The sequence below is a fragment of the Cornus florida genome, unplaced genomic scaffold (assembly GCF_030987335.1).
Source record: "Cornus florida cultivar Cherokee Brave unplaced genomic scaffold, ASM3098733v1 CherokeeBrave_3.0.0_Hap2_Chr02, whole genome shotgun sequence".
NCBI lineage: Eukaryota > Viridiplantae > Streptophyta > Magnoliopsida > Cornales > Cornaceae > Cornus > Cornus florida.
Genome location: NW_026775572.1, coordinates 63,220,434 through 63,292,522, shown reverse-complemented (window position 1 = coordinate 63,292,522; position 72,089 = coordinate 63,220,434). Strand labels below are relative to the sequence as shown.

At 35.1% G+C, this 72,089-nt stretch overlaps 2 protein-coding genes and 1 pseudogene across 4 annotated transcripts; 2 read left to right on the top strand and 1 right to left on the bottom strand.

Moving 5' to 3' along the window:
- Positions 1-469: 469 nt before the first annotated feature.
- On the top strand, positions 470-568 carry LOC132297925 (small nucleolar RNA R71; annotated as a pseudogene).
- A 17,824-nt stretch (positions 569-18,392) lies between these two features.
- On the top strand, positions 18,393-44,591 carry LOC132295144 (uncharacterized). 3 transcript variants are annotated; one of them, XM_059793274.1, is made up of 6 exons: positions 18,393-18,793; positions 19,281-19,343; positions 21,969-22,131; positions 22,224-22,293; positions 23,521-23,611; positions 44,312-44,591. In XM_059793274.1, exons 1-5 carry the CDS (start codon positions 18,538-18,540, stop codon positions 23,608-23,610), a joined length of 642 nt encoding a protein of 213 aa, XP_059649257.1. In that variant the 5' UTR covers positions 18,393-18,537; the 3' UTR covers position 23,611; positions 44,312-44,591. The 3 variants fall into 3 exon arrangements, with proteins under 3 accessions (XP_059649257.1, XP_059649256.1, XP_059649255.1); XM_059793273.1 differs by lacking the exon at positions 44,312-44,591 and adding an exon at positions 30,117-30,650; XM_059793272.1 differs by lacking the exon at positions 44,312-44,591 and adding an exon at positions 31,365-31,550 and having other exon boundaries at positions 18,395-18,793.
- Positions 24,273-25,975, bottom strand: LOC132296329 (uncharacterized). The gene is made up of 2 exons (XM_059794539.1): positions 24,862-25,975; positions 24,273-24,679 (listed from the first exon to the last, which is right to left on the bottom strand). The coding sequence occupies exons 1-2, from the start codon at positions 25,973-25,975 to the stop codon at positions 24,273-24,275; spliced, it is 1,521 nt and encodes a 506-aa protein (XP_059650522.1).
- Positions 44,592-72,089: the final 27,498 nt, after the last annotated feature.

The following is a 72,089-nucleotide window of genomic DNA, read 5'->3' as shown; positions in this document are numbered from 1 at the left end:
ACCATAAGGATTGTTCACTTGGTTTACAAAAGCCGCATTGACTTGTTCATTAGGTTCACTTTGCACTTGTCCGTGAGGACAATGATAAGTAGAATGAAGAACACTAGAACAAGTCATACATGTTTCATTTGATGCACGATGAGAATGGTTAGGGAAGGAAGATACTTGGTTCGCCGAGTTTTGGTTAATCAAAAATTGATCAAACCTTTGAGATAAAGACTTCATTTCGGCAGCTATTTCATTTGAATGGTCAATTTGATGTAAGCCAACACTCTTCCTACCTTGTGGATTTCTACTATTCTTGGATGATAGTGTTCTATGCAAAGAATTTTCACTCATGCTCTCATAGAGACACCACACGTCATCCTCATGCCTATCAATGTATGAGCCACCTATGGAAGCATCAACCATACCCTTATAGTTGTCTGATAAGCTCTCAAAGAAGTATTGAAATAATTATCATTTGGGCATATCATGATGTGGACACTTCCTAAGCAATTCATTGAAGCGTTCCCATGCTTCATGAAACGTTTCTCCATCCCCATGTGAAAATTCTCGAATTGAGGTCCTCATGGCATTGGTCTTAGAAACCGGATAGTACTTCTTCAAGAACTTTTGTTGCATTTTTGCCCAAGAAGTGATTGAAAAAGGCCTAAGATTGTTAAACCAATACTTTGCCTTGTCTTTTAAGGTGAATGAAAAAAGTTTAAGTCTTAAAACATCTTCCGGCATGTCCGTATATTTTACGGTGGAACATACTTCAAGAAACTCATCCAAATGCTTGTAAGGTTCTTCACTTAGAAGTCCATGATAGTTAGGAAGCATTTGAATGGTTTGTGGCTTAATTTCATAATGATGTGCTCTAAATGGAGGCAATTGGATGCATGTAGGTGCATTATACTCATTAGGCACATAATGGTCTCTTAAAGCAAGAGGTGGATTAGCTACTTGAGGTGTAACATGAACACCTTGGTTTTAAATTCCTTGATTGTTGATGGGAGGTTGTAGAGCATACATTGGCCTTGGCATTCCATATGGAACTTGGCCTTGTTGTTGTGGTGGTTGGTGAATGAATGGCCTAGGCATGCCTAACGGTACTTATATGTTCTCATTGTGCACATTGGGATGAAGGATACCTTGTTCGTCTATATGACCAAGGTCCTCAACATGATTGTCATTATGGTCATCCATTGATAGATTGGCTCTATTTGAACTTCCTCTTCCCCTAGGATTTCTAACAATAGATTCAAGATGCAAATCAAGAGGGACAAGAGTTGGTCTCAATGAACGACGTCCATGCATGCACAATGCAAAACACAAAGAATGACAAACACTATGCCTTCACAACAATGCAATTAGACTTCTTCCACAAACATTTATTTCATACTCCCATACTTTAACAACAATGATGCAAGACAACTAAAAATAAGCCTCCACGCGGGTCGATGATTTAACTAAGGGATTGAGTAAAGAAAATCTCACAAAGGTCCTTTAGCACTTCAACTCCAAATTTTAAAGCTTAGCTTAGCAAATTTAGAATTTTTTAGCTTTTTGCTTTCTTTGCTTGCTTGAATTGAATGCTCAACGGCTCCTTTGCTTGCTTCATCTCCAACAATGCACCTAGTTAAGTAAGAACAACACAATAAGTAACCAAAAAGAAAAATAAAAAAAAAGTAAAGACACGATCAAAAGAGTACTAATCCTAATCAATTCCACAAATCCGACGTTGCCTAATCTAATCAATCAATCCCCGCCAATGGCGCCAAAAACTAATGATACTCATCCCGAACGTGTGCATAAAATAATGAACAACACTTTGAGTTGGGAAATTAGTGTCAAGTGGGCATCATATTTAAATTTATAAACCACTTAACACCTATACTATCTAGCATGAGTGAGAAGGGGTTGTCCCAAGGGATTATGAGGATCGAGCAATGTCGTGGAATCACAATTAGAGCTATTAGGTCGAGTGATCAAACAATTGGTTGGTTGGTTGATTAAAGAGCAACTAAATTAAACTAAGTGATAGCAAAAGAATGCAATTAAGAGTAAGTAAGAGAAAGAGAGATCTTGAGGTTTAGAGATCACCACCAAGCAATGCATTTCTATATCATTGACAAGTGATTAATGAGGGCAAATGGTGTGTTGCAATATTGGTGTGTGTGTTTTTGGTTTATTCAACAAGCAAGGATGACTAGTTAAGCATGTATTGTCTAAACATCATGTGAAAGGCACAATATATCTAAGCAATGAAGCATATATTATCTAAACAACATATGAAAGGCACAATAAATCAAAACAAGTCATTAATCCTTTCATTAAGCTCACAATCCAAATACAACACAAGGATAGAGACATATGCTACTTGCATTCAAAAGCTTGGATCATCAAACAACAAGCATAGATTGTCCTCCCATTTAACACTACATTACAACTACACTACATCTACACTACTAGCATGAAAATAAACTAGGAGAGAGACACAATCCATTAAGGTATAAGAATGAACCATCAAGAGAACCACAAGAGCATTCCTTTAAGTACTATGTTTTGACAATCTCCAAATCTATATCATCAATACACATAGACATGCATCAATAACACAAAATCTAGAGACAAGCACATGAACATCTATTCTAGCATACATAGACATATGGATAGAATGAAATGATCAATTGGAAGCATTAAACCACATAAATCATTGAATAAACAAGATCTATATATATCAAATTGTCAAAACATCAATTACAACACTAATCTCTCAATAATACACAAGATTAAGATATAAAAAGTATGTTTGGGGCTAACTCTAGCCCTAAGAGGATGTCTAGCCACTCATGGTGATGTTGCTCCAACCCTCAAGGGCTAACTCCATGGTTGAAATCTGCTCCTTGTTAATGAAGAACTCCTATGGTGTCTCTAGCTTCCTCCTCCTCTAAGCTTGCTCTTTAAGAGATGATATGAAAATAATGTTGGCTTCCTTTGTAAAAAGCAATCCTTATCCTTATATAGGTAGGTCAAAATGACACCCAAAATGAGCTGGGGTCGTGCATACAATATTCCCTAATGATTGGATAAAGGACAACTTTCAATGAGATGGAATTTTAACTTTTTCGCACTGGAGGAAGTTCGATCGATCGAACCTTGGTCTTGGATCAATCGAACTTAGGCTAGATCGATCCAACTGGCTGATCTTTTTGGAAAAAGACAAATTCGAGATATTTATGGGAGATATTTATGGGAAAAGGACAAAAGTGGTTAGTGGGTGGTACAACTGTGGATAGGATCAATCATTTGAATAAGGACAAAAATGTTCGATCGATCGAAGGGTGGCGTTGGATCGATCGAACTTTTGGACTTTATGCTTTTGGGTCTAAGCTTGGATCTATCTTGAAGTGCTGAGATCGATCATTGTTCGATCGATCGAACCTTGAACTTGGATCGATCGAACTTTGCTGCTTGTCACCTTTGGCTTCATTTGCTTCCTTCTTTATCCATTTTGCTCCTTTCTTTGTTTAATCCCAGAATTGCTTCAATTAAGCTCTTATTTGGCTGAGTTAGCTTATTTTTGGGATAAGTGCCTGAAAATGGAAATAATACGAAATCAATCTAAAACGGTAAAGTAAGATAGATAAAGGTACTAGAATGCCTAAGCTTAAGGGGTTTAAGTACCCACTTTTCAGTGCTCATCAATCTGCCACCACATTCATTTTCCCTGGATGGTACTGGATAAAGAAATGATAATCTTTCACGAACTCTAACCATCTACTCTGTCTCATATTCAGCTCCCGTTGAGTGAACAAATACTGTAGACTCTTGTGATTACTGAATAATCTGAAAGGCTCTCGCAACAGATAATGCCTCCAAATGCGTAAGGCAAAGACCACAACTGCCAACTCCAAATCGTGCGTTGGATAATCAAGCTCATGAGTCTTAAGCTTACGAGATTCATACGAAATTAGTCATTCCTCCTACATCAAAACACACCCAAGACCTTGCAAAGAAGCATCTGTGTAGACAAGATACTCTATCCCGCTTTATGAAGTAGATAAAACAGGTGCAGAAATCAACTTGTCCTTTAACTCATCAAAAACTTTCTGACAGTGTTCATCCCATACGAACCGTACACCCTTCTTAGTCAAATGAGTGAGTGGTCCCGCTAATGAACCTACGATAGTATCCTACCAATCCGAGGAAACTCCGAATCTCAGTAGGTGAAGTAAGCTATCCCCACTCTACCACTGCAGAAACCTTGGCTAAATCCACCACTATCCCCTTCTCTAATACTACGTAACCCAGAAACTTCACTTTTTGCTGCTAAAATTCACACTTCTCGAACTTGGCATACAACTGGTATTCACGAAGCGTCTGCAACACCATTTGAAGATGTCTAGTATGATCATCCTCTAACTTAGAGTAAATTAAAATATCATTAATAAATACGATAACAAACTGATCTAAGTAAGCCTTGAAGACTCTGTTCATTAAATCCATGAAAACTGTTGGTGCGTTAATTAATCAGAAAGACATGACACGAAACTCATAAAAACCATATCTAATGAGAAACGCTGTCCTAGAAACATCTTGCTCCCTAACCCGAAGTTGATGATATACAGAACGTAAATCAATCTTAGAGAAATAAGCAACTCCCTTCAATTGATTGAAAAGATCATCAATCCTCGGTAAATGATACTTGTTCCAAATAGTAACCTTATTAAACTCCCTATAATCTATACATAGGCAAAATGATCCATCCTTCTTCTTCACAAACAAAACTGGCGTTCCCCATGTTGAAGTACTCCTACGAATAAAACCCTAACTGAGTAATTGTTGAATCTGATACCTTAGTTCACTCATCTTCCACTGGTGCCATCACGTATGGTGCCCTAGCAATAGGCGTAATGCCTGGAGCTAAGTCAATAACAAAGTCTATCTCTCAACTAGGTGGTAACCCTGAAATTTTTTGAAAAACATTCAGAAATTCATATACAATTGGTATATTATCCAATTATACAGTAACCGCATCCTCAGTCTCCTCCTTAATGGAAAATAAATAAGTGCTAGAAATCCCGTTAAAACGTGGCATTGCGACGACGTACATATCCTGACAAGGTATAGCGAAAATAATAGACCTATCATAACAATTAACTTGGGTATAGTAGTGAGATAACCAATCAATCCCGAGTATCACATCATAAGTGTGCATGTCCAGGACCAATAGATTGGCTAAAAACCTAAGTCTACCAATATCTAGTGTCACAGCCCATCACTCTCATGTAAAATAGCAGTATCACCTATAGGTGTAGTAATACTATATGGTCAATCACATAATTATGTTACCAGTTAAACTATAAACAATATTTCTGAATACTCCGTAGAGCAAAACACATATAGCATATAATGCACTATAAATCTATTCATGTTTAGGAAATCGCTCTTTCTTAGGAACCCTTCCTTTGAAATCAAACTTACAGAATTGATTCCCATAAGTTCCTTTTATAAACTCATCAGTAATCGTCGTGTCTCAACACAACGTAGTTATAAGCAAAAATTTTGTTTGCCTACCCAAATACAATCACTCCATTTGATACTCCTTTATTATCGCAACATGCACTTTCCACTATGATTTAATAAAACCATTTATGCAAATATCACCAAAAAAAAAAAAAAATGCCATCATGAAACAAAACAGAGATACAAAAACCACCAGTTCACTTTATTATGAACTTCTTTAAACCATAAACTTCCAAAAGAATAATCATCATATATTCTTTAAAGATAATCAAATACTAGTGTACGTAATTTAAAAAGTACTATTCTACTAATAATACTTTCGCTGCTATAAGGAATAAGTATCACTCTTAAAAGAGCATTCATCCTTGAGCTCCGGTACCCTCCTTCTTGGATGCTCCGGCGTCTTCTCGTTTTGGACACTGCCTGAAAGTGTGTCCCAGCTCTCTACAAGTATAGCAACTACCCCTGAAAGTACCAAACTGTCTTCTCTGTTGGTTAGCCTATGGCTGACTGTCTTGCCTGTGGTCCCCTATTCTACTATCTCTGAGCTAATTCAGGACAGTAGTTGGCTAAATGCCTAAAATCACCACACTTATAACAATGACCGTTAAACATAATTTGAACCACTGGTGTTGCTACTAGTGTCTATTGAACGTGCGGCTGATTCTGAAGTGCAGTTGTTACGCCTGCTGCTACAGCTTGAACAATGATGTAAACTAACTGAGGAGAATACTCTAGATCCCTGCATTGAGTGTGGTCCCGATCCTGAGACTTTTGAGTCTGCTGTACTTCTTCCTGCTCGATGTGCAACTAATCACCCTCCTCCTAAAACCTCGGCAGTGGTTACTCTTTTGTAACTTGCTGACGTCGTAGGAGATTCTGCTGCCTACGTGCCGCTCCCTTTCACTGCCTGTTTCTTTGATTGTCCCGTCTTATTCTAGTGTTAACCATTCTGTTAACATAAAAAGATAGACGTCAAAATGATTTAGGCGGACTGTAAAGGAATACAATGAATCCTAAACTTAGATTCTACATAAAAGAATACGCTACGTGAAAGTCAAATAACGATAGATCCCTATAGACACTTGAACCTGGAATGCTCTGATACCAACTGTGATAACCCTCGACTCCGAGACATGGGTTGATCAGGCCCAAGCCCAAACCCGAGGGAATATCAAACAATTAAAGTATTTAAATGAACACAAAATGCAAAATGAAATAAGAATAAATAATAAAGCTGAAAGAATACCAATTAATAAATCCTCATTAACTAATCCAATACTAAATCTCTAATAACAAAATCCTCTGATACCAGTAATTAATTAAAATTACAAATTGGAAATCCATCATGTGGACCCCTAATCCAAAATCCAACTGAAATAAAATAATATCTGACTAAAACAATAATAAGAAAATCCTACGTTTAGACGGAGGAGTAAATAAATCATCTCTATTCAGCACGAACAATCCCTAAGCCTGGAATTAACGAGCACCTGAAAAATAATGTTGGGTCAGGCCCACAAATAAGTTCTAATATACTACATTCCAAATAGAGACTTAGAACTCATATACATCCTAATTAATTAAAAATAGTCCCTATATATATATATATACATACTAAATGAACCTCACTAGACTATAAGGTTGTCTCAACCTGAATAGTAGGCAACATGCAAAATGGACATATAGTGGGCATGAGTACCTAGACCTACCAGGTCACACATATATATATACATACTAAATGAACCTCACTAGACTATAAGGTTGTCTCAACCTGAATAGTAGGCAACATGCAAAATGCACATATAGTGGGCATGAGTACCTAGACCTACCAGGTCACACAACTACACTATATCTAGCTACACATCCCTGGCAATATATGCACCCTAACCATTATCCCGAGACTCGAGCTTATATCATGGCATATAACTATATATATATACATATATATATATATATGTATATATATATAATATGTCCTATCCAAACATAAAATAAATATCATGTATGTCATTCAACTGATTCAGTTGACCTGACATGAAAATATATAGGATTTAACATTTTAGTTAATTCATTTCGTTATACATGAATAGGTAGGACTTCACGTTTTTAGTTATTCTATCCCTAATATGCCATCATCCCATATTGGTGCATATAATGCATACAATTAATAAATAATGTTACAGTTATGATATCACATCAAATAAATTTATACATAGCATGATATAAATTATACAGATATTCCTTTGCATTTAATTGAACAAAATATAACAATTTTAAGTAGCACATATTGAATTTATCTCATAAAAATTAACATGCATCTCAAATAATTGTACTACTCCATAATCTGATCAAATTTATTTAAAACCAAATAATTGATTAAAATAATTTAATCCAATCATATTTAATTAATTTAACATTTTAAATCAATTAAATTTCATACTCAACATGTGTACTTAAATCATGTTTTTTAAATCCTCCATAAATCTAATTTAACAATTTAAAATCATTAAAACAGATTTAATAACATATTATGAACAGTAAGCAAAACCTCAAACAAAACCTAAACTCTAGTACTGAATCGATAGATTGAAATCCAATTTCGGTTTGCTGATACAGCTCTATCAGTCGGCCGATGACCTATATCAGTCAGCCAATGACCAATATCGGTCGACCGATAGCCCTCCTTCAGTCGACCAAAGCCCTGAATCAGTCGGCCAAACCCTGCGCTGTTATTTTCCTTCTTCAGCAAACTTCCTCCTACGAACCTACATTGTTGGAGCTTCAAATCTCCAATTCAACCTCCCAGAATGTCCCAATAACTCCAATACAGTTCATAAACATTATTTAAACATTGTACAACATACATCATGCATTAATTTGTCCAAACTACTAAGCATATACACAAACCCATTACATATATACATACACTATAATTTCAATTTTAATCATGCAATTAAGTTCAATTAATTTAATTACATAATCCTGGAACTAATCTAACATGTATATAATCTAAATCAAAAAAGAAGAGAAGAAAAGAGCTTGCCTTAAGGATTTTGATAAAAACTCTAACTTCCTTCTTCCTCTCTTCCTTCTTTTTCTTCCTCCTTTCTCTCTCTAAACTCTCTACCTTTTTCCTCCAAAATATACTGCATGATTTAATTTCTAACCCCCTTTTACTAACCTATATTTATATATTTATAGGCTAAATAAAATAACTTAATCATTTTCCCAATCCAAATCAACTTAATAAAAGAAAATAATAAAATTAAAATATTAAAAAAGTAGCTAAAAATATATTAAGTACATAATCTATTTATATCCTTATTACACAAATATATAAAATATATACATCAGTTTATTAATACTAAGTTACAATAATATTAATTAATTAATTACATTCTTTATATGTATATATATATATATAAAACTATACATGGGTGATTAAAAATATGTTACGTATATAATCTATATATATCCTTATTATACAAATATAAAAAATATATATACATCATATTGTTAATACTAAGTTACAATAATATTAATTAATTAATTAATTTCCTTATATATATATATAACTATCGATGAGTAACTAAAAATATGTTATGTATATAATCTATGTATATCCTTATTATACAAATATAAAAATATATACATCAGATTATTAATACTAAGTTACAATAATATTAATTAATAAATTACTTTCCTTTTATATATATATATATATCTATATTTATAAAATTATCCATGGATAATTATCCTTATCCATTAAACCTCATATTCAAGTAGTCCATGTAACCCAATTGATTGGTCCAGTACTACTAATCATATCTATAAAATAAAATAAACATTTAATTATTTAATCTACAATTAATTACAAATAAACAACATACATCAATTAAATCAACTAATTCAAATAACATTTAAGCACAAACTTTCAATTAATTAGTTAAGTCAAATAAAACATTTAATTAACCAATTCAATTAAACACGTAATCAAATAGCCAAATAATCAAGTAAATAAATAAAAATCTAATTAAAATATTTAAAATAATACTGAGACTATCATTTTAAAATTAGGGGTATTACAGAAAATGATTCCATAGCAATCTCATTTATAAGTATAAAACTAAATTGTTACTCAACAACTTGTGAGGTGGACCTTACAAACTACTCGTACCACTAATTCCATAGTTTTACTTTTCATGGAAAAAAAAAAAAGATTCAAGAAAAAAACTTGAAAAAGAATAAATGAGCACTCAAAACTGTAAACACCCTAAGGCATATGGCTTCCAAGTAAAATACATGAATATAAACTGTTTAGTCAATGGAATTTATTTTGGTTAATTTCAGTATAAAAGCTCGAGTCAGTAATTTTATTTAACTTTTAGCTAAAAATTTAAAAGTTATTCAGAATTGGTTACATCTGAATTTATTTATTTTTCCTAAATGAAGAAAACAAATTATAAATGAAACAGTATAGTACAAGGCAAAAATGAGGGCATAACCTCACAGCAGACATAAGAACCCTAACATCAACAATGACCTAGTTAGATAAAAAAAAAACTTTGGTTCAACCCAAACATATATTTACCTTCTTTGAAAATTAATTTCAAATATCAACTATTTGCATCTATATAATGTCACAGACCTAGAATACAAGTTGTGAATTGAAAACTATTTACGTAAATACGCTCATAAATTGGATTGAATATGCAATCTTGGATTGAATGTGCAAAATAGATGAAAAACCCAAAAGGAAACATATAAACCCATATCAAAATCACATATTATGTACATAAATTAGATGGAAAATTACCTCAAACCCCTAGATTCATTCATAAGAGAGAGACAAACCTTAGGTTTGGCTTGATTCAAAACTAAATAGATTCGGTCATCGAGAAACGAAGTGGAGAAGATAGAGGAATGGGGATGCTGCTTCACTAGTTAGAGAGACCAAGAGCGGGCTGTGCTTCACTGTTATAGAGAGGGAGAGAGAGAGAGAGAGAGGGTGCATGAATGAGGGTTTATTGGCTATATAATGCTTAAATTGGATGAGTAAATAAAAAGGGCAATAAGGTAAATGTGTTAGAATAGGGAGAAGGGTATTTTATTCAACACAATATTTTAAACAGTAAAAGTTCATGTGCCATGTCATCTTTTTAGTCAATCAAATTTTCTTGAAATTATGGGACTTTGACTCAACCACTTAGTATATATGGAGCCCTAACCCTATATAAAAATCTCAAATATATATGCCTAATTGATATAAATAAATATCCTTTAATTGTGTGCGTGTATAATATATTTGCAGTGTGTGCATGTGTGTATATATATGGAGACTATGTCGATCGCAGTTAAGGGCTCGTAAACGAGTTTATCGAGTGGAGCTCGAACTTGGCTAAATACAGTCGAGTTGAGCTTGATCATGGCTTAGTTGGGCTAGATCGAGCTTGAATAATTACAAAAAGGGTTAAAATTACAAAACCTCTTGTACTTTCAAAATTGACATAAAATCTCCCCCCATGAATTAAAAAAAGTTATCAAGTTGCCATATGTTAGACCCGTTAACTTGGTTTTGACTCACTTCTAGTAGCTCTGGCGAGGTAGAAGTCAGTAGTGTTGGCCTAAGAATTTTATCTAAAGGTCAATCTTATGTTTTGATGATTACAAACCATTAATGATGTTTGTGTACTAATGTTTTCATTGAGTGATATATAGTTGATCAACATTCAATCCTCAATGATGAGCTAGAAGATCCATTCCAAGCATTCCAAACATTCAAGCAATGGATTCAAGGAAGCATCAAAGTTGTAAGAAATCAAAGAAAAACTCGGACTTCAAAGATCACACAAAGCATTTCAAAGAAAGAAAGCAAGTCTTCATCAAGCCTAAACGATCATAGTCAAAGAATGAAGAAAAGGGTAGATAGGATGGTGAGAGCTTAAGATTCAATGTCAAAGTATATTTGAATATTTTTTGAAGCTCAAAATTATAGGACCATGCATATCATATATCATTCATATGCTCCTATGACCATTAACAATAGACTAGGAACTTCATTTATATATATTGTCATATGAAATCTTTGCTAAGAAAGAGTTAACTCAAGCTTGATAAGCTTTGAAAGAACTCATTTTTTAAGCTATAAATTCTAGGACTATGCACATTAATCATTATATTTATTTTTGTCTCTAAAAAGAAAAGGAAAAGACATTGAATTAATTTTTCATCTTTAAAGCCTTTGTTGCCAAAATTTGGTAAATGACTCTAGGACACAATGCACTTAAAATTTATCATCTTCATATGTCCCTAGACTCTTAGAAACAGGCCTTGAACTTAATTGAATCATTCATCAAAGTCCTAGGTACTAGAAAGATGGATATCTCAAAAGAAGCTATTTTCAGCCTAGAAAATTTCAGACCAGCTTGCACTAAAACTGCTATAACTATTTGTGTAGTTGGAATTTTTACACAAGGCCAGTGTCATTGGAAAGCTGACTTCGAGCCCTTGAGTTTAGACTCAAATTTCACCTAAATTGGATTAAAAATGACTGAGATATGAGCTTCACAAAATACATGATTCTGCTCTGCGAAAATTCTGACCAGGTTGCACATAAATAGCCATAACTTCTTCTGTGTTTGGAATTTTTGAGTAAGGCCAGTTGGATTAGAAAGCTGACTTCAAGGCAATAAATTTAGACTTAAATTTCACCTCATTTGGAGTTTCATGGACTAAGTTATGTCCATTTGAATTCATACACTCTTTTCTGTCCAATCCTAAAGCAACCTTCATGTAAATAGAGCCAGCTCTCTCAAGGAAAATGGAGCCGCCTCCATTCAAAAAAAAGGAGCCTGCTCCATTCTTTTAATTGAGCCACCTCCATTCAGAAATGAGCCTGCTCCATTTTTTTAGAGCCGCCTCCATTTGAAAAAGAGCTGCCTCCACTCAAAAATAACAAGCCTGCTCCTTTCACTCCAGTAGCATTTCTTGGCTCGTAAAACAATCCTTCAGAAAAGAGCCTGCTCCACTTTTTTAATGGAGCCGCCTCCATTTGAAATTTAGCCGCCTCCACTTTTGCAAAGAGCTGGCTCCTTCGAGGGTTTTGAATTACAACGGCAATTTTTTTCTGCATTTAATTCCTCCAACCACTTCTAACAGTTATATTGAGCTGCGATTTTATATATATACAGAGGGGTTGTCTGCTAACAAATTGACACCATTTAAGAGACATTATATTACATTGCAAAGAGAGCATTTGTTCTCAATCTTCTCTTCATCTCTCTCATTCACTCTTATTCCATCTTGAGAGATTCCAGTAAAGATTAAAAGGGCTTTTGCTCTTGTTTTAATCTTCATAGAGTTTTTGCTCTGTTATACTACTTGAGAGAGCATTCAAGAACATTCATTCAAGTGCATCAAAGAGAGCTTTTGGCTCTTCCATTATACAGAGCTTTTGTTCTGGTTTTACTCACTCATAGAGCCTCTGTTTAGACATCGATCTTCATCTCATATACAAGCTTCCATAGCTGAATCAGAGTGAACTTCAGAGAGCATTTCGTGAGCTTTTGCTGAACTTTTATTCTAGTATTTCATCAGAGCTTTTGTTCTGCATTTTCCTCATCATCTCTTATACATTTCATACTTAGAGTTTGAGCTTCACTTAATTTCATATATACTCTATTGTGAGGTTTGATTTGTATTAGTTCTTGAGAGGATTTCTTGTACTACAAATTCTATTTACAAATCTGCTGTAAGCCTAAGAGGAAGAGTTTCTTTTAGCAAAGAAATTGTAAGGGCTGGTGTGGCCTATGTAAAACTAAGAGGGTGGTCTCTTAGTAAGGATATTGTAAGGGTTGGTGTGACCCAAAGGAAGACTAAGAGAGGTTTTCTCTTAGCAAGAAGTTACTTCTAATCAAGGTTTGCTCTCCACCCATAAGGAGAAGCTCTATTGGATTGGGAAGTCTCAAGAGGGATCTTGAACCGAGGAGTAGGAGTTTCCGAACCTCGCAAAAATTGTCATGTTATAGTTTGCAATTTCTCTTCCCTTATCTCTTTTACAATTGTGCTATAAATTGTTTACTTTCATATCTTGATTTCATATGTTGATTATTGCACAATAGGTTATATTATTGATTAGAAATTGTATATCTATAATTTACAAAAATTGGCCATTGACTCTATTCACCCCCCCTCTAGAGTCAATTCTTGGGCAACAAGTAGCTCTAGCGAGGTAGCTAGGCGAATGCTTAGTAATACAAATCAAATCGGACCCAAAAAGCGCGGAGGAAGAGTGAGTGACCATTTGATTTGTTGAATTGAATAAAAGGCCTAAAGTAAAGGTACAAATTGAGTGAGAAAAAGGGATTATTGAAAGGACATCGTCTTTGTGCAGGAAGCTAGCAACGGGGAAATGATAAAATTGATCTTGTTATTTAATGTTAAATTAAAATATTAAAAAATTATTATTTTAAATTATAAAAATAATAAAGGCCCATTAAATAAAATAAAATTACAAAATTGACCTTGCTATTTTTAAATTACAAAAATAATTTAAAAAATTATTATTAGTATTTTAATTTAACATTAAATATTAAGGTCAATTTTATCATTTCATAACTAAGTTAACAGGTTAATCACTGATATGGGGACAACTTGTTAGTTCATGATTTTTATTTATTTTTAATTCTACTCGGATTTTTATGCACAATTTTGAAAGTACGTGGGGATTTTGTGATTTTAATCCTTACAACAATAAATCGAGCCGAGCTTGAGCACATCCAAGCTCTGCTTGCCTCAGCTTGGCATATTTGTTGTCCTAGAAATGCGTAAACGATTTGGGTCTTTTGTAAACGGGTCGTGTCTTTATAAACGGGGCAATCCAACTTGATCCTTTACCCCGAAATTTTAAAAAATTGATTTCCAAAAATGTTGGCCAAAAGAATAGATTTTACAATTTTTTATATAAAAAAAATTTTCAATTGGGTCATGATTGGTTGGACCCAACTTGTTCTAGCCCGACCCACAAAATTTTTATATGATTTGAGTAACTAAAAATATGTTACATATATAATCTATGTATATCCTTATTATACAAATATAAAAATATATACATTAGATTATTAATACTAAGTTACAATAATATTAATTAATAAACTATTTTCCTTATATATATATATATATATATTTATTTATTTATATAAAACTATCCATGGGTAATTATCCGTACCTATTAAACCTCCTATTCAAGTAGTCCATATGACCCAATTGATTGGTCCATTACTCCTAATCATATCTATAAAATAAAATAAAACAAAATAAATATTTAATTATTTAATCTGTAATTAATTACAAATAAACAAAATACATCAATTAAATCAACTAATTCAAATAATATTCATGCACATACTTTCAATTAATCAGTTAAGTCAAATAAAACATTTAAGCAAATAAAATATTTAATTAACCAATTCATTTAAACACGTAATCAAATAGCAAAATAATCAAGTGAATAAATAAAAATGCAATTAAAATATTTAAAATAATACCGAGACTATCATTTTAAAATTAGGGGTATTACAGAAAATGATTCCATAGCGATCTCATTTATAAGTATAAAACTAAACTGTTACTCAACAACTTGTGAGGTAGACCTTACACACTGCTCATACCACTAATTCCATAGTATTACTTTTCATGGAAAAAAAAAAAAAAAGATTCAAGAAAAAAACTTGAAAGAGAATAAATGAGCACTCAAAACTATAAACACCTTAGGGCATATAGCTTCCAAGTAAAATACATGAATATAAACTGTTTAGTCAATGGAATTTATTTTGGTTAATTTCAGTATAAAAACTCGAGTCTGTAATTTTATTTAACCTTTAGCTAAAAATTTAAAAGTTATTTAGAATTGGTTACATCTAAATTTTTTTTTCCTAAATGAAGAAAATAAATTATAAATGAGACAATATAGTACAAGGCAAAAAATGAGGGCATAACCTCGTAGCAGACATAAGAACCCTAACAACAGCAATGACCTAGTCAGAAAAAAAATTTGGTTCAACCCAAACATATATTTACCTTCTTTGAAAATTAATTTCAAATATCAACTATTTGCATCTATATAATGTCACAGAACTAGAATACAAGTTGTGAATTGAAAATTATATATGTAAATACACTCATGAATTGGATTGAATATGCAATCTTGGATTGAATGTGCAAAATAGATGAAAAACCCAAAAGGAAACATATAAACCCATATCAAAATCACATATTATGCATATAAATTAGATGGAAAATTACCTCAAACCCTAGATTCATTCTTGAGAGAGAGATAAACCCTAGGTTTGGCTTGATTCAAAACTGAATAGATTCGGTCATCGAAAAACGAGGGTTGTTTCACTGGTTAGAGAGATAGAAAACGGGTTGCGCTTCGCTGTTATATAGAGATAGAGAGAGAGAGGGCACACGAATGAGGGTTTATTAGCCATATAATGCTTAAATTGGATGAGTAAATAAAAAGGGCAATAAGGTAAATGTGTTAGAATAGGGAGAAGGGTATTTTAGGCAACACAATATTTTAAACAGTAAAAGTTTATGTGCCATGTCATCTTTTTAGTCAATCTCATTTTCTTGAAAGTATAGGACTTTGACTCAACCACTTAGTATATATGGAGCCCTAACCTCATTTATATGTGAAAATCTTAAATATATATGCCTAATTGATATAAATAGATATGCCTTAATTGTGTGCGTGTGTATATATATATATATATGGAGACTATGTCGATCGCAGTTGATGGCTCGTAAACAAGTTTATTGAGTCGAGCTCAAACTTGGCTAAATACAGTCGAGTTGAGCTCGATCATGGTTTAGTTGGGCTAGATCGAGCTTGAATGATTACAAAAAAGGGTTAAAATTACAAAACCTCTTGTACTTTCAAAATGGACATAAAATCTTCCCCCATGAATTAAAAAAAGTTATCAAGTTGCCACATGTCAAACCCATTAACTTGGTATTGACTGACTTCTAGTAGCTCTAGCGAAGTAGCTAGGCAAAGGCCTAATAATACGAATAAAACTGGACCCAAAAAGCACGAAGGAAGAGTGAGTGACCATTTGATTTGTTGAATTGAATAAAATGCCTAAAATAAAGGTACAGATTGAGTGAGAGAAGAGGATTATTGAAAGGACGTCGCCTTTGTGCGGGAAGCTAGCAACGGGGAAATGATAAAATTGATCTTGTTATTTAATGCTAAATTAAAATATTGAAAAATAATTATTTTAAATTATAAAAATAATAAAGGCCCATTAAATAAAATGAATTACAAAATTGACCTTGCTATTTTTAAATTACAAAAATAATTTAAAAAATTATTATTAGTATTTTAATTTAACATTAAATAGTAAGGTCAATTTTATCATTTCATAACTAAGTTATAAGGTCAATCACTAATATGGGGACAACTTGTTAGTTCATGATTTTATTTATTTTTAATTTTACTCGGATTTTTATGCACAATTTTTAAAGTACATGGGAATTTTGTGATTTTAACCCTTACAACAATAAGTCGAGCCGAGCCTGAGCACATCTAAGCTCTGCTTGCCTCAACTCGGCTCATTTGTAGTCCTAGAGATGCGTAAACGATTTGGGTCTTTTGTAAACGGGTCGTGTCTTTATAAACGGGGCAATCCGACTTGATCCTTTACCCTGAAATTTTAAAAAATTGATTTCCAAAAATGTTTGCCAAAAGAATGGATTTTACAATTTTTTATATAAAAAAAAGTTCAATTAGGTCATAATTGGTTGGACCCAACTTGTTCTAGCCCGACCCACAAAATTTTTATGTGACTTGAAGGTTGAAATTTCATAAATATATAAAAGAATTTTTAAAAAACTATAGAAGAATATCAATTAAAATGATGTCTCAGAGCATCTCCAACCCACTTGTCATATGGGCTGCCAATTCAAAATATAGCAGATGGGTTAAAATTGGGACAGCGGCTGAAGCTTACGAACTGCGAACCCGAATTGGAACAACGGGCGATGGAAACTGAAAGATATGGGTTTCGATTTTTTGAACAATCTGAAATGATACGCCGATATGGGTTTTTATATAGGTAATAGGTTTTGAACTTTGGATTCTTGCAGACAGATAGATAAACTGAAATATATAGGTTTTGAACTTCTGATTCTTGTAGATTTTGTAGTTTGCAGTTGCAAAGAGGGAGAGAGAGAGGGCAAGTTCTGAGAGTTGAGAGCGAGATGGAGGCGATTGGGGAGGCTAAAATGATTTGCCCTAAAAATATATAATAATTATATAATCAAATATATATAATATACATATATATATATATATATATATAATATAAATTTCTGAAAAAGAAAAAAAATTATATAAAAAAATTAATTCACAAATAGTGGTAAAAAAATTATAAAAAATTTGTTTTTTTTTTTGGTCCTTTTTTACTAGATATTTTAGATTTTCGCTTCTTTTTAATTAGGTTTAATTTTAGTTTTCTTCTAATATTTTCAACTTAATTTGGAATGTGCCTAATACTACGATGCAAATATGAATGGTGGAAATGATAGTGAAAAAGAATGGTGGTTATTTTTTGCATGAAATGCATTATTAGAATAAAATTATTAAAATGTAATATTTTAACACTGTAACACTTGCCAAAATATAAATTTAACATCCAAATTTAACTCTCAGTATTAGAGACGCTCTCAAGCGGTTTTTGTCAATCTACTTACACTTTCGTCCTACATGAATAACCAATTAAAAAAAATGGTATTAGTATTTCTATTGCCAAGCCATTAAAACTGGTATATAGTTGTTTATAAAAGTGCTCGTTTTGGCAGCACTAACTCCTGCTCTGGCAATAGCTACATTCACCCCCAATTTCCCATAAAACCCTAAAACCACACTACTTCTATACCTTTCTCATTCCCGCTTTTTTCTGTCAGGAGATTCTCAATCCTACTACTCTTAGGGTTTTCTCTCTCCTCTCTGTAACGATGATGTACGGTGATCAACATCATCACCATCTTCAGCAGCAGCAACCACACCCGCAACATCCACCGCCACCGCCACCGCCGCCGCCGCAGCAGCAGCGTCAGCCAATGATGGGCGAGTATCTGAGGGGGCCACAACTGCCACCGCCACCGCCACCGCCACCGCCACCGCCGATGATGCGACAGCCCTCTGCTTCTTCTACCACTCTCAACGCACCAGAGTATCACCACCAGCCGCCTGCTCAACACTCTTACGATGGTAATCTCTCTCCTCCTCCGTATTGTATTAGTCACAATTTCACAATTTTGTTTGCTTTTCCTACATTCTAACGGCATGGTTATTTTTGGGGCAAATTCTAATGGGAATACATTTGTCGTGTTAATTGTGAATGTACATTTACAAATTTATTAAAATTGGTTCTTGGCTTGAACGCATTAACTTATAGAACCTCTATGTGTATGTGATTTGAATACTTTAGAAGACAATGTAAATAGTTTATGTGATAAGCTGGGACTGAACAAACTTTAAACTTCATGCTGAATCTTATTGTTGAAACCAGTTTTCAACAAAATCTGCTCCGTGGATCAAAATTTCCCACAAAACAGGTAGATAGTGAACGAGGGAAACTATAGGAAATTTTTGTTAAAGGAGCATGAAATTATTCATCTTACACATTAGCGGTGATTTTCATGGCATGTTTTTAACACTTGGAAATTTTCCCTTGTTGTGATGATTTCTTGTGCAGAGGTGGTTGTTAGATTCGGTAGATTCTTCCTACTGGGACATTGCCTCATCCGCCATTTTGCAGGTACCCAAAGAGTCAAATGGGGAATTTGGAGTTGTTGAATTGGTTATTTGGAGACAGTCTTGTTACATTAGAAATTCAATTATTGATGGATGTATTTTCAAACTACTAAAATAATATCAAAATCAAGACTATTTTGTATTACAATTTACTATTATTTTATTTATTTATATATTATTTATAAAATTAGAAAAGATGTGGAGACTAAATAGACTAAATTTTTTTTTTTGATAAGTAAAATGTATTAGAAGGTGTTCAAATGGGGAACGCGTCCCAAGCTATACAAAAAAACTGAACCTATGATCTCAAGGAACCCAAAAAGTCCACGATATCCTCAATCGAAGAAAAATCTCTCCCCTAACCCCAACAAAAAAGAGTACAAATAATAGAAAATTTCAACACCCCAATGGAGGACTCCTTCCCATCAAAGGATCTTTTATTCCGCTCTTTTCAAATGCTCCACGGGGTTACCCTCCAGAAGACTCTCGCCTGAGCCCCTACCCATTGGCCCCTCCAAATATCCAACAATTCCCGAGATGTCCGAGGCATGACCCAATGAATACCAAACAAATCAAAAATGAGACTCCAACAATCATGAGCCACAGGACAATGCAGCAGCAGGTGATCCACTGACTCCCCATTCAACTTACAAAGACAAAACCGATTAACAATAATATGTAATCGCTTCCTTAAGTTATCCAAAGTCAAAATCTTACTCCAAGCTGCAGTCCACACAAAAAAGGCCACCCTAAGAGGCGCCTTGGACAACCACACCGTCTTCCATAGGAAGGAGACGCCATGAAAACCAGAGAGGCACACAAAAAGACCGGACCTGGAACATCCCCCGAGAAGAGGGCACCCAAATCAGGGAGTCAACACCAGTGCCCGCCACCTTTTGTCTGTACAGGAGAGCCAACAAGCCAGTGACATCATCCAACTCCCAATCCTAAAAAGATCGCCGGAATCGCACATCCCAAGATAACCTCCCGCTATCAAGGTGATAGCAGTTAGCAACCAAAGCATGTTTGTCAACAGCAATCCTGAACAGCCTTGGAAACAAAAAAGCCAAAGGCCTATCCGCGCACCAGGGATCCTCCCAAAACCGGACAAACCTTCCAGCCCGAACTTTGAATCTAACGTGTTTGGAGAACTCGTCCCATCCTTTTCCAATGGCCCTCCACACCCCTACTCCACTAGCAGACCTGACTGGCCTAGCTGACCACCCCCCTCTCTCCTCCCTAAAGCGACAAGAAATAACCCTTCTCCATAATCTATGCCTTTCACTGCCGAATCTCCAAAGTCACTTACCAAGGAGAGCATTGTTAAAGGGGGGCCAATCTCCTAATCCCAAGCCCGCCCAACTGAAAAGGCCTGCAAACCTGCTCCCATCTGACAAGATAATACTTAAACTCCTCTCCACGACCCCCCCAAAGGAAGTTACGTTGTAACATCTCAAGACGTCCAGCAACCGAGGCTGGAACCTGAAAGAGTGAAAGAAAATACGTTGGGAGGCTTGACAAGATGCTTTTCACTAACGTAACTTTACCACCCTTGGAAAGATATTGCTTTTTCCAACCAGCTAATCTTCTCTCGACCCTCTAAATTATTTATATTTTTTTATATATTTCCTTGTCTAATTAGAAATACTAAATTATTTATTTTCTTTATATATTTCCTTAACTAATTAGATTTAATTTTATTAAAAAAACTCCTAATAAATTAGGTAATTTGAGTTTTATAAATAGACTAAATTATTTATATATTTTTATATATTTCTTTGTCTAATTAGAAAGACTAAATTATTTATTTTCTTTATATATTTCCTTATCTACTTAGATTTCCTTTTATTAAAAAAACTCATAAAAAATAGGTAATATGAGTTTTATTGAAAATCTTCTAAACACCTTATATTAATTTTAAAATAAAAATGGATATTTATTTATTTATATATTTGAAAATTATTTATAAAATTAGAAAAGATTTGGAGACTAAATAGAGTAAATTATTTATATTTTTTAATATATTTCCTTGTCTAATTAGAAAGACTAAATTATTTATTTTCTTTATATATTTCCTTAACTAATTAGATTTACTCTTATTAAAAAAACTCATAATAAATAGATAATTTAAGTTTTATAAATAGACTAAATTATATATATTTATATATATATATCTATATATATATGTATATTTCCTTGTATAATTAGAAAGACTAAATTATTTATTTTTTATATATATTTCCTTATCTAATTAGATTTCCTTTTATTAAAAAAAATTCATAAGAAATTGGTGATTTGAGTTGTATAGAAAACTCATCTTCTAAACACCTTATATTAATTTTAAAATAAAAACGGATACTAGAGAGGTAATTTGTGTTACTCTAGACGGAAACATATATACATGCAGAAGATATAAATTTATTATTAAAAAATAATTGGTGGTTTTTCTGCCAGTATAGTCAGTGTAGTATTAGTGGGAATAGGAAAAACAATAAAATATAACAGTAATGGTCTAGACGTAAAGGACGATGCAGTTATTGCTTTTGCTTTGGCAATCTTTAGTGCAAGATGTAATGATGTATTGAACGATTCCAAATGAAAAACCTTTCGTGGGTCACCCCAATGGCAGACAAAAATAGAAAATTTGAGATTCGGTGCAAGGAGCACAAAGCTGAATTGAAGATCCTCTCGACCCCAGAAGGAGTTCGCACTGACAAGTTTAGAGGTTCTGAAACAACTGTATTTGAGTGCCCATATTGCCCGAGGAAGGGCGTAGAGGAATTGGAGTCGAGGTACCTTCTGATTATTGTTTATACAATCTTATGCACATTACAATTTTGTTGGATCTCTGATTTTATTTTGTTTTCATTTTATATTACCTCAGACCTGTCTTGGATAGTGATTGTAAGATGATTGCTCTAGATGTTGATCTAGAATATCTTTTAATGGAGAAGGTATGTCATTCTCTCAATATAAACTCAAATATTTGCGATTTACTTGATTCAAGGAAAGTACTGCAGTACGTGAAATTTTGTGCATCTTTGGTAATTATTTTCATACCCATTTAAACTAATATATTCATATAATCTGTCAAAAACAATATCTATACTTAATTACCAAAAAACATCATATGCCTCTTGGTGCATCTTTTTTTTTTTTTTTTTTTTTTTTTGATAAGTACCTCTTGGTGGGGCTGAGACCAACCCAGCAGCGGGTCCCACTTTCTATTGGGTTGATCTCAACCCTCTCCCGTGCGCTATGGCACGTCACGGGAGAGGATTTTGACTCTATGTAGACTAGCATACATTGGGTAGATGCACAATACCTACCACAATAATGAAAAAATGTCAATGGATGATCCAATAACAATTTTGATATAAAACCAGCAAAAGTCGAGTACCATTTGCCTCTAGGGATCATTGTGAGCTTATAGGAGCCTTATTGAACAAAAAATGTCTAAAGAATTGAATGTAAGGACGGGCATAACCAAATGGAAATTCAGGAATTCTACAATGTTCTAACTTCACCTAGTAAAGTATTTATTAACTCCATACCACTATGGGGTTTGAACTGATTACTAGAAAAGCTTGACAGCTATTCATATATGTGAAATGTTGGTTTCCACAGTTTAATATCTTAATGTAGCTTTTGGAGACCCTTATTCTTTATGCTATGTTTGGTTGGAGGGAAGGATTGAGGATGGATGGATGACCCTTTTCGTGTTTGGTTGGAGGGAAGGGAAGAGAGTGAGAAAGCAAGGAGAGATGAAGCATCCCTCCTTTCTTTATGTTTTTCTATCCGCCCAATTTTGGGGGAAGAGAGGAGAGAGAAAATGGATACGACCTTTTATAATTTTATATACTGGGGGTATATTGGTAATTTTTTTTTTATAAAAACTCTCTTTCCCATCCTCCAACCAAACAAGAAAAGAGAGTATCACCCCATCCATCCTTTCTACTATCCATTCCATTCAACCAAACAAAAAATGGGGGAGACACCTTCCCTTCCCTAGGGATGCCTCATCCATCCCTCCCCCTCTCTCTTTCATCCATTTTTCCATCCCTCCAACCAAACGAAGCATTATACACCTTGTCTTTTTGGCTAGTCAGTATAGTTTATTGTTTTCTGGTTTATTTTTAACCTGGAATAGTCTTTAATCACGTTCTTTATACTCCCTGCAGGACGCTGTTGGGAAACGAGACCATACATTACATGATTTTGATCCGAACGAATATTTTGCTAATTGTGCTCGGACAAATTTCACGACATGAGGTATGTGTAACTATCACTCTTACTCAGCATCTGCTTCTTTCACTTTGCTTTTTATAATCTTCTCATTTTGGGGACTTGTGTGATTGTTTGAATCGCCATTTTGGGATAGATGGAACAACAAAATTTAAGGGGGCAACATGCATGTAAAAATTACTGGCTTTTACAACATGAGATGATGATGCAGGCAAAATTTCAAATTCCTGCAAGTGGAATATGTGTTTTTCAAAAAGTTTCCATGTTTTGAAAGATTCCTTATTTTGAGTAGTTTTCTGATTTTTAGTAGCTTTCCTTTTTAAGCAGTTTTCTGATTTTCAGCAGTTTCCTATTTTGATTTTATTTTATATTTGGTAATTAGCTAGTCTTAGGTTTATTATATAAAGCCTTGTAATTGCTAGGGTTTACGGATTAGTGAATAGATTATTATTTTTCCAGTACACTGCAATCTGCAATTCCTTAGCACATTGTATCAACAATCAACCAGATCAGAAAACTCTTCCTCATTAAAAAATGGGAAAGAAGTCTTCTAATCTGAGTTTGAGATGTGACAAAACCTCCCATATGATCGACTGAGCAGCCTGAGTAGCTTGGGTTTGAACTCCATTATGCAAAGCCTCATTTCTAATAACCCAAATTTTCCAAATAGCAGTTGAAAAAATTGAGCTCAACACTTTTGATTTGGTAGAAATTTAGAATCAGTAGTGGTCTGCTGTCCAAACCATTCCACCATTTGCATCAGAGAAATGCAATGTGGATTATCAATGTGAAGAAGGGAAAAAATCTCATGCCAAACCTGTTGAGCATAGTTGCAAGTACAGAAAAGATGATCATTGGAGTCCACATTCCTCGTACAGTTGTGACATATAGCAGTAATAGTGATGTCTCGTTTTTGCAAATTAATCAAGGATAAATTCTTGTTGTGTAAAATAATGCCCACCACCACTGCTATTCGAGGCCTACAGTGCTTCCAACAGAGATCACACCAATTCAAAGTTGGGTTTATGAATCTACATGAATTCCAAGCTGCCTTCAGAGAGAAACTACCAGTTTTCCAGCCTATAATATCTGAACCTGCAACAATCTTTAACCTTTGAATAACACTAAACACTGTTTCAGGTATAAACTCAGGTCTATTGCATCTTCCATTGACAATAAGGTCTGCTAAAAAAGTCTTTCTATCCACTTGTCTAAACAATGTAGCCCCAAACCTCTGGATTAATGATTGGTTTTCACACCAAGGATCTGTAAGCTACCTGAACTGTAGCCCATCTCCAATTCTGAACTTAAGTTTTGTAAAATCAATTGTCTAACCCCTAGAATTTGTTTCCAAATAGGGGAATCAGTAAGTTTTGGAACAACATTCCAAAAAGACACTCTTTGAAGATACCTTGCATGCAACCACTGAATCCACGTCTTATTCTTTTTCTGAACAAAATCCCAGCATAAAGTCATTTTGGCAGCCACATCTATGTCTTGAATTTTTCTAAGATCAAAGCCTCCCTCTGAAATTGGCAAGGTCACCTGACTCCATTTCAACTGAGAAATCTTTTTAACATCTGATTTTCCACTCCACAAGAAACATTTGAATCTCCTTTCTAAATCAACTTTGACCTCCCAAGGAATTTTAAATCCAAAAACCCAGTGATACAGATAAGAATAAAGAACTGACCTCAACAATTCAATCCTTCCTGCGATAGATAGATTGATGGTATTCCAATGAGTTAACCTCCCATTAATTTTATCCACAAGCATTCTGAAATCACCAGTTCTTAAATTGTTGTTAGACAAAGGTAAGCCAAGGTATTTGAAAGGAAAGTTTTCAGTTTGAAATCGTAGGATGTTGGAGATCCTTCTTCTACCTCTGACAGATTTAGAGAAAATAACAGAATTTTTCTCTTTATTTACCTGAAGTCCGGTGGCTTCTTTAAACTGTTGGAGAAGCTCATCAATAGCTTTGACAGTAGGAATGTCTGCTTTGACCACCATTAAGTCATCTGCATAAAAAGTATGAGAGATCTTCATATTTTTCTGTGACACAGCCTTTGACACTTTGATCTTACCCTCAACAATAGCAGTCTCCATCAAATTACTGAAGTATTCTGTGACAAATGCAAATAACAAAGGAGAGAGAGGGCAGCCTTGTCTTATACCTCTGGAAGCAGAAAAGGAACCAGCTGGAACACCATTACACAGAACTGAGAATTTTGGAGAATTAATACAAACATTAGTCCATTTGATCCATTTGTCACTAAACCCATGTCCTTGTAACACTTTCTGAATAAAATCCCAATCAACAGAATCATATGCTTTCTTCAAATCAAGCTTCAAAGTAATAGTTGGATCGCCATGTTTTTTTCCCAAATCCATTAATTAGATAAGATACTAACAGAGTATTGTCATGAAGCCTTCTATCTTTAATAAACGCAACTTGCTCAGGACCAATGATGTTGGGAAGAACTTTAATCAGTCTATTTGCCAAAATTTTGGATATAATTTTGTAAGCCAAATTACACAAGGCAATGGGCCTGTAATTAGCAATTTTGTCACCATGATTTGCCTTGGGAATGAGGGTCAAAAATGTGGAATTGATACCTTGTGGAAGGGTACTTTCAGTGAAAAAGTAACTAACAGCATTGATCACATCTTATCCAATACACCTCCAATAATGTTGATAAAATCTGGACCTGGTGCCTTACCAGGATGAAATTGCATAACACCACCTTTAATTTCCTCTGCTGATATACCACAGTCTAAACTCTGAGCATCTTCATCACTTAGAACCTTTCTTGGGGTCTTCAGCGCAGCCACAATGTCTCCTTGTTTCTTGTACAATTCATCATAGAATGTAACCAACCAGTCTTTGATAGTATTAGGATTAGCCGACACCTCACCATTGGAATTTTGCAGTTGAGTAATAGAATTTGAGTATCTTCTTGTCTAACCACATTATGGAAAAAAGCAGTACACTTATCCCCTTCTTGCAGCCATTTAATCCTAGACTTTTGAGCCCAATAAATTTCTTCAAGTTCCAAAGCTTGTTGCAATTTACCTGTCAGATCTCTCTCTCTGTCTGTGCAATCTTGATCAACTTGCTGATGTAACAATTTCATTTGAGCTAGATGTAAATCATCTCTAGCTACTTGGATTTGTTCAGAAACAGAACCCTTAAGACTTGTTCCATTCTTTAACATCTGCCTTCACAGCTCTTAATTTTTTCTGCAGAATATGTAAAGGATTCCCTGTAACATCCTTCTCCCATGCCTTACAAACAACTGATTCAACTTCATCATGTAGACACCAAATTTTGAGGAATTTAAAAGGTTTTGGACCATGAGAGCAATCAAAATACCATTGAACTGCCATACCATAATGATCAGACAAAGAGGCAGGTGTGAGAGAAACCTTTGAATCAGTGAATTGCTGCAGCCATTGAGAATTCACAAGAACTCTATCTAACTGCATTAATCCTTGATTGTAAGTTCTGTTTGTTACTCCAAGACCATTCTCCGTTATTTATGGGAAGGTCTTCCATACTTATGTCCTGAATCAAGCTGTTGAATTCATCCAATCTACATTGAGGAACTCGCAGACCACCTTTCTTCTCATGACTAGATCTAATAATATTCCAATCTCCCACAGCAATCCAAGGGCCTGAAATTTTTTCAGCTTGAGCCCTAAGAGATTTCCACAGATCTCTTCTTTCTTTAACTCTATTTGCAGCATAAACTCCAGTAATAAAAATTATCTACCAGACACAATATGTTTCACTTGAACTAGCATTGCTTGAGCATCTTCTTGTATCAATTCCACATCAAATAAAGCTCTATTCCAACCAATCCAAAATTTTCCCAAATAGCTAGACTTATATTTAGCCAACCAACTCCATTGAGGACAAAGTTTTCTCTGAATTTTGGATGCCTTACCTTCCTTCACTCTAGTTTCCACAAGCACAGCAAAAGCAAATTTGTTTTCTAGAATCCACTGCTTTGCTTCCTTTTGCATGGGAGGTCTATTAAGACCTCTCACATTCCAAGCCCCTAACATTATTGAGACAATGGCAGTGAACCACTGCCTGCTTGCATTCCTCTCGTTATTCTGTCTGAGGGAGGCACATAGGGTTTCTTTCTCTGCCTAGAAGATTTGTGCTACTTGTAAATTACCTTCTTGCTCCACAGCCCCAGATATATTCTTGAATTTCTCAACTGAGTCCACAGTCTTAATACCTTGTGAAACTGGGGTACATAAATCTGTCACAACCTGACAAGCTTCCTTTGAAGTGTTTGCCATTGTCACAGCCAATTCTGCAATATTAACAACCTCATCACCTATATCTTCAATTATAGGAACATTTCTGGTCTCTCCCAAATCTTTTTCAATGTAAACCTCCTGAGATGAGCTTTCTGCCTCAGTAAATTCCAATAAACCTGTAGCCTTTGCAACATTAATTTCTGATGATATGACAATACTATCATTAGTAGTATCTTTCAGAGCAACAACTTCCTCCTCAACTGTGTTCTTCTCATTAGTAGTATCTTGCAAAGCAACAACTTCCTCCTCCACTGTGTTCTCCTCATTTGTACCATCATTAGACCCTAACAACTCAAAGGCATTAGAAGTAGAAACTCCAGAAACAGCTTGTGGATTTCTCTGTGGCATATCAACAAACACCTTCTTAGTGTCAGCAATTTCAACCAATTTTCCTTTCTGTTTGACCACCCATCGATCCATGGTTTTCTTAGGTTTGGTAGAAGTCTGAAGAATTTTTTGTGGACATCTCTTTTCAAGATGGTCAGTTCTTTTGCATAGCTTACACACTGTCGGCTTCCATTCATACTCCAATTCAATGTGACAATCAATACCGTGAATATCAACAATCATAGAGTCTCGTAAAACCTCCTGTACATCTACTTCCACCATAACTCTTACGAAATGTCCCTTATCCCTATGGGTCTTTGGGTCATCCATATAGATTGGCTTTGCAAAAGATGAACAGACTTTGGATATTGATGCCTCATTCCGGCAATGCATCGGCAAGTCATGAATACGCAACCACACAGGAACGGTTTCAAGAATTTCTTTCTGTAAACTAACATTCTTATTCCATTTCTTCAAAATAATTGGTCTTCCCTCAAAAGTGTGGATTCTAGACAATACATTCTGAACATCTTCTTCAATCTTAAACAGCACCATGAATAACCCATCCTTAAGGTAAAACCAATGTAAAGTCTTTAGCCCAATATTTAGCTACAAAGGCTTTGAAGTAAGGGTAGTAGGGCTTCTTGCCCATCACGTAGCCAACAACAGATGACTTCCAATACGCAACTTCCTCAATAACATCCTCATCTAAAATTTAAACTTTCACTCCTCTGCACTCTTGATGATACTGCAGATTTTTGAAAGTTGATTTTGTTTCATCAAAGAAACTATTATACTTGGGGCGAATAGGGGGAGAATTCCGGCATATAGACCTTGCTGGCGATGTGGGGGAGGAGGTCTGGCCCTCCTCCATGGTGGAGCCGAGACCCCTAGTACTGGAAAACCTACCATTGATCACCCGACAAGCGGACTGACTGCCGTTGGCTGGCAAATTTCAAATTCGAAATTTATGAGGAGGACAATCTTAAAGAAGATTTTGTCGATCCTTTTTGCAATAGAGCAACATCCAGACCAACACTTGTTCCACTTGATGAAAGGCGTTGAGTTGGTGGCTTTAGGGTGGAAATTCCATAATTTGAAGGATATCTTAGTGGAGAAGAAGAACAACCACAAGAAGAAGAGGAAGTTACTATAGAATCATTCGTTAACCGGAGTAAGCCTCCAGTTTTTTATGAAGAACCGCACATTGAATCATATGAGTGAAGAATATCTATGGATTGCGATGAATTAGTGTTCTTTGATAAGGAAGTTACAAAAGAAGAATATCAAATTAAAGGATACGTGGTTGATGATGAAGCTTTTGGATCCATGGGGATGAAAAATAATGAATTTCACTTTTATGGCATGATTTGGGATGAATTTTTGGAGCGTACTACAACTGCTAGGCGATTGTTGGAAGAAAGATTAAAGTTGATTACACTTGTACTTCAAGATACATGTTACACCGCAATCCATGTTTACTATGCGAGTGTATTCTTTGCTAGTATAAGAAGATTAATGTTTTTGGTTCGAGTGCGGAGAAGAAGAAAGAAGGGATGGAAAGCCATGCTCGGATTTTTGATTGATTGTGGAAAATTGCTTCAAACTCGAGGGCGAGTTCTTTCAATCCCAAGGAGACTGATGAAGGCAAAATTTCAAATTCCTGCAAATATTTGTTTTTCAAAAAGTTTCCATGTTTTGAAAGATACCTAATTTTTAGTAGCTTTCCTTTTTGAGTAGTTTTCTAATTTTCAACAGTTTTCCTATTTTGATTTTATTTTATATTTGGTAATTAGCTAGTCTTAAGTTTATTATATAAAGCCTTGTAATTGCCAGGGTTTACGGATTAGTGAATAGATTATTATTTTTACAGTTAATTGGTGGGTGATTCAGAGCAACTGGATGAAGACTATTTTCAAATGGTTGAACACCCTAAGAAGACACGACCGAGTTTCCATAAATAGACTGAGTTTCCATAAATAGGCCAACTGATGATGAGTCTGATTATGTGATTGTTTTTAGTCTTGAGTCATTTATGAGTCTTTAATCTGTTTTATTTCATGCTTAGGATATTATAGTCATTTGATTTTATTTTATAAGTCATGTGCCTTTTAAGTGAGTCATGTGACTGTTTAACGTCTGTTTTGTAATTTTTATCTCTTTCTTCTGCTGGAGAGAATACTAGCCTTTAGATTACATTTATTTGAAGGGCTAGGATTATATCTTTGCTAGGGCATCCCTTGTGGCTTATAAAAGGGTTGTTCCAAGTTGTAATGAGCAGTTTTTTTCACGTGTTATCAATAATGCTTCTTTACTTATCAAAAAAATATCAGATTGCTACAGAAGCTTTTTATCTCTCCCTTTCTTTGGGATTGAGTTGTGGGTGTTTAAGCTACTTGTTAGCTTAATCTTGCTCTCTGTTTTCCCTTCTTAATTAGTGATTTATCTCTCTTTCATAAGCTGATTGCATTAGTAGTGGAGAGGTTGCAATTAAACCAAAATCTGTCTGAGTGGAAACCATGTGTCAGTTTCCTAAGCCTCTTAGGATACATGTTTCTTACCTGCACCTTGTATCCTCTGACTCATCCCCAGCTATACACCTGTTGCTGCCTTTTCATCTGCTACATGAACGCTTAAACCAAAAGAAAGGGAAGAAAACACTAGGGAGGGAGCATGAGAGTTCCAGCAGTGAGGTTTTAGTGTGAGATAGAGAGAAGAAGAAGGGAAAGGAAGAAGAGGAAAGGAGTTGGGTTGTAGAATATATCATCACCTCATCCCCCGTCTTCATTTTTGTCATCTTTGGGTAGGGTTCTCTATACCTTGAGTTGCTTGGAGTGGTTTTACTTCCTAAATTCCTTTGATTTGGCCATGAAATTCTCTGTTTTAATTGCTGCATGTGTTTCACTCAAGTTGATACTCAAAGCCTGATGTTGTTCATCTTTTCCCGAGTTCCTTGTTCCATTCTTGCTCAGAAACAACTATGTTCAGTGTGTGTATGTTTTAGTTATACAAATGATTATATATATTCTGTGAAACTTACTTCCATGTGCTTCTAAACCTTTTTGAAGCTCCTATTATGGTTTTTCCAACAGGGCTGTTAACTCACCCTATCATTTTCCAGGTACCCAAAGATCAATTGGAGAATTCGGGAGTTGTTGGTTTGCTCTATATAGAGACAGCTCTATTTTTTTTTTTGTAGTTTAGGTGTTGCTGAAATGCTTGTATAGAGGTGACTTGATGATTTTGATTTACATGAAGCTAGATTATACTATGTATAAGATGGAATGTTTTCTAAGTGATTGAATTATATTTTGCTGCGGGTTGTACGTTGAAAGGATGTGATGGAAAACAGGCTGGTTTGTGTTCAAACCTTAATTTTGGATTGTGACAATATTATATGTGTATATGGTGTAGTATGTACTAGAAATATCCTGTTATTGAAAATAGAAAGTTTTCTCATACAACACTCATGCCTTTTCTTCTCCCCTTTTCCCTATTTATATCTTACCCTAAATTCCTTTTGCTTGGAACACAAGTTGGGATCATTTGGGTTGGGCCTCCTTTTCCTCCTTGTTTTACTTTTGGGCCTCTTCTGCTAAGCGATTGGTCCGTTTGGCTTTCTTTAGACCCACGTGTCCCACCTTTGGTTTTCAGCAATTCTGGCCATGTGTGGTGATGGTTGACATTCCTGACACATGGCGCGTTAAAATAGGTGGCGCCCTTTGCTTGGATGCCGAACTCCTATTGGTGGAGATTTCGACCTGTCACACCTTGCTCCCAATTATTCTTCACATTAATGAAGGGGAAATTAAATTTTCTGAGGATACGGAACGATTTTCCTTCTCCACTTGAGCCTTTCAGAGCATTCTCAGCGCATGGCCTATTTGTATAATATCCGAGTCTGTGGCGAACCAATGCTTCTGTTGTGCGCATTCTACACTTGTGGTCCCCAGCACACATTTTACACTTGTTACTCCAAATGTGTAGAACCGAGTAACGTGTGACAGATGCAAAAAGGTGGGTACACTTGCTACTCCAAATGTGTAGAACCGAGTAGCGTGACAGATGCAAAAAGGTGGGTATTGTGTATGTAAAATGGAAAAGTGATAGTGTGGTAGTGTAATTGTGTATATAAAATAGTAAAAGTGATTGTATTTAATAAAGTGTAGAATGCAAACAATGGTGCATACCAGCTCCTTAAACAAGTGTGACAATATTATGTGTATATGGTGTAGTATGTACTAGAAATATCCTGTTATTGAAAATAGAAAGTTTTCTCATACAACACTAATGCATTTTCTTCTCCCCTTTTCCCTATTTATTTCTTACCCTAAATTCCTTTTGCTTGGAACACAAGCTGGGATCATTTGGGTTGGCCTCCTTTTCCTCCTTGTTTTACTTTTGGGCCTCTTCTACGATGCGATTGGTCCGTTTGGCTTTCTTTAGACCCATGTGTCCCAACTTTGGTTTTCAGCAATTCTGGCCATGTGTGGTGATGGTTGACATTCCTGACACATGGCGCGTTAAAATAGGTGGAGCCCTTTGCTTGGATGCCGAACTCCTATTGGTGGAGATTTCGACCTGTCACACCTTGCTCCCAATTATTCTTCACATTAATGAAGGGGAAATTAAATTTTCTGAGGATACGGAACGATTTTCCTTCTCCACTCGAGCCTTTCAGAGCATTCCCAGCGCATGGCCTATTTGGATAATATCCGAGTCTGTGGCGAACCAATGCTTTTGTTGTGCACATTCTACACTTGTGGTCCCCAGCACACATTCTACACTTGCTACTCCAAATGTGTAGAACCGAGTAGCATGTAACAGATGCAAAAAGGTGGGTATTGTGTATGTAAAATGAAAAAGTGATAATTTGTAAAATGGAAAAGTGATAGTGTGTGGTGGTGTAATTGTGTATATAAAATAGTAAAAGTGATTGTATTTAATAAAGTGTAGAATGCAAACAATGGTGCATAACAGCTCCTTAAACAAGTGTAGAGCCACGTCAGCACAATTGCTGACGTGGCATTACACTTTATGCAAAGTGTAGAATGAAGTGTAACGCTCGCCCTGGGGATGCTCTCATAATCATTACTCTTGGTTGACACATGACCTCGATTGTTACGCTAGTCTTCTCTGTATCTTCTCATTACGTTAGACGTCACTTCTCTAATCTTTCACTTTCACTTGTCTACCACTTGTACTTCAAGCTACTATTTTTCAGATCTGATAAGAACTTTGAGTACGCGGTATCGATGGTGATGCACCAGATATTATTATTCAATTTGTCAGTCTTCCATTGCATTGATGAGGTTATGGAGTTCATATTCATCTAATGGAGGTGAGCTAACTGGACTTTGAGCATAATACTCATGCCAATCAACAAAATGATCCTTGAGGTCAACAAAATGGTGGTTCAGCGCCAGAAGGCTGATTATAAGTGCAGGAGTTGTCTCATGCTTTGGAGGAGGAGAAGGCAGCTGCGGGGAAGAAGGTGGAGGAGTTGTCCAGCTCCCACGCTTACATGTTGGATCTGATTGGCAAGACTAGGAGTGGGATTGATACTCTATACAGTTGCTTTACTCGTTTGGCAGCTCTCAGGTATGCGTATGGCTATCGAGACGGCTATGGTGACTTTTCCCTATCGACAGCTGAATGTTCTTACTCCGATCTAGATGTCTGCGATACTGAACTTCAGATTGATCCTCCTGGCAACTATGAAAATCGTCTAGAAGATCCAATCGAGGAATCTTTTAAGGAATGCAAGGGCGGATTCAGGAATTGTCAATGGGGTGGGCTAATATTTCTTTGGGTGGACTAATCTAGATTTTTTTTTTTTTTTTATATCTAGATTATTTATTTTTTTGGGGTGGGCTCAAGCCCACCAGAGCCCACCCCTAAATCCGCCCTTGAAAGAATGTCTTGATGTGCTTGTATCTGCTGGTGTCATCCCTACTCCTTCTTCTGGGCCACTTATCCAACCATCTAACCCTCCAGCTCTTGCCAACGATCTTCCAGAATCAACCAGTGGACTCGCTATGTCAACCTTTGATCCTACTGCTGAACCAACTATGGAGAACCCTGTGTATGTTGAATCCTCTCCTTCTCAGTAGGATGATGCTTAGTTTTTACTTTTTATTTTGGAAGAATATAACTGTGAATTTTAAGTTTTAATATTAATTTCCCCCAATGAGGGGTAATTTTTGGTTAATGAATTTTTTCTTGAGGTTTCCCTTGCTTATTTTCAACTTATGCATTCTCATTCCTTTTGTTAACTCTCAGGCCATACTCACTAATGTGCATGCATACATCATTTTTGGACTTGGCCTTTAATATGCTTTTGAGCCTTAGTATTTTGATCTCTGTGCGATCGGCTTTCATGTTGTTGGTTTGATCCCTGATCTTTTGGCAATCGGCTTTCATGCTGTTACCACTCGTTCGATATTTTTTTATCTTTTGGCGACCGGCTTTCATGTTGCCACTTGGTTTGATCTTTCTGACTGCCTTTATACCATTGCCACTCGTTTGATATATATATATTTTTTTATCTCTTTGCGATCGGCTTTCATGTCGTTGCCCTTTGTTTGATCACTTGGCGATCGGCTTTTAAACCTTTGCCACTCGTTTGATCTTTTATGATCTCTTGGCGATCGGTTTTCATGCCGTTGCCACTTGTTTGATCTTTTTGATCTTTTGGCAATCAACTTTCATGCCATTATTGCTACTCATTTGATCTTTATCATCTCTTTGCGGTCGGCTTTCATAGTTCATACCATTGCCACTTTTATGTATACAACGTGGTTTGATATCCATCCCTTTTGTTTTATTTTTCCAAAAAGACAGTGGCACTGCCTAGCATGACCCCTTAGGCCATGCAGGCAGTGCCACCATTGTTGGGTGTTTGTCTCTTGGCTATAGATTAAATTTTCATTCTTAGTTTCCTTATGTGGGACAACGGCTTATAATACTTTAGCATTCAAAGAAAATTTCTTTGATACTTGATACCTTACTTGGGTCCTTAGCCCTTTTATCCTTTCACAAATATGTTGGAAGATATATATTTTTCCCCTTTGATTTTCTACAAAAGTAACGTCTATGGAAACAATCATCTTTGCTGAAGGAGGTGATAGTATTTGTATCCCTTTTATGTCGCAGAATACCCCAAGAAAATGCACTTGAGTGCTCTTGGATCCAGCTTACTCCAGTGTTGTTTATGGATATGAGTATAACAAACACAGTCAAACACTTTGGTTGGAATGTGAAAAAGAGTTTGAATAATGTGTGTTTTGGATAATATCTGGAGAGGAGTTTGAAACTGAAGGACTTTTGAAGGCATTCTGTTAATGAGATATGTTGCAACAAGGACAACATCTCCCCATAAAGTTTTAGGAACGTTCATAGCAAAGAGTAATGACCTAGCAACCTCTAAGAGATGGCTATTCTTATGCTTTGCTACTCCATTTTCTCGGGTGTATCAACGCACAAAGTTTGATGAATGATGCCATGAACGTGAAAATAGACGCTAAGCGCACTCTTAAAATACTCTCCTCCATTATCTGGTCATATATCCTGTACTCGTGTTAAATTAGGTCAAACCTATTTGGTGAAAGGATTGGAAGGTGGAAAAAATATCACTTTTTTTCTTTCAACAAATAGATCCATGCAACACGAGTGCAGTGATCAATAAAGGAAACAATCCATTTAGAACCTAAATGATTAGGAACACAGGATGGCCCCCACACATCACTGTGAACAATTAAGAAAGGCATACAAGGAGATTCAAATGTTTCTTTTCAGGGGGAGGATTTGGGAAATGAAAAGAAGTCTTGGGAGGTGCTGTCAATACCATTAACTAGCGTATCATCATCTATTGAAACTTCTACATCGACTTTAAAGGAATCTGCTAAAAATTCTGCACTGACTTCAAAGAAATTCCTTTAGCCACACATATTTGTATACTCAAGAAAGGAGAAGACACAGATAACTCAATTGCCTCTTGATCAACCCAATGACCAATTAAGCGCTCCTGTGACGTAATCCTGAGGTAATTCCTACCTCTAAACACTGTATTGATACTTCTATTAATGAGTCAGCTTATTTACATATTTGATCAACCACATGATGCTACTGAATTAGTTATTGAGAATCAGGCACGTTATCCCGCTCGAGAAAGAAAACCTCCCTCTTGTTTTCATTTTTCAGTTGTCAAACATCTCATTTCTCATTATGTGTCTTCACATAGTTTATCTTCATCTTATAAAATACTTGCAACCCAGTTACATCTGTGTCTGTCCCTAATAAAAATAGTTATAACCCAATTACATCCATGTCTATCCCTAATAAGTTACATGAAGCTCTTGACAACCCCAGTGGAAAGCTACCATGATTAAAGAAATGGAAGCTTTACAGAAAAGTTCTACATGAGAACTTGTTGAGCTACCAGAGGGACAAAAGACAGTTGGTTGCAAATGGGTATTCATAGTGAAGCATAAGGCAGATGGTTCAGTGAGAAGTTCAAAGCAAGATTGGTAGCTAAAGGTTATACCTAAACCTATGGGATATGTGATGTTGTGGCTCGAATTTGGTGTCGACCCGCTTATGACCCAATGACCCGTTAGATGAGCTTTATGTGGGCCAAGCCTACCAAAGCTCTGGGAGTTCCCCGAGAAAAAATTTTAACCCATTTTTTGCTCATGGGTCGTAGACCCTAATTAGTCTCTTGTAGCTTGATATATAAGGGGACGTAGGGTTTGGAATGGTGTAAGAGAGAGACTAAAATTCGTACAAAAACAGATTAGGGCTGAAAACTTGTAATCTCTGATTTTACACATAGTGAAGACTTTTGCTGGATCTCAACCATAGACGTAGGCTATTGCTGAATCACGTATAAATCTTTGTGTTCTTTGTGTGGCGTGTTTACTGTTCTGTTGTGATTCTTGATTTTATCTTGGGTTTGCTGCATTTGTCACAACAAACTGGTATCAGAGTTTTCGGTTCGAAGCAGGGATGACGTCCAAGTTTCTGGAAATTGAGAAGTTTAACGGCAGAAACGATTTTAACCTATCGCGGGTTAGGATGTAGGCACTATTAGTTCAACAAGGGTTATCCAAGGCGCTGAAGGGGAAGGATGCGCTGCTAGAAAAGATTAAGGACAAAGATGAGGCTATGGAGAAAGCACACAATACGATTTTGTTGTGCTTGAGTAACGAGGTTCTGCGAGAAGTTGCTAGAGAGACTACGGCAGATGGGCAGTGGCAGAAGTTGGAGTCCCGGTATATGACGAAATCTCTTGTGAATCGATTATATCTAAAGAAGCGGTTGTTCACTCTTCAGATGCACAAAGGTTAGTCTCTAAAAGACTATTTTAACAAGGTAAACAGTATCATTATGGACTTGAATAATATCGATGTCAATATAGGGGATGAAGATCGGGTTATTATTCTGGTGTGTTCTCTACCACCCTTATATTAGAACTTTGTCGATATAATGATGTATAGCAGAACTGCTTTGTCTATGGAAGACGTGAAAGCAGCTATGAATTCCAAGGAGTTACAAAAAAGGGCGTTTGAAGGCAATGTAGAAAGTTCGGCAGAGGGGTTATTTGTTAGATGGAGAATGAATCAGAAAGGAGGGTTTGGCAACAAAGGTCATTCTAAGTCTAAGAACAAAACGAAGGTGTTGAGATGTTATGTCTGTCACAAGGAAGGGCACTTCAGAAAGAATTATCCAAAGCGTAAGTAAGTAAGGAAAGGGAAAATACTCTAAAGTTGAAAGTGCGGTTGTTATAGAGGGTAATGATTCATGGTGGTAACGTTCTCACAATTTCAGTCGACAGCTCTTGCGATGAGTGGATTCTTGATTTAGGTTGCTTGTTTCATGCTTGTCCAAATAGGGATCGGTTTACCTTTTATCGATCTATTGATGGAGGGGAAGTTCTGATGGGGAATGATGCCGCATGCAAGGTTGTAGGTATTGGTACAGTTCAAATCAAGATGTATGACGGCATAGTGAGGACACTAACTAATGCCAGGCATGTACCAAAATTGAGAAAGAATATGATTTCCTTGGGATGCTGGATTCCATCGGGCGCACTTATGAGGCTGGGAGTGGAGTTATTCAGGTTTCCAAGGGTGCTCTTGTGGTGATGAAAGGACTGAAGAAACATAGTTTTTATGATTCATGTGATGGTATTGATACTCCTGAAAGGTGTTTTATTTGCTCGTAGCTCTCGTTTTATATGCTCTGTAGGGTAGCACAATCATGGGTTAAGTTGTTGTATCATCCTCGGATCCGGATTCAAATACTACCAAATTGTGGCATATGAGGCTTAGGCATATGAGTGAGAGGGGGATGGATGTTCTAAGTAAGCAAGGTTTGCTTGGTAGTCAGAAAACTGAGAAGCTGGACTTCTGTAAGCAACGTGTCTTCGGGAAGCAGTGCAGAGTGAAATTCAGTACATGAATTCACAAAACCAAAGGTACAGTGATTCATTATGATCTTTGGGTCGTTTTCAGGTTACTTCACATGGTGGTGATAAATATAGGATGATGCTGATTGATAACTTTTCTCGGAAAGTTTGGGTTCATATTTTGAAGCACAAGAATGAGGCTTTTGTTATATTCAAGTAGTGGAAGACTTTGATTGAGCAGCTGGGAAACAAGTTAAGTGCTTGATGACAGACAATGACTTAGAATTTTGTGATGAAGAATTTAATGAGTTATACAAGACTCGTGGGATTTTGAGACACCACACAGTGAGGAAGACTTCGCGGCAAAATGGAGTTGCAGAACGGATGAACAAAGCGTTATTGGAGAGGGCACGATATATGCTGTCCGATGCAGGGTTAGACAAAGCTTTTTGGGCTAAAGCTATTTCTACATCTAGTTACTTGGTGAAATGGTCTCCATTGACTGCTATCGATTGTAAGACTCTAGATGAGGTATGGTTTGGTTCTCCTGCTAGTTACAATAATATGAGAATATTTGCGTGTTCAGCGTATGCTCATGTGAATGAGGGGAAACTTGAATCGAGGGCTAAGAAAAGCATATTTCTTGGTTATCAGCTCGGGGTCAAGGGATACAGACTATAGTGCTTAGAGGCTTCGGAAAAAAAGATACTTATTAGCAGAGATGTGACCTTTCATGAATCTGTGATGCTTGTTCTGCATAAAGAGGTAGTCGATTCAAGTAGAGCTTAGGGTGTCAGTGAGTAGGTGGAGCTTGTAGAGGTTCAGTTAGAGGATAATCCTATTCAGTCGAATCACAAGCAAGTGCAGTTTTGGGCAGAGGAAGATGCACAGTTGCAGCAGTATAGTGTGGCTAAAGACAGGCCTAGGACGGATATTCGGCCACCTGAGAAGTATGGGTTTTCACATGTTGATTCGGTTACTTATGCACTTAGTGTGGCAAAGGATATTGATGAGCCGTGTACTTATCATGAGGCCATCACAGGTAGAGAGTAAGCATAATGGTCTGTTGCCATGAGTGAGGAGATTGAAACCCTTCATAAGAACCAGACTTGGGAGCTAGTTAAGAAGCCTAGGGCTAAAAGATTGTGGGCTTTAAATGGGTCTTCAAGAAGAAGAAAGAATTCCAGGAGTGGAAGATGTGAGGTACAAGTCACGCTCGGTGGCAAAGGGCTATACACAGAGGGAATGGGTGGACTTCAATGAAGTGTTTTCTCCTGTGGTGAAACATAGCTCAATTTGGGTGTTACTTGCTATGGTTGCTCTTTATGACTTGAAGCTTGAGCAGCGTGATGTCAAGACTATTTTTTTGCATTGTGAGTTATAAGAGCAAATGTATATGTATTAGCTTGAGGGGTTTGAGATTCTGGGAAACGAAGATCATGTTTTCCTACTGAAGAAGTCCTTGTATGGGCTAAAGCAGTCTCCTAGGCAATGGTGCAAGTGATTTGACACCTTTATGGTTAGGAATGGCTACTGTTGGAGTAAGTTTAACAGTTGTGTGTGTCACTGGAAGCTCTCAGATGGTTTGTATTTGTACTTGTTGTATGTCGATGACATGTTGATAGCTTGTAAGAACATATTTGAAATCAACATGTTGAAGGCACAACTTAGTGGTGAATTTGAGATGAAAGATCCTGGTGCTGCAAAGAGGATATTAGGTATAGAAATTCATAGGGACAGATGAGCGGGCAGATTGTATTTGTCATAGAAGAAATACATTGAGAAAGTGCTAGAACGCTTCGGTATGCAGGCATCAAAGCCTATGAATACTCCATTGGCTGCCCACTTTAGACTTCCAGCACGATTGTCACCAAAGACCGAGGAGGAGGTGGATCACATATCTCGTATTCCTTATCCTAGTTGACTCGGTAGCCTTATGCATGCTATGGTGTGCCCTAGGCCACATATTTCACATGCAGTTAGTGTAGTGAGCAAATATATGGATAGACCTAGGAAGGTCGATTGGTAGGTTGTGAAGTGGATATTACGATACTTGCGAGGCACTGTAGAAGTTAGGTTAGTCTTATGACAAAGGCAGCGACACGTGTGGGAGTGTTGTTGGATATATTGATTCGGATTATGCTGGAGATCTTGATAGGAGGAGGTCCTTGACAGGGTATGTCTTCACTCTTTGTGGGAGTGTGATTAGTTGGAAGGCGACTTTGCAGCTCGTAGTTGTATTGTCTACTACTTAGGTTGAATGCATGGTAACTATAAAGGCAGTGAAGGAAGCTATATGGTTGAGAGGCTTGGTTGGTGATTTGGGCTTGCAGTGGGATGATTTGATTGTGTTTTGAGACAACCAGAGTGCCATACATTTGATTAAAAATAAGATGTTCCATGATAGGACCAATCACATTGATGTCAGGTTTCACTTCATCAGAGATGTGGTTGCATAGGGGGCTATTGCAGTGAGGAAGATTGGGACAACAGAGAATCTAACAGATATGACGACTAAGGTCATTCCTACACTCAAGTCCAGACATTGTCTGGACTTGATTGGTACTTGCAATTGTTGAGGCCCTCAGGGGTATATGGAGGAGGTGAAAGGAGTAACTGGAGATTTATGATGTTGTGGCCTGAATTTGGTGCCAGGTCGCGTTGCGACCCGCTCATGACTCAGCGACCCGTTGGATGAGTTTTGTGTGAGCACAAACCCATCAAAGCTTTGAAAGTTCCACGAGGAAAAATTTTGACCTGTTTTTTGCTTATGGGTCGTGGACCCTAATTAGTCTTTTGTAACTCGATATATAAGGGTATTTAGGGTTTGGAGTGGTGTAAGAGAGACTCTAAAATTCGTACAGAAACAGAGTGAGGGACTTAAAACTTCTAATCTCCGATTTTAACATAATGAAGTCTTTCACAGGATCTTAACCGTGGACGTAGGTTGTTGCTGAACCATGTATAAATCATTGTGTTCTTTGTGTAGTGTGTTTATTTTTCTATCAAGAATCTTGATTTTATCTTGGGTTTATTGCGTTTGTCATAACGGGATAGATTATCAGGAAACATTTGCACTGGTGTAGAAGATAAATACAATAAGGGTCCTCTTTTCTTTGGCTGCAAATTTAGAGCAACCCCTTCAGCAGTTTGATGTGAATAATCCTTTTCTTCACGAAGATCTAGAGGAAGAAGTATAGATGGACTTCCCTTCTCAATTTATTAATCCTTCTTGAAGAGGTAAGGTATGCAAATTGAGGAAATCCTTGTATGGACTTAAACAGTCACCTAGAGCTTGGTTTGGCAAGTTTACTCAGGCCATAAAGAAATATGGATACCACCAAAGCCAATCGGATCACACTTTCTTTCTTAAACATTCACTTAGAGGTAAGATTACCGTTTTAATCGTGTACGTGGATGATATTGTGGTGACTGGTGGTGATGGTGAGGAGATGGGTAAGCTTAAAGCATATTTGGTGAAAGAATTTGAGATCAAAGACCTTGGGTATTTATGATTTTTTTTGGGTATTGAAGTTGCTAGGTCAAAGCAGGGGATCTTTGTTTCCCAAACAAAAATGTCTTATGAGTTATTGGTTGAGATTGGAATGTTAGCTTGCAAACCTATTTGTTAGCAAATATGATAACCACGATTAGTAGAGATTTGATTATACTATAGAATATGCCATAGAATATTCTGTGATTTAATTTAGATTTGATTTTATTTCCTTTATTGTAATATGAGCATGTGCTCTTTTTATTTATAAATACTAGAGTTGTGTATGAGTGATTATCTCATTCAAGCCTTTATACAATTCTTTATTTTTTCTTCTTTTTCTATTTCTTGGTATCAGATCCAACACATTTCCACACCTTTCAGTAGCCTTGCTACTTGCGCGACAACCACCTTAGGATGTTTGTGACATCGTGTGACCTTACCAACACATGTTTTTCTGTGTTGCTATTTTGTGATTGAAAACAAGTATTTTTAAGTTTTACAATTTCATTTTTACTGTTTTAGGGTTGGGTAAATTGGGATAGTTGGTCTCCAACACCCAGAAGGGCTTAGGTTAAAAAAAATTGAGTCTGCAGAGAGGTTTCGAATATTAAGAAGGAGGCTGTCTTGCTATATGTAAGCGGGCATTGCTCCTTAAAAAAAGTATGTATTTGGATTTTTCGGGAATGGTTTGAGGAGACATTGTTTTTATTTATTGTCTGAGGAGACCCTTTGCTTTATTAACAACTTTTTTGGAGTTTTTGAAGTTTTTTTATTGTTGTGTGACAGATTCAGGGTCCTCAACTGTTAATTCTATTGACTCAAGTTCTGTGGGTGGTGGTGCCATTTTTCCCACCAACTCATCAGAAAATACAGGACTTCAAATCACTACAGTGAAGTTGGATGGCTCCAACTATTTGATTTAGGCAGTCTGCTAAGATGTTCATTGTGGCAAAGGCAAGATTGACTATATTATTGGTTCTGAGAAAGAGTCAGTTAAGTTAAAAAAGGCATATCTATAGTGGTTTGCAGATAACGCTATGGATATGTCTTGGCTAGTCAATTCGATGCAACCAAACATAGCCGTTGGTTATATGTTTATAAATACTGCTAAGCAAATTTGGGATTCAGTTCACAATGCACTTATTCTCAGAGGCAAAATAATGCACTAATTTTCTAGTTGGGGTGAAATGTCACCAGGATTTCTTAGGGTGACTTGAAGTTTTAGTTTACATCGCCAAGCTTCGTGCTATTTGGGAAGATATGTCATATTGTGATTCCTTCCATTCTTTAAAGGATCCAGATGATGCAATTTTATATGTAGGGATTATAGAGAAGAATCAAGAGTTTCAGTTTCTTGCCGGGTTAAACAACGAGTTTGAGTATGCTCGTGTTCATTTGTTGGGCTTATCTTCATTCCCTACTCTTGAGGATGCATACTCCTATGTGTTGTCAGATGAGAGCTGTTGGACTCATCCATTAAGTGTTGCTTCTGTTGATCATTCTGATATGGCAGTTTGGGTTCCCAACCTTTTAGAAACTGCACTATCCTAGTCAGTTCAGAGTTCTACCACCGGTCCTCCTCTGGGACGACGACGTGGGAGGTGTGACCATTGTGTAAAAATGGATCACATCAAATCTCGTTGTTATGCTCTGTATGGACGCCCACCTTAACAGAAACAACAACCTCGATCCTCTGCACATTCTGTTACACAACCAGTCTCGCCAACTCTTAACAACTCTGTCTCTACATCTTCTGCCACAATTACCTTGACTCAAGCTGATTTGGACAAGTTCAAACAATTCTTCAACCAAATGGAGGCATTATCTCAGCCAACCCCCACTTATGCCCACTCAGGTACTATTGTGTCTACACATAGCGAATCTACATCTTCGGATCATTGATTCTGGTGCTTCAGATAATATGACTGGTATGTCCTTATTCTTCTAATCTTATAGTATATGCTCTAGCCATCATAAGGTACGCCTTGTGGATGTCTCTCCATGATCCATTGCTAGGAAGGGTCACATATCAGTTATTTCTTCATAAACTTTGTTAGATACACTTCATGTTCCACAGTTGACTACAAATTTTATTCATATTAGTAGCATTACTAAATAATTAAATTGTAGTGTAATGTTCTTTCCTTCTCATTGTATTTTTCAGGATCTGGTGTCGAAATGGACGATTGGCAGTGGGCGTGAAGTAGATGGTTTATACCTGCTGGATGTTCTATTGTCACCTCAAGCACATTTAGTTTCATTTTCTAATTTTGTTTCATCGAATAAAGCACAACTTATGTGTTGACAGATGCGTTTAGGACATATTTCTTTCGGTTATTTAAAACATTTATTTCCTTCCTTATTTTGTAACGTGGCAATCTCAGATTTATCCCGTGAGACGTGTCACTTGGCTAAACATGTTTGTTCCAATTATCCTGCTAATAGTAATCAATCTGCTTTAACACCTTTTAATCTTGTTCATTCAGATGTGTGGGGTCCTTGCCCACTTTAGTCTTAGATTTTGATATTTCGTATTGTTCATTGATGGTCATAGTCGTGTTACATTGGTTTATCTTATGAAAATAAAAAAATGAGGTGTACACAATTTTTTAAAATTTTAAAACAATGGTTCAGACTCAATATGGTCGTACCATTAAAAAATTCAAATATGACCAAGGCATGGAGTACACTTATGGGGTGGTACAACAGTTATGTACAAAATTTGGAATTGAGCATCAGATGTCTAATGTTAAAACTCCTCGGCTGTTCTGAGATAGACTCGCCACATCATTAACTTAGCCAAAGTAATCTGCATTGGCATGAATGTTTCCCGGTCGTTTTGGGGAGATGCAGTTCTTACAGCTGTTTATATCATTAATAGGACTCCTTCTAAGGTTCTTAACTTTACAGCCCCACTCAATCTTACATCCCAATTCATTATTTATTTATTTATTTATTATTCTTCACAAGTCTTCGGGTGAATGTGCTTTGTTCAACAGTTGGGGCAGACTCGTACAAAGCTTGACCCCAAGGCTTTAAAGTGTATGTTTTTGGGCTATTCTCACTTTAAAAAAGGTTATAGGTGTTACCATCCTCCCAGTCGTCGGCGGTTTATATCTGTGACGGCCCAAGTTTTTTGACTCGGTGCGTCAGTGATGAACCGAAATTTAATCCGATAACAGATCTGAAATACGGAAGCAAATGATAAACCAAGGTCTTAAGAGATAGGAATCACTCCTAAGACACTAATGTGACCTTTCATGAGATCACGGGACTTAAAAAGAGCAAAAGCAGAGACGAAGGTTAAAAAGGACAAAATTCGTTATCAAAGGGGCAAAACGGTCAATTCACAATTAAAGAGAGAAACTTGACTCTAAACAAGTCAAACAAGGTAAATACAACCTAATTTAATCATTTCAAGACATTCCAAAAGGTTTTAAGAATATTGGCCAAGAATCCCATAAATTGCCCTTTCCCTGTTGAAGTGAAAACTGATACTACTTCACTAAAACATGAATAACTTTCACTGTGTTTGGAATCTGAGAATGGCATAGGTACCATTGGAAATCTGACTCAAAATCCTTGAGTTTAGGCTTAAGAATCACCCCATTTGGATAAGGAACGAAGAAGTTATGGCCTTTCGAAGTTAGACCATCAGTGCTGAATTGAAATATGGAAGTGCTGGTGCACAGGGGCTATTTCGGTCGACCGACTTAGAGTTTTGGTCGACCGAAACTCACAGAATACTTTCTAAAGGTTGGTTTTTACTGTTCATTTGGTCACAAAAAGGGATCGGTAGACCGAGATGGAGTTTCGGTCGACTGAAACTCCTCGAAATGCTGCTGAAAGCTCCTCTAAACATGTGAAATTGCAATGGAACCTATGGGATTCATTCTACCCACATGCGTTGATCAAAAATTGATTCATTTTAAGGAAAATTGAACATATGTACATGTCAATTACAAGAATTTCATGTGGCAAACCTCCAAGATGGTTAAAATACATTTTGAAACAAAAGTTGGCACTAAATGGATACAAGTACTAATTTAAACATGCTTGGCCCTTGGCCTCCATACATACATGCTTTTAATATCAAAAGTAAGTACTTAGGTATCATTACATATCAAAGTAGCTACATTAATTTCTAAAATACCATACATCCATGGTATGCAAAAATATGACATCAAAGTTTAGCATGCTAAACATTTGCATATCAATATACAAAAATGCTTCAAATCTCTAAACCACCCAAGGCAAGTGCAAGTCTCCAATCTTGAATCCTGTACCTTAACAAATCCCCCAGTAACTTCGGGGTGAGTAAACAAGTTTACTTATAGAGAATGAGCATGTATCGACTCGATTTCTTACAGATTTTTAGACTATCATGAAATAGTTCAAAAGGGTCATGCCACCTAATGTCTATATCAAAGGTGAGACTAAGGGAGCATCCTAAGCTACCTTAAATCATTTCTAACATAAAACACATCCTTTATGCAATTTCAACAACATAAGTGCATGTTATACTAAGCATCAATGCATAGGTTCTCAAAGTAACCATCTTGAAATCTAAAATGTAATAACAACTAAATATAATAATTTAGTACAATTAAAATTTCTAAAACCACACATCAATACATAGATTCTCTAAGTTACCAACTTGAAATCTAAAAGTGTGAAAACAACTAAATATAACAATTTAGTATGGATGTACTTAATAACATCAAATCGCCAATAGCCAAAACCACAAGTCACAATTAAACATGATTGTCAACTTGGAATTGAATGCGAAATCAAATAGTAGAAGACTTGGACATCACGTCTCAGACTAAACCAAGAACAAAATGGTTATTTCGGACATTAACCCGCTGGGAAGACCACCCTAGTGTGCACTATCTCAATTGGGGAGAACTCATACCTCCCGCACTAGAGCCAAACTCTAGCCATGTCACTTGTAACAATAATGTCCCAAGACTCCAAAATAAACCAAACAAGTTCACAACTTATACATAATTTATATAATGCACGAAATCACCTTCCATGCACAAGTAGGTTGAAACCACACAATCCATGCCTTAGAGTTTAAATTCTAAAATGGCATATATAATGTTAATTACAAAGTGTGCAATTCATCACACAAGGCAACAATATATTCCATAAAGAAAACATGTTCTCATGAATATAAATATAACAACAATGCCATCCAATGCTCAAAACACAACCAAGTGAATACACAATAAGTTCAAGTCCATAAAGTGAATATAGAAACAACTTCTAAAACACAAATAGATCCATGGAGCCATTAGATATAATTTAATTAAACAAAACATTTAAATTATTTAGATTTCAAATTTATTCCAAATGTCATGGTCATTACATATATCAAATCAAAAGTACAAAATGAGCAAGATACCATCATATATAATTTAATTAATTTAAATCAATTAAATCTCTAGATTTCAAATGTTGTTCAAATGATCTCAAATTGATATATATCAAGCACTAAGTCATGGTCATACCATATATCAAGTCTAAAATGGAATACAAGCAAAACATAATTAACTAGAATTTAAATCAAATTAAATTCATTTAATCTCTAGATTTAAAAGCTCATTTAAATCATTCCAATTTAATATATCACAAAGATCAAGTCATGGCCATGCCATATATCAAGTCTAAAATGAGTTACATGCAAGCTATGAAGCATCATAAATTTCTCAAATTAACAAAGGACATGCATACGACTTATTTTTCATACAAAAGCAAGTAAAACACTTGGAAAAATAAATTATAACACCCCCTACCTCAATAGAGAATTGAATCTCTATAATCCCAAGTAACCAAACTCAAAAATGAAAAACAAAACAAGGGTTTTGAAGAGGAGAGCAAGAGGAAACTTTTGTCTCCCAAGGTTTATAGTCTAAGGTGAATGGAAGGCTTTCAAAAATCAAGGTCAAAGCCTAAGCATCAAGCTTCTCTAATGGTGGCTAGGGTTTGCGGTGAAGAAGACAATGTTACAAATGAGATTAAATGTGAGTGGAGGAAATAGAAATCCTCCACTCACTATGTGATCTTACATTACCTCTCACATATACACTAATGCAAGACCAATTTGTGAGCCTACACTTGTCACAAATCCAAGGCCCCTTCCTAGGCTTAATCTCAAGCTTACACTTGTCAACCATCTAAGCCAACTAGTGCTCTAATCCTAGGCCAACAAATGGGTGAATCTCCACCCTCCAAATGTCAATAAATTATGCTTCTAAGTCTCCCCACCCAAATGCCAACAAGTGACTCCATGAGAATGTGACACTTGTCACATTTTTCAAGAATTGTAAAAAGGTCCTTTTATGAAAATATCTTCCAAATTAAATTGTAAAATAATCCCTAAGACGAAAAATAATTACTTTACATAATTACACAAAACCCCATAAATTTAGAATAATTACAATAAAGTATGCATCCATGCCCTTTATGAAACAAGTAAGCAACTCGCATGCTTTTCTACAAAAATAAAAATACCAATGTCATGGAAATCAAATATCATGAATGCATGCAGAACCGGAATCAAATCCGAGCACAAGAAGTGAGGTTATATAAAGTAAAAAGATAAATGGGAAAAAGACGAAATAAGGAATAGTGTCGAAAAATAAAAATGTGGAATTAACGCAGTTCTCAAAGGAAGTTATCAATCCAAGGAAAAGAGTCTTGGAACCCATTCCAGAGCACTCAAGATGACACTATGTGACGAGAAATCGATCTCAGAAAGAAAAGATCAACGGAAAAAAATATCAATGAAAATATGAGAAAAAGAAAAGGAAGAAAAATGAACGGGTCATTACAATATCTATGGATGCTTCTTTCTTTGCGTATACACCATACTATAGTGGTTCAGTTGGTTCTCAAAGTGAATGGTTCCCATTTAATATAATTGCTGACCACCTTCTTCCATCTCCAACTCCTCACCTTTACATGTTTCTTCTTCTATAATTCCTCATTTTCCACAGATTTATAGTTCGAGACAACAGGTACAAGCTTCTACTCCTACGATCGACTACTTTGTTCCTTCGGCACCAGCTACACCTTCTCAAGCTATTGTTTCGCTTGACGATGGCCCCATTGCTCTACGAAAGGGTAAACATTCTTGTACATAGCCTATTTCTAATTTTGTTTCTAATTGTGCTCTCTCACCCTCCTATCCGAGTTTTCTTATTTCTATTGCCTCGGTTCTTCTTCCTTCTAGTGTTGTTGATACACTAGCACAACCTCACTGGCGTGATGCTATGACAGAAGAACTACAAAGACTTGAGAAAAATACACTTGGGACATGGTTTCGCTTCCTATTTAACGAAAGGTTATGGGCTGTTGTTGGGTGTTTACAGTTCAGCATAATCCAGATGGGTCAGTTCCTCGTTACAAGGCCCGATTAGTTGCCAAGGGTTATGCTCAGATTTATGGCATAGATTATAAGGAAACTTTTGCCCCTATTGCCAAGATGAATACCATCCATATATTATTTTCTGTTATTGCGATTCGATCTTGGCCTCTATTTCAGTTAGATGTCAAGAATACCTTTCTCAATGGTGATTTGCAAGAGGATGTGTACATGGTTCCCCCTTCAGGCTTTCGTTTTCCTGCTCATTCTGGTATGCTCTGTCATCTTCGTCGTTCCCTGTATGGCCTCAAACAATCTCCTTGAGTTTGGTCTGATCGTTTGGGCATTACCATGCTCAAGTTTGGTTTCTATCAGAGTACAGTTGATCATATTTAGTTCTTACGTCATTCAGACGGTAAGATAGTTGCTCTCATTGTGTATGTCGATGATATTGTTCTTACCGGAGATGATACTACCAGAATTGTTGCGGTTAAGAGCTATCTTGGCTGTCAGTTTGAGATTAAGGATCTTGGTCCTCTTTGTTACTTCTTGGGCATTGAGGTGGCTCACTCCAAGGTTGGCATTTTCATATCTCAATGCAAGTATGTTCTTAACTTGCTTTCTACTTAGTCAGCTTAGCGTTCGTCCTGCTGATACTCCGATTAAGCAGAATCATCGGTTGGATGATTCTGAGGGGGAGTTGTTGTCAGATGTTGGTCAGTATCAATGACTTGGAAGCTCATATATTTATCCATGACTCAACCTGACATTGCTAATGCCATGAGTGTTATGAGTCAATTGAATTCATGCACTTTCCCCGTACCCTTCACCTTGATGCAACTATTCGGAACCTTCGCTACTTAAAAGGGTGTCTGGGCCGTGGTATTTTATTTGCCAATCATGGTCACTTACGTGTTGAGGCTTGGACAAATGCTGATTATACAAGATCAGTTTCAGATAAGAGGTCAACTTCGGGTTATTGTACCACTATTGGTGGTAACTTGGCGCAATAAGAAGTAGGATGTTGTCTTTCAATCTAGTGCAGAGGCAGAGCATAGGGCTATGGCTCTTGGGGTATGTGAGTTGTTATGGCTGAAAACCTTGATAACAGACTTGTGCCTTCTAGTGCCGCTTCCATTCTCACTCTATTGCGACAACAAGTCTGTCATTAGCATAGCAGCAAATCCCGTTCAACATGACAGGACTAAGCATATAGAGGTGGACCGTCACTTCATTCGAGAGAAGTTCATCTCTGGTTAAATTTGCACTCCATTTGTCACAAGCTCTCTACAACTTGCAAACATTCTTACAAAGGGTGTCAGCAAGATTGTGTTTGAGAATGCAATGTCTAAGTTGGGCATTTCAAATATCTACGCACCAACTTAAGGGGGAATGTTAGCAAATATGATAGCCCTGATTTATGAAATGACTTACCGTATTAACAGAGATTTGATTATGCTATAGAATATACCATAGAATATTTTGTGATTTGATTTAGATTTGATTTTATTTCCTTTCTTGTAATATAAGCATGTCCTCTTTTTATCTATAAATACTAGAGCTGTGAATGAGTGATTATCTCATTCAACCCTTTATAAAATTTTCTCCTTTTTTCTTCTTTTTATATTTATTCTCTATTGATACTCCAATTGAACAAAATCACAGGTCAGGTGAATGCACAAATGATACACCTATAAATAGAGAGAGATACCAAAGGTTGGTTGGGAAGCTAATATATTTGGCACATACTCGTCTTGACATAGCCTATGCGGTGAGTTTAGTAAGTCTGTTCATGCATGCTCTTTGCGAAACACACATGTTGGTTGTACACAGGATTCTAAGGTATTTAAAATCAGCTCCTCGGAAATGTTTGTTATTCTCTAACCATGGTCATGTCGAAGTGGGAGGATATAAAGATGCTGATTGGGCAGAATGTGTAATAGATAGAAGATCAACTTCAGGATACTGCACCTTTATGGGAAGGAATCTAGTCATGTGGCGTAGTAAGAAACAATCTGTTGTGGCCAGATCCAGTGCTAGAAGCTGAATTAAGAGCCATGGCTCATGGTATGTGCGAGATGTTGTGGCTGAAGGCTTTGTTAAAGGAGCTGGGCTTGAGTTCTAGTGATCCAATGAAGCTTTTATGTGATAACAAAGTTGCCATTAGCATTGCTCACAATCTAGTTCAGCATGATCGTACTAAATATGTTGAAGTGGATAGACATTTTATCAAAGAGAAGTTGAAATGTGGATTGATTTGCACCCCGTTTGTAGATCTGTTTTCTCTGATTGTTGTCGATGCAATATTCAATAAACTTTGAACACGATTAGGAATTGAACAACACTATAAAATCACTCGTGTTTATGTGTGTGTTCAGAAATAAAAACAGAAAAATCAGATTTAATTTTCTGCAAAATATCTCTCAAAGACTTTAAAAGAATAAGAAGTTTTAATGCAAAAGCCATATCAACCTAGACGTAAAACAAAGTTTATATAGACTTTCAAAAACCTAGATATTCATAGAAAGGAAGTTAATTTCATGCATAGGTCTTTTGGAAAGAAATCATACCAAGTAGGAAGTTTAGACAGAACAAGAAGTAAATTACCTAATCTGTAGAAAGATTTTGAAATGGTAGCCACTCTTGGAACCAATTCAGAGTGTCTAGTGATAAACAGGATTCGAAGTAATGTTCTTGAACCGGTAGGAGATCTTGGAACCGGTTCCTAATGGACAGATTTGAAAGGAAGGACTAAACACTTAGAAAAAATCCTGATTTAGAAAATCTGAAAAACATTACCATGTATGAAAAGTGTTATAACCTCAAACTCAACTTCCTAAAGTGTTATTCATACCTTTTTCGTAGATCTCAGTATATCAAACACAAACAACTTTTCAATTCCACAACCGATCTCGATCTTGAATTTTGAACTTTAAAATACAACTCGATCGGACTTGTTTTGACACCAAAAAAATCGTGAAATCTTAATTGAGAAAACATTTTTATATAGACTTTCAAAAACCTAGATATGCATGGAAAATAAGGTAAATTCATGCATAGGATTTTAGAAGGAAGTCTAGACCAAATAGGAATCAAAACAGATCAGGAAACTAAAGTTGCCTAAGCAGATCTGAAGCCTTGAACCGGTACTGGATTTTGGCTACTGGTTCAGAATGGGCAGAGATGAATTCTTTTCGTGATCAGAATTTGGCTACGGCTACTAGATTTGGCTACCGGTTTCCAATGGACAGAATATAATTCTTCTATTTGGCTACATGTTCCTTGATTTGGCTACCAGTTCGAAATATGTATAATGTAAACTTCCTAAGAACTTCAAACTTCCAAAACTTCCTAAGTGTTTTCATAAACTCACATATCTTTTCAAAGCATTGTTCTCATCATCCCGGAGTGTTTTAAAGTATGAACACTTGAACTTCTTCATTCTTTAAATCCGTTTCCGATCTTCAATCTTGAAATTCTGAACCAAAAAATATATTTTTTTTTTCATATTTCTGAACCAAAATATTGCAACTCGATCGGACTTGTTTTGACAACGAAATTAACCAATTACAAAATATATATATCTCACAATCTCCTAAATATATATATATATATATATATATATATGTATATATATCACAGCCACTACTACTACTATTGACTAATGCCATCATCACTATTACTACGACTACCACCACTACCAACACGGCTGCTATCACTGTTACTGCTATTAATAGTAATGGTACTATTTATAGTACTGTTACCACCACCACTATCGCTGTGAATATAACCACCACTACGAGTACAACTGCCACAACCACTAGCTGCTGCTGCTGAATCAGCTCCCATAGGTGTTCGTTTCCTAGGACCTAGTTTAACAAATTCTCGATCATTTAGGAACCCTTGGCCTAATTCTTCATATAAGCACTGAAACTTCCAATTGTGTGCTTCACTTTGAGGTTCAAACATCCATAAATTCTATGAGGTTTTAACCAAAAAAAAAAAAAATCTAACATTTTGACTTTCGGACCCCTTTTAACTCAAATTGCATTTAAGAATGTACAGACTGTCACTCAGTGTCCTTCTCTCACTGTACCCTCCCTCTAGTCGGTCCTCCTCGTTACCCTTGCTTTCTTCTTCTCCATTGCTACTTCTACCTAAAACAAGACCAGTTCAATAGCCCCAGCATCACCACACGCAAGTAGAAAATGTTGGAAATGGGGGCATTAAAAATATAAACTTTGAATGAGATTTAGAATAGATTCCGTTAATAATTTTTTGCGGATCTCTAGATAAGCGCGTTTCTCTCCGCAAGGAGATGAACGTGGTATATTTACTTTCTTAAATCCGTTTTTGGGTGAATGATAAATTAGCTCCAAAGTGTGGTGTTTTGATAAGCCTAAATGGGTATGCAAAATGCGGGAAGTGTTTGTCCCACATGAAAAAAAATGTTGAAACCAATTGAAATTTAAATAAGCCAAATTTAGGCTTAGGCTTGGGTTTGGGACTAATTGTAAAGTCCAATTATTCTTTTTACTAAATGAAATCTTGGATTGGGCCTTTAATTTTGGATTAGGCTTATTTAAATTGGTGATTGGTTTTTGAATTTAAATTAAAAGTTAGTTTTTTTTTCCAAAGGGTTGCATTTATTTCTAAAGGGTTGCATATGTTTTTCAAAGAGTTGCATATGTTTCTAAAGGGTTGTAACTCAAAACCAACAGACATAACTATTCATGTGAACCATTGCAACCTATTGGAGTGGATGTGTCTATTGGTGAACAGACACCATGTGAACTATTGCAACCAATTGAAGTGGATGTGTCCAGTGTGAAGAGACACATATATATATATGATTGTGTCCAATGATGAAGAGACACACCCACCTGAAAAGGCACCTTGTTGCCTATAAATACCCCCCTTTGGATCATTTGCAAATCATTCATTTCATATTTTTCTATCTCCCTCTCTAGACTTGAACCCAACCCAAGTGGGTTCAAACCATAGGTTAAGTGGTCCAAACCACTTAGACCTTAATCCAATTTCATCGAGCCATGTTAAGATTGGTCCGAACCATTTGGTTCGGATTGCACCCAATTCAGCATTTATATAGTATAGATGCATTTTTGAGTCAGAGAGAGTATTACATGGAGAAGGTTTGCCTTATCCATGAGGTTGTAGTGCTACTACTGGTGGATGTAGACCGTTGTATCCTGGGAGATAGACGCAACTGAGTCCGTTAATACCATAACGGGCCGAATCTGTCTTAAGGACATAATATCCAATACTAGCCTCCGTCCAGGTTCTTTATTTATTATTATTATTTTGCATATTTAATTAAATATAAAGTTGCATATTTAATTAATGATTTCTTAGCATATTATTAATTATCTCATGACATATTAGTATAAGGTTTGTTATATCTTAAATGTCACATGAAGCATATATTTACCAACAATCTTAAGACAGATTCGCCTTTGCGTATAATTTATTATATGCTTCTATTTCAGATATAAAAAAGTAGAGATTATACTAATAATTGAGATATAATAAAATAATATTATACACATTATTATATGATAATATGCTAAATATTAATGTGTTCAATATTATATGGAATTGAAGCATATTATATAAGTAGAATATTGAATTATTTATATAATTCAATATTGGTTGAATTATTTTAATTTTATAATATGATGTAGTATATTATATTATCTTAAATTTGTATCAACAAGAGGTCAAAAAGGGTACTTCGTTAGTTTTATCAATGATTGCATAAGATATTGTTATGTATATTTGCTACAAAGCAAATATAAAACCTTAGAAATATTTTAAACATTACAAAAATGAGGTTGAGAATCAACTTAGCAAAAAGATCAAAACACTTGTACTAATATTTGTTCAGAACATGATATCATGATGAATGCTATATTGATAAATTCTGGTTTAACGCAAAATTTGTGGGGGGAAGTTTTGTTTTCTGCAAATTATGTTCTCAATAAAATACCTTAAACTAATGTGACACCTTATGAATTATGGAAAGGCCGAAAACCTTCCTATAAATTCTTAAAAGTGTGGGGGTGTCTAGCTATGGTTGCAGTTCCTACTCGTAAGAAAGTTAAAGTATGACCTAAAATGTGGCAACTTTGTGGGTGGGTGTGCCGTGGGCGAGTGCAAGAGGCACCGACAGGCTACCATACTGGGCGGACTACAGGTGTACAGTCCCACATCATTTAGGGAAGGAAAATGTGAAGTGCTTTTATGTGGTAGTGTTATCTCCAATTGGAATGAGGCCTTCTGAGATAAAACCCAAGAATAAAATCATGCGGGCTTGGGCCCAAAGCGGATAATATCATACCATGTGGTGGTGGTGGAGTGAATCATTACATAAAACATTTGATAGGTTATTCTCATAACAGTATTGCATATCATTTTCTTGTGCATACAATGAAAATAAAGATGAGCTTAAACGTAGTAAGAGGGCTAGAATCTAAATCTTTTGGTCCTGGTTTTCTAGCATGTTTATTAGAGAATGAGCCACAAATCTTTTTTCTTAAATTAATTATGTGATATAATTAATCATGTGATATAATATGAAACTATATTGTTATACAAGTTCAATATTATTTTTATAAATGTTTACTTTTATTTGATACTATAATATTGACCTATGTAGTTGAATTACTTAATGTGCATTGTAATTTAAATTTACAACATAATTTATTTAATATGTGATATTATTGAATTTGTATGAATTCATAACTGGTATGTGTATGTAATACAACAAACAAAAATTGACTAGTCCAACTATGTCAATTCTCCCGATAGTCAAAGGAAAAAGATCTATACTAGTATTTAAGACACATATAACTGTAAATGGGCTGAATAAGAAAAGATTTTTCAATAACTCGAAAGAGTTTAATGGAAAATATTATGGATACACTAAGTAAGTACACCGAGACAAGCTTAATCAAGCTAGTTAGCTCTAATGTACAATTTAGTTAAAAACTAAAATGTTATTAAGTTACAAACTAGTTAGCTTAGCTATAATCTAAAATTATTAATGAGGTGCACAGAACCTAAGAGGAAGATGAAAAATAGTTAGTTGGTTCTAGCTCTCAACTTGATAGTAAAAAAATATGAGGGTGATGAGTAGCCATTTTAGCCATAAGCTATTTGAGCTATACATCATATCTGCTCATGTAGGAAGGAATAATACTACTTGTAAAGTAGTAGTTTTTGAAGAATATTCTTCAAAAAAAATTTACTCTACTACCAAGATAGACTACTTAGATAAGTGTATTCTAAAGCTATGAGGTACTAGAATTGATAGCTAAACAAACTTAACTTCAAGCTAGCGATAATAACTGAGAAGTGGGTGCTCATCATAACTTAGTAGTGAGATATGAGAAGAGCGTACTTAATCTAAGCTAGTAAAGATAGCTAAGAACTCACTTTTAACTAGTAATGATAGCTGAGAAGTGAGTATTCACTCTATGGTGATTGTATCTAAAGCTTAAATAATAAGATAATTATTTGCTTAAACGATTGAGTTATATGATATGTGACACATGAAAGGTTATGACATGTTAATATGATTGACTTAACATGAACCTAAATATGAATAACTCAATTCATAAATACAAGAGATGTAGAAGCAAATATTAATTTGAGCCCATTGTAATTAATATCTCTAGCATTAATTCACAGTAACGTCAGTGACATATTATAAGAACAAGCTAGAAATAAAGTGAATACATATGTACTAGAGACTGTTAGACATGCTTGTTGAGAAGCGAATATAGAACTTTGGAAAGGTAGATGAGGTGAAATATTTAATATATGGTATTTCAAGAGTTGAAAAACCATAAGAAATATATCATATATAAAATTTCAGGATTATCCCAAATTTGTGGGGGGATATTGTCCATAAATGAAATTTACTATGAGTTACCTCACCAGATAAGAAATTTTTATAAATGTAGGGTTCTTAATCCTAAGAGATTTTGGATAGAACCAAAAATAATTTATAGTATTATAACAATAGTGCATGTTGTTTCCTATAAGAAAAATATTATGGAACAACTAGAAGAGTTCTTTTTCCAGCGGAAAAGCTGTGTTATTTGTTCTAGTTGAAAAGTGAAGTGTGCAAGCTTATAAGTCCTTGAGTGGATTAAAGCTGGTACCAAGACAATGACATAAATGTGATGTATAAGTCATTGTACGCCTTAAAAAAAATGATATATTAATTAGTATATTTGATATGAAAGATTTAATATCTGATAACATAGTATATTCTCAATAGAGTGAGATTGAGATAATACTAGTTATGATAACAAAAGCCTAACTAACTTTTGTAGATGTAAATCTCAAATATAAATACTAGTCAAAGTATATCATTGGTTGAGATTGTAAGGCATCTTAATAACTATGTTTAATTGCACATTTTCAATCCAGGATCAGATCATTGAAAAATAATAAATTGGGTAGTTGAGATACACCCTAAATCCAATATTGCATAGATCAAGGTATCTAACTAAATTGGAGGTGTAACGGTGATGCAATCTGGATATGGGATATTAAAGAATTCAAATTCAAGAGTGGATATGTCTTTTATTTTAAAGGTGTAGTTGTATGTTCTTAATATAACTCAAAGTTGGAAACTTTGAATAATCAAATAAGAAAGTTAATAGACTTCACCTGGAGGACATTTCAAAGTAAGTCTACACCTGTGCCACTAAAGAAAATGATATTGCTTAGGGCACAAAGTATACAGTTGTTCTCACCTGGAGAAGTCTCTACAGAGTGTAATATTTCTAAACACAACCTTGTGGCCACATATAAAATTGAGGGTTGTACTAGAGAGCAATTGTACAGATCATCGAGGGGAATAGGATTAAAAGCCGAAAGCTAACGAGTCACCTTAATGGAAACCCAACCTAGTTGACTGGAGATCCCAAGATCTAGGTTCAAAGGGACAACAGAAATTCTGAGTGACTCATCAGAAGCACTGGGAAGATATAAATCTTCTGCCCATATCTATGATGAGATAGTGTTATCTACAGCGAGGATTAGGATAAGCTACGCTTTTAATGACTCTTATACCATGAAAATTCAAGTGGGGTATGGTAGGATACTCTTAATAAAAAGTCACCTATATGAGTGTAAAGTGGGGCCGCTTCTATGAGAACTATGAAGGCTAAGTATTCTGGAGCACTCATTGAATACCAAGACTTGTTTAGGGCTAAAATGAACACAACAATGAGAACCAACTTTGTGAGGAAAGGTACTGTGTGTTATTGTCTTGGTTTACACAAACGGCTGAACAGTTCAAGACATTGCGTTCACTGGTTAGCTAGTAAATCCGATAGCAATACACTAGGGAAGGTTCAAAGCCAAAAGCTATCTATCTTGATGCAGTAACTTTCTGACTATACTCTCTCTAGTGTCTGCATGATCATCTGTTGCATTTTACATAAATTTCCATTCATGTAGGGGATTGTTGGAAACGAGGGCATTAAAAATATAAACTTTGGATGAGATTTGGAATATATTCCGCTAATAATTTTTTACAGATCTCTAGATGAGCGCGTTTCTCTCCGCAAGGAAATGAACGTGGTATATTTACTTTCTCAAATCCGTTTCCAGGTGAATGATAAATTAGCTCCAAAGTGTGGTGTTTTGATAAGCCTAAATGGGTATGCAAAATGTGGGAAGTGTTTGTCCCACATGGAAAAAAATATTGAAACCAATTGAAATTTAAATAAGCCAAATTTAAGCTTGGGCTTCGGCTTTGGCTTGGGTTTGGGCTTAATTGTAAAGTTTAATTATTCTTTTTACTAAATGGAATCTTGGATTGGGCCTTTAATTTTGGGCTGGGCTTATTTAAATTGGTGGTTGGTTTTTGAATTTAAATTAAAAGTTAGTTTTTTTTCCCAAAGGGTTTCATTTATTTCTAAAGGGTTGCATATGTTTTTCAAAGAGTTACATCTATTTCTAAAGGGTTGCAACTCAAAACCAACAGATATAATTATTCATGTGAACCATTGCAACCTATTGGAGCGGATGTGTGTATTGGTGAACAGACACCATATGAACCATTACAACCAATTGAAGTGAATGTGTCCAGTGTGAAGAGACACATATATATATGGTTGTGTCCAATGAAGAAGAGACACACCCACCTGAAAAGGCACCTTGTTGCCTATAAATACCCCCATTTGGATCATTTGCAAATCGTTCATTTCACATTTTTCTATCTCCCTCTCTAGACTTGAACCCAACCCAAGTGGGTTCAAACCATAGGTTAAGTGGTCCGAACCACTTAGACCTTAATCTAATTTCATTAAGCCATATTAAGATTGGCCCGAACCATTTGGTTCAGATTGCACCCAATTCAGCATTTATATAGTATAAATGCATTTTTGAGCCAGAGAGAGTATTACACGGAGAAGGTTTGCCGTATCCACGAGTTTGTAGTGCTGCTACTGGTGGACATAGTATCCAATACTAGCCTCGGTTCAGGTTCTTTATTTATTTATTATTAATATTTAATTAAATATAGAGTTGCATATTTAATTAATGATTTCTTAGCATATTATTAATTATCTCATGACATATTAGTGTAAGGTTTGTTATATCTTAAATGTTACATGAAACATATATTTACCAACAGAAAACTCACAAATTCTTAATGGTATTCCCATCCCAAAATCAGGCAATGGTTTTTGGTATATATGTTTACATTCGATGATGGATGGGGACTGGCAGCAGTGATAGTCGGCATGGTTCATTGCTCTGTGGAGAGGTAGTGGTGGTAGTAGAAAGGTGGAGCCAGTGGTAGTTGTCATGGAAGAGGGAAGAGAGGGAACACAGAGATGGAGAAGAGAGGATGGAATTCTTATTGGGGGAAGTTTTTTTCATTTAATATTCTTATTGGTATATATTTATTTGAATATAATTATAATACATAGAGGTTAAAATGGTCTAGAACATGCAATATATAGATGATAATGATGAATTACACTTTTTCAGATTTACCGATCTTGTAGTTTCATGTTTTGGACAGGCAGAGCTAGGGGTTACTGTTTGTATTTGGAGGCGGGAAGCATCAGTCTAACAAGATTACTGTTGTGTTGTGTTTCAAAGCATTGGATCCACTCATTGAATTGAAATTAGAGAAGATTTAGTTCAACATTCCAATTTTAGAGGGTGTAGTCAATATCCTCCAAGATTTAAGGATACAAAGAAGAGTAGTGTGTTTCTTTGAGTGGTTAAGGTGCACAGAATTGAAATTGTTTTGGAATTCTAATTACTTGGAAGTGGATTTTTCAATCCAAGGAGAAGACATGTTGGGTTGCATGAAATTGTTCCACCTCCATTGTTGTTCCTTTCATTCATTCTCTCCTTATATATCGTCTTCTCACATGTGTGTACTTATTATAATCAATCAATCTTGTGTTATACTTACTAAGTTAAAGTAACAAAAAGTTAAATCTCCTAGTAGTAATTATAATACAATTTAAGTGCTTAAACACTGATTTATTTTCCTTTCTTGTTTTGAAAGGACAAAAACACTGATTTATTATTATTATTATTATTATTATTATATATTATTTGTACTTTTTGGTAAGCAAGAAGTTTTAAGTTTTGCAGGCTGTGTTTTTATTTTTCCCAATAAATAAATAAATAAACGACCTCACCTGCAGAAGGAGGCCGGAACAAGCTTGGCAAAGTGAAGTAACTCTTGCTTTTGACGTTGGCTACCCTAATGATACTTGCTTGGGTTCTCCAGGATTCAGGGCTGGTATATATATATATTTATTGTATTAGGAGGTTTCATGGTCATGATATATCTCTTTTGTCGAAATTCACGGTCACGAAACTTCTCTTGCCGAAATTTAATAATTTATAACAAATATTTTATGTATCTGTGTATTATGCGTGAATAAGTTGTAGTAGTAAGAATTACCATAATAATTAATAATTTTCTTTATTGAATTTGATTCTTGTAGAGCAAGAGGCCACCTTTAATCCCATAGAAAATTTTACCAAAATTTGAGGGACGAGCATTATAAAAATAAAAAAGGGTTAAAATCGCAAAAATAAAAATCCATCTTCTGTCAAAATTGTGCACAAAATCTCTACTAGAATCAAATAGGTCCCTAAACTAATCAACCCATGAAATGTTAAATTTAACTTAACTATTTAGTGTTAAATTAAGATGCTAAAAATTATTTTAAAATTACGACTAAGGAAGTTTAAAGGAAAAGAAGGGAAAGTTGTTATCGTTTGGAAATGAGTGGGGAGAGGAATTTGTGGGAGGATTTGGGGGGAAAGAACCAAAGGATTTGATGTGTATCCTTGTTTTTATGTTTTCTAGTCACACATTTTTTTTTTTTTTTTGAGTGAAGCCAAATAAATATGACACAGGAGTTAACATTATTTCCATCTTTTTTTTTTCTTTTTTTTTTTTTTTTAATTCCACTTATTATCTTGATGCCCCAAAACTCCAAGTTAGGAATCATGACATTTTAGTTATATTGTCTCACAAAACCTCCCTTGCCAAAATCCATGCTCACGAAACCTCTCTTGCCGAAATCCACGCTCACGATATATATATATATAGTCTCAAGAAAAGATATATATATAGTCTCATGAAACCTCTCTTGTCGAAATCCACGCTCAAGAAAATATATATATATAGTCTCATGAAACCTCTCTTGTCGAAATCCACGCTCACGATATATATATATATATATATATTTTATATATATATATATATATATATATATCGTGAGCGTGGATTTCGACAAGAGAGGTTTCATGAGACTATATATATATATTTTCTTGAGCGTGGATTTCGACAAGAGAGGTTTCATGAGACTATATATATATCTTTTCTTGAGACTATATATATATATATATAGTCTCAAGAAAAGATATATATATAGTCTCATGAAACCTCTCTTGTCGAAATCCACGCTCACAAAATCTTTGCCTTCACATAAATCTATCCATAGTTGCCTTCGTATAAATCTATCCATGGTGCATATGCAAGCATAGGCAACCACAACCCCAGCCAATAAATATATATATATATATATCTATATATATATATATATATATATATCGTGAGCGTGGATTTCGACAAGAGAGGTTTCATGAGACTATATATATATATTTTCTTGAGCGTGGATTTCGACAAGAGAGGTTTCATGAGACTATATATATATCTTTTCTTGAGACTATATATATATATATATATATATATAGTCTCAAGAAAAGATATATATATAGTCTCATGAAACCTCTCTTGCCGAAATCCACGCTCACAAAATCTTTGCCTTCACATAAATCTATCCATAGTTGCCTTCGTATAAATCTATCCATGGTGCATATGCAAGCGTAGGCAACCACAACCCCAGCCAATAAAGTATGTAACCCCAGCCAATAAAGTAGATAGTATTTAGTGGAGCTGAGGGGTATTGATGTAGGACAGTAAGAAAAATTGGGGGTGATTAATTGTCTTCAACGTAGGGGTGGCAAAATGGGTCAAAAACCATCAACCTGCTTATATTTGCCCGCTTTTTAATAGTTTTGGGTGAACCATATTTAAGATGAATAAAAAATGAGTTGGGTAATTTTTAATCACTTAATTTGAGGGTCAAGATGGATTGAATATGGTTACTCCCATATTTCACCCAGCACATAATAGACACACAACACATATCAATTCTATATTGCAGTTAACTCATTTCTCTCTAAAAAATCACTCACTCACGATTAGGGCTGCAAGTTGAGATGGGCAACCCAGTTCAGTCCTAACCCAACCTCAACCTGAAATCAGGTTGGGTTGGCCAGCCACAATATTTTGGGCTGGTTTCACGGGTCAATTTTTTATTTTTTATTTTTTTTCCCAAATATGAAAATTACATTTTCTTTTTGCCATGTTTGTAAAAATCAAAAATTTATTTTTAAAACATCAATATTTTAGGCGGGTCGGTCGGGTTTCACGGGTCATTTTTTTTTTTTTTTTTTTTTTTTTTTACAAATATACAAATTACATTTTCCTTTTCCAAGTTTGTAAATATCAAAATTTTTAAGAAAATTTATATTTTTTAAACATCAATATTTTGGTCTGGTCAGTCGTGTTTCATGAGTCTTTTTTTTTTTTTTTTTTTTTTTTTTTTTTTCAAATATGCAAATTACATTTTCCTTTTCCATGTTTGTAAACATCAAAATTTTTAAGAAAATTTTATTTTTAAAACATCAAAATTTTGGGCGGGTCGGTCAGGTTTCACAGGTCATTTTTTATTTTTTATTTTTACAAATATACAAATTACATTTTCCTTTTCCAAGTTTGTAAACTTCAAAGTTTTTAAGAAAATTTTATTTTTAAAACATCAATATTTTGGACGGGTCGGTTGGGTTTCACAGGTCAAATTTTTTTTATTTTTTATTTTTCAAATATGCAAATTACATTTTTCTTTTCCATGTTTGTAAACATCAAAGTTTTTAAGAAAATTTTATTTTAAAAACATCAATATTTTGGCGGGTTGGTCGGGTTTCATGGTAAATTTTTTTTTTTTTTTTTTTTTTTTTTACAAATTACATTTTCCTTTTCCATATTTTTAAACATCAAAATTTTTAAGAAAATTTTATTTTTTAAACATCAATATTTTCGAGCGGGTCGGTCGGGTTTCACGGGTCAAATTTTTTTTTTTTTTTTTTTTTTTTTTTCAAATATACAAATAACATTTTATTTTTCCATGTTTGTAAACATCAAAATTTTTAAGAAAATTTTAATTTTAAAACATCAATATTTCTTCTATTTCTTTCACTTTTCTGTCTTTAAAACCTGAATTTGAGATTGTTTTTTTTTATTTATTATTAAATAAAATTTTAAAACCTTTCGGAAAAAAATAATTAAAAATAATAATAATAATTAAAAAGTATACGGGTCATAAATGGGTTGACCCTATATATTTTTGACCCATCCATTTTTAATCATTTCTGAACGGGTTGAATATGGGTCTTGACCCATGTTTGACCCGTCCATTTACAACCCAACCCAAACCCGGCCCAACCCACCCATTTGCCACCCCTAACTCTTATGATTATGGGACATTAAAAATATAAATTTATAACATAAAAGTGTCATTTCCCCTCAGTTGAATGGCATATATATATATATATATATATATATATATATATATATATATGTAGTATATACTAGTAAAACACGTGATGAGTAAAATCTAATTTAAAATTAATATTTAACAAAGTAATTAAATAATTGTAAATTTTAAAACATAAAATCGACACAATATAAAAGAGATAAAAATATATAATTTTAAATACCATTCAAAAAAATATATATATATAATTTTAAATTAAACTTTACAATATGAATTCAATTATTGATAGGTTCATTTTCAAACTCTTAAAACAATATCAAAATCAAGATTATATTTTATTACAATTTACTAATATTTTATTTATTTATATATTATTTATAAAATTAGAAAATATGCATAGAATAAATAGACTAAATTATTTATAGTTTTTTATATAGTTGCTTTATTTATTTCCTTGTCTAATTAGAAAAACTAAATTATTTATTTTCTATACATATTTCCTTATCTAATTAGAATTTATTTTATTAAAAAAACTCATAATAAATAGGTAATTTCAGTTTTATAAAAATTATTCTAAATAGGTAATTTGAGTTTTATAGAAACTCTTCTAAACATCTTATATTAATTTTAAAATAAAACTCATAATAAATAGATCATTTGTGTTATTCTAAAAGGAAATTTACATACGGAACATATAAATTTATTATTTAAAATAATATACTATTGCATGTAAGTAAAATCTAATTTAAAATCAATATTTAATAAAGTAATTAAATAATTATAAATTCTAAAATATCCATTAATATATAATTGACACAAGGTAAAACAGATAAAAATATAATTTTTAATTAAAATTTATAATAGAAATTCAATTATTAATAGATGTATTTTCAAACTACTAAAATAATATCAAAATCAAGACTATTTTTTATTACAATTTAGTAATATTTTATTTATTTATATGTAATTTATAAAATTAGAAAAGATGTGGAGACTAATAGACTAAATTATTTATATTTTTTATATATTTCGTTGCCTAATTAGAAAGACTAATTAATTATTTTCTTTATATATTTCCTTAACTAATTAGATTTAATTTTATTTAAAAAATCATAATAAATAGGTAATTTGAGTTTTATACAAAGATTAAATTATTTAATATATATTAGGGTAAAGTACAACTACACCCCCTGAGGTTTGCCAAAAAGACATTAAAGTTATCTGTTTTTGGGACAATGACACCCCTTTAAAGAAATTCCATCCAGATAAGGCCTTAAATCATATGAAAAGACAAAATTGCCCCTTAATATTAAATTCAGATTTATTACAAAATATTCTACCTGTCAAAATGACGCAATTGCCCTGAAAGTTTAGGGCCATGGACTAAATAGTGAGGCCTTTCTCAGATTATATATTAATATTATATATATATATATATATATATATATACACACACACACACTTACTGTATTTTTATTTTTTTATTTATTCATTATTTAAGACTTTAAGTAAACCCTAGGGTCACCAAAGTCATTAATCATTACAGGTTTTTTAATTACTAATTTGAAATTTTAATGGGCTGTAAAGTGTAATCATATTAGGCTATTTGAAAAGCCCAATATGTGGAAACCGAACCTATTCGATCCGTTATTTCATAAATCGGTTTGGTTCAGAATGAAGGCCCTCACGTATCGGTTCGTTTCAAATTTCAGCAATCCGTGGGGACTGAATTGGATTGAACTTTACCTCCAAACCGAACCGATCCCTAACCAGTCATAATAATAATAATATTGTGATAGTGGCCGAAGGCTAGACCAACTAAAATGAATTTAGAATGAATTAATTAGATATAATTCATAAATAAATAAGTACAAAAAAAAATAAATAAATAAGGCATGAATATAATAAAATAAAGGGTAAAGTGCATAAAATTAACATGATATATTAATCAATTTCACAAAACCAACCTAAATTAAGAACTGCCCCTTAAATTATTAAAAAAAAGTGCAATTAAGGACAAAACGTCAAGTTGTAAAAATATGATTTTAAGTAGATAAATAATACTTAATTTCTTAAAGGCTATTTATTTTTATTTCAGATTATAGTCCAAGCTAACTATGTTTATATAATTTAATGCCATTTTAAAATAAAAACATCCCAAGTCCCACTTACTCTTTGTTTGGAATGCAGGATTTGATGGGATTTGGATTTGGAAAGATGGTCTGCCTTGTTTGGAGCCACACCATTAGAGTTTTTTTAATTGCGTTTCAAATCCAATCTAAAAAGCTAAGATTTGATGGAATTCGAGAAAAAAATATTCATTAATTATATATTTCCTTAATTAACCCTCCACCGTTTTCCTCTTATTAAACTCTATCTTATTAAATATCTACTACTATATCTCAATCTCTAACGATTTCCTTCCTCTTTTCTTATTTAACTATATATATCTTTTTTCTCGGAGTAGAATTTATTTAGGTTAGTATCCTATCAGCTTTTAATCATTTAAGTGTTGAGCTTAAACCTAATTTATTTGGTATACTTCAATTTTTTCTTTTTTTTATTTGGTATACTTTAAATATCTAAAACCTAATTTATTTGGTATACTTCAAATTTTGCTTTCCGTAGGCTGCTTAGTTTACTTTCTAATATTTTTTTAAAGTACATTGGTGATGGTAGTTGAATAAATTTCATGTTTTAGACTTATATAATTTTGTCCTTCAGTTGTTGATGTTTATATTTTATTTATTATTTAAACATCGGCAGAAATAATATTATATTATTTTTATTTAAAATTTCATTTTAAATCTAATTTGTTTCAAACATATACCAATGGAATTTCACTTTAATTCCAATTCCTTTTCAGATTCCTTTTCTAAATTTTTAAATGAAGTGTAAAGTGCAATATAAACCCCCCTAATTTTACTCTCTCTACGTAAAAACCCCCGAGGGTAGATATTTGCATCACCCTAAATCCCTAATCCTTCTCTTTCCTCAGTCACGACCTAATCTGATTCAAGCAAAAGCATCGGCGACGACGACTATCCGGATCTCATCACCCCCAACACTTATTTAGTGGACCAAAGAAGGCCGAAAAAGTAAGATTCGGGAGCACACTCGCCAAGAACTACAATGGCCGAAGAAGAGCTGTCCTTGGAGTCTGTGAAGCAGTACAAGGTGAAGTGTCCCGATGAACTTTCAAAGATAAAGGTAATTAGAGACAGAATTTTTGATTTGGGAAATAAGGTGGTGTAGACAATTATTTTTGTTCGCACAAGAAATAGTGCGAGCATGTTGCATCAAGCACTTATGGAACATGGCTATGAGGTGACTACTATTCAAGGTGCTTTTGATCAAGATGACAAAGACAAGATAATCAAGGAATTTAAAAATGGATTGACTCACGTTCTTATTTCAACTGAACTCCTCTCCCGGGGTTTTGATCAAGCAGAGGTGCTCACTTTTATCTCTTTTTACCTATTTTTTATTTTTCTTTTTACTTCACAAAATATCGACATCATAACCTGTTTTATTTTAGGTTAATCTGGTTGTCAATTATGATCTTCCTGTGAAGTACGAAACTCCATCGGAGCCTGACTATGAGGTATACTTGCATCGGATTGGAATGGCAGGACGTTTCGGCCGCAATGGTAAAGTCTCTCGACTTGGGAGTATTTTTTATTTTTATTTTTTTTTGTGGTTCATCCGACTGGTAGAAATAATGTTGACTCATTTGGTGAACTTTTCTCCTAGAGACGTTCAGATTGATCACTGATTATAATTTCGTGTCTAAAAGCATGACATAGGTTCCTCGAGATACACCATGTACAAAGTACCATGCAATTGCTACATTAAGCTTGCTGTGTTTGTACGATATAAATACGTCCAAAATTGTTATTTGGGTTAATTTTTTTTTCTTTCATAAATGTGGTTAATTTCACTGACATCCCCTTAGGTTTGGCCAAATATCACTCTGAAACAAGTCCCGAAAATTACTATTACTTAGGTCTAATTTCACTTTTTCGGCCCCAATGGTTTCTCTCTCTAAAATATATGTGTGCATATATATATATACATACATACATACATACATACATACATACAAATAAGCGTGGCCTTCCAGCAACAACGACTATGGCGATGGCGACGGCGACGACGATGACCTCTCCTTTATCTATATATACATACACAGTTATATATATATATATATATACACACACACACACACACACACATGGATTCAGATGAAGAAGGAAAGAAGTACCCAAATCACTTAATTTTCTAGCACCTAGTGCTCCAATTCCACTCCTCTACTCATTTCCAAATTGTTCTTTTTCATTGATACTACCCATATTCCTACAGATTATTGCACCCAATTCATGTCCTCATCATTATTGCAGAACCCAAAACCAAACCCAAATCACTTTGGAAACCATTAGGAATGTGAAATTAATTAAATAATCGTATGTAAACTATATATCCGGATGTATATGGGCTATGTGTGTATATATATATATGCATCGCGGTTGCATATTATCATATATTTGTATACCTTCACAAACAAATGAAAAAAGAATGTGTTAATTTATATGAACATGCGTATAAGGGTTCCGATGTGTGAATTTGTTGGAACCTTGGTGGAGGATGAAGAATTTGAGGAGGTTGTTGGCTTCAGTACTAGTGTGGAGAGAGAAACACCAATTACATGAAAGACACTAATGAATTTATTTCATAAAAGCAAACAAAGATGACCGACCTTTAGTTTTTTTCTTGTTTTGTTTATGAAAATGGAAAGAGAGACGGAAAGGGTGACAATGGTGGACTGTATAATTGAATATAATTATAAATTGCAAAGCATTTAGGGATAATTTAGTCTTTTAATTTAGTTTTGTAGGTTAAAGAGCCCTTTTGACAAAGTTAAAGGGTATTTTAGTTAATTTACATGATGTCAGAGCTCTGCATTTGACGGTTGGGGTGTGAATGAAAAACGGAACAAACATTTGCAGTATGGGTCATAGTAATTTTCGAAAGTTGTTTCAGTGTGATATTTAGCCAAATCTGAGGGGGTGTAAGTGAAATTAATCCTAAAAATTTTATGCAAGAAAATTTCTACTTGTGGGTAATGTTCTTTTATAGTAGTTGTAGAGGCTAGGAACTTGTTGAACCTAACTAAACTGAGTTGTAATGGGGTGAACAAGATTTTATCATCATCAAGACCCCTCACAGCACTAGCACCCTTGTCATCTTCCAAATAAAGACGGGTGGTGACGCCGTCAGGGATGTTACAACTTAAACGAAGGGCTTTTATGTCAGTAATGCCCATGGTAAGAGGAGAAAGGTCGAAAAAAGAAAAAGAATAAAAAATGAACAAAGCCTCCTCCAATTTATAAGCCATCATCACAGCCTTTGTCGCCATCATTATGCATTAATCTCGCCATAATAATTATCGCCCTAATTATTATGCCGAAATTAAAGGGGCTGATGAAGAGTTGGGAATTGCGAACGGGCTTGGGCCGGTCCAGCTACAGCTCAACAGACCAGACCGACTGGGCTGCTCATCATCCGAGAAGTCTTGTTTGGGCAAGTGTAACAAGCTAGAGAGAGAAAGAAAGGTAGATTATTTGGAGTGCGAGAAAATCTTTTCTGAAGGCAAATGGATTCGATTAAAGTGTAACATATTTACTTTTTGAATATAGAAAGCAATTTATTGCATCTTCATCTAGTGAAATTTTTAGTTGCATCTATAAAACCTAGTTTCTTTTTAGGGCCCATGTGTTTTGGCTTAAGGTTTCAAGTGTACTTGTTTAAGGGTTGCACCTCTGTTGATAAGAGAGAGCTAGGTGCTTAACTCACTAAGAAACCTTTATTTTGTTGGCCTTTATGTGCAAAAGTCCAACAATAATGAGAAGGAGTGTTACTATGTGTACAAGCAAGGGTCGAGAATAATTTGTTTCCATCTCTTTATATTCATATTGCAGAAGCTTTTACCAATCAAGTAGTACTACAGCTGTATCTTAACGAGGAAATTGGAATAATCAATTTACTGAACCAATGGCTTCAATGTGTAATCACTGTTAAATATTGTTCAGTTGTTAATTTTTAAGGTGTTTGAAACTGCAGTTGTGATTGGGATTCTTCAAAATAAACTTTCTGGGCTGTGGATATCAATGTCATTTTTGTTATTTTATTGGGTTGGGGTAAATATCAAAGTGTTGTGTTTTATTAACTTCTGGGAAGTCCAGGTCTTGAATAATGTGTTTGACAGTCAGATCATGGATTTGGAATGCTGAAGTTATACTAACGTAAAGAACTTCAGCTGTATTTTTGATTTCCTGCATGCAATCCAGAACTTGGGCAGTATCTTTTGGTATGTGAGTTCCCTCTTTTATGGACATTCCACGTGATCAACCTGGCCTAACCAAAACATTGTGTGGAATTAAGGAAGAATTTTATAGGGGTTCTTTTTGGTTAAGACAATAAATAAGTGTATAATGGTGATATCAAAGATACAACTACGAAGGAAATAGAGAAGATACTTAAATAAGGAGGATGAGAAGAAGACCAATTGTCAAGACTAAGATGGTGGTAGGGCAAGTATACAAATTCTTATGACAATTTTCCTTTTTGGCCTTATCCATTCCCTCATGGGATAGTGTTATTTATAGACTCGGATTCTATTAGTTATTAACTAATGGTTCCTTTTATGCACGGCTCCTAGTCAGGACCACGTGGGTAATCCTGATGGTCCTAGGAGCCTGAGGGGTCTAATCCCCCTCATCGAGCCTCGCACTGTATTGCTGTGTTACTTCTAATTGGGGCATTAAATGTTGTTTGGCCGTTGGTTGGTCAAGACTGATACAGCATTAAATGTGATTTTAAGGTTTACTGTCATAATATGTATAATCCCATCATCTTATTAATTGGGGCCTTGGTTAAGGGCGAATGTGCTTCTTGACTTCTCATCCACAAATCCACGATCCTCCTAAGTTTTCCAATTTCTAGATCCCTCACAGCTGCAAAGGCCCTACCTTTGTTTTGTGCCATGCAGGGATCTGTGGTATTAAATAGCGAGCTCTCTAGGGCTCTGATCTTCCTGGCGTGGTACCAAGGCTTATAACTACTTGAGGTCTCGAGGCTTAATGGGCCTGGCTTGCTATCAGGACTTCCAGGTGCTCGAGGATTAACCCTCGAGGCTTAGCGGGCCTGGTTAGTACCAGGGCTTGCAGGTGCTCGAGGATTAACCCTTAAGGCGTAGCAGGCCTGGTTGGTACCAGGGCTCGCAGGTGCTCGGGGATTAACCCTCGAGGCTTAGTAGGCCTGGTTGGTACCAGGGCTTGCGGTTGCTCAAGGATTAACCTTCGAGGCTTAGTGGCCTTGGTTGGTAACAGGGCTTGCAGGTGCTCGAGGATTAACCCTCGAGGCTTAGTAAG

Coding starts and splice junctions, on each gene's coding strand:
- LOC132295144 (XM_059793274.1), top strand. CDS start 18,538: ATGATGTACGGTGATCAACATCATCACCATCTTCAGCAGCAGCAACCA. Junction 22,132..22,223: donor GTAGAGGAATTGGAGTCGAG/GTACCTTCTGAT, acceptor ATATTACCTCAG/ACCTGTCTTGGATAGTGATT. Junction 22,294..23,520: donor AATATCTTTTAATGGAGAAG/GTATGTCATTCT, acceptor TACTCCCTGCAG/GACGCTGTTGGGAAACGAGA.
- LOC132296329 (XM_059794539.1), bottom strand. CDS start 25,975: ATGGATTTGGGAAAAAAACATGGCGATCCAACTATTACTTTGAAGCTT. Junction 24,680..24,861: donor GGAGATGGGCTACAGTTCAG/GTAGCTTACAGA, acceptor AGATTGTTGCAG/GTTCAGATATTATAGGCTGG.